The 72089-nt window shown below is 30.9% G+C and overlaps 1 protein-coding gene across 1 annotated transcript; it reads left to right on the forward strand.

Annotated features, from left to right (window-relative positions):
- The first annotated feature begins 10644 nt into the window (after nucleotides 1–10644).
- LOC129217336 (uncharacterized) lies at nucleotides 10645–48322 on the forward strand. The gene is made up of 9 exons (XM_054851620.1): nucleotides 10645–10757; nucleotides 22523–22822; nucleotides 23163–23294; nucleotides 30706–30733; nucleotides 34670–34758; nucleotides 41783–41952; nucleotides 44866–44999; nucleotides 46053–46147; nucleotides 47829–48322. Exons 2-6 carry the CDS (start codon nucleotides 22630–22632, stop codon nucleotides 41884–41886), a joined length of 546 nt encoding a protein of 181 aa, XP_054707595.1. The 5' UTR covers nucleotides 10645–10757; nucleotides 22523–22629; the 3' UTR covers nucleotides 41887–41952; nucleotides 44866–44999; nucleotides 46053–46147; nucleotides 47829–48322.
- Nucleotides 48323–72089: the final 23767 nt, after the last annotated feature.

Genomic DNA, 72089 nt, shown 5'->3' on the forward strand with positions numbered 1-72089 from the left:
TATGTTAATTGAGTTTTGTGTGTCAGAAAAATAATTTACATTTTTTTATACACTTTAATATTTTTACAGTAAATATTAATGCATAAGAATTTACGAAACTTCAATAATAATTAAACTATTAGAATTGCTGTTAAAATAAGCTGTTAGAACTCTAAAATTGATTGCTCGAAACACTTTTAGCTGTTTTTTTTATTTCATTTCTGTAAAGATAATGTTGAAAAATTTCATCTAAATAAAATATATATATTTAATTCATTTGATTTCACAAAAAATAATAATAATAAATAATAATATTAATATTTAATCTTGCAAAGCTATGTATATTAATTTTGACATTGGGTAATGGGTATATTTATTTTTATTTCTTTATGCCAAATTTACGACGAAATAAAATTGTTTTTACTCGGTTTGCATTGCGTTTACGTTTCTATTTTGAATGTTTTGCAAATGCAGCTGTTTTATGTACAAAAAAATAAGTATTTTTGCCGTAACTGGTAATGTGTTACCGAATAGTATGTTGAGTGTTGAGTTCGTAACATCGTATTGTATGATCGAATGTGTGCGGGAAAGGGGGGGGGCGTGGTTCGCGCAGACTTGTTTATCGTCATTATTAGTTAAAAAAAGCATGTGTTTATTTTAACCACCACGACTTTATTTATTTGTTTGATGAGACATTATTTTGTTAAATGAAGCTATTGTGATTCGTTTTAAATCTCACAATTATAGTATTTTTTCTTCATTTAAAAATTTATACTTATTTTATGATAATTGTAGTATATTTTAGTGGTTTAATGCTTCTGTGTATGTTTTTTTCCCCCATTTATTTAAAGGAATTCCGTCCCCAAATGTTACATGGTGGAGAGGACATTTCCTTTTAGACAGTGATTTCAACGTTACTACGCAGGGTTTTGTAAGAAATGAAGTAGTAGTACCAAAGATTCAGCGATCTGATTTGATGGCAGAATTCACATGCGTTGCTTCTAACACTTATTTGGCTAAACCGAGGACAGCAACAGTTCAGTTGGATATAAATCGTAAGTGTTCAACTGATTAATCCCTTTTAGAGTCATACCCTAATTAAAATAAATATACGCATATCTGAGAAGTGATATATATCCAGTTGGAAAACGTCATATGTTTATATCGTCACTTCAAAGCAGCAGTAGAACGAAACTCATATCATTTGATTTGTAAAACGTGGTTAGTTTGAACCTAAAAAAAAAAAAAAGTTCGGTCTTTTGTTACTCCATTTATTACTAGCATTTTCATTTAAGTCTAGTACTACCGCTTTTTTTTTTTTTTTTTTTTTTTGTCGGGGTAAGCGGAGATTATTCACTCTTTTTTTATGAATTGAAAGGTCTATTTTTTAACGTCAGGTGAACTTTTACTCCAGCTTTCTAAGTCAGTTGGAGCAATCGTAGCAAACGCTTAAAGAATACAAAGATTTCGTCTAACTGGCTTTTTCTTGCTTTTTTGGTCCCCATGTTAGGTGTTTCTTGATTTTTATGTTTTTTTAAGGTGGAGAAATGGTTTTTCTCTCTCCCTTTATTCCATTTTTTACGATTTCCAATCCCTTTCTCATGATATATTTTTGATTGCATTTTTGATCACTAGTTCCGGTTTTATTCATATTTTCATTGAGATATCACATTTATGATGCCAGGTATTTCATTATTTGAACAACTCTTAAAATTCGTTTAGATAATTGGAATGTTTTACCTTCCTTTTTAAAAAAAATACAATTAAGTTCTTTTATCCACTTATTTTAAGCAGCATTTTTACAGAAACTCCCTACTTTAAAGCTGTTTGCATAGAAGTAAACAGAAAATACATTTTATTCTGTGACTCTAATACATTTATTCTGTGACGCTAGTGTTTTACAACGTTTTTCTTATTTGAAAGCTTGCGTTTTATTTAGTTTTCAATATAACAATACTTAAAATTTTACCATCATGTTTTTTTATGTTAATGATGATCACTCTTTGTAAATAACTAAGCATATTATTAAATGATTAAATTAACTATCAAAGTACAATGCTGAAAAGTATTGCCTATTCATGCGTCGTTAGTTCAAGCTTTTAATGCATTTAAAAAGATATTCTTTGTAACCCCAGAACTACATGTAACAATATATTTTTACACTTGGAGGCTTAATTACGTTATATTAAGGACTGCATTTCTAATAAGAAACAAAGATTTGAAGCATATTAATTATGAAACAGTTATATAAAAAATGTTTTTCATTTGTAAGATTGCCACTATCTAAACTTTTGGAAAGAAATATGTGCACAGGAATAGATCAATTTCTTAGTAAGGTATTAATGTGAATTTTTAATTCAAATAAAAAAACTCATCACTATTTATTTGAAGTTATTACTCACAGATTAATGAATTGTCCGTTAAAAAAAAGCCTTTTAAGGTAGTATGCAGCTTTTAATAGCAATGATAGTTTTGCTAACTTAAAAAAAACAATATTAAATAAATAAATAAAACTTATAAATAAAGCAATAAAAACTATGGATCGCTTTCATGACACAATATACATGAATGCGTGACAGGTTTTTAGTTTAAATGTAAAAATACATTTGGCATTTATATTTTTATTTTTTTTTTTCTTTTGGCTCTCTTCTTTAACAATTTTTATGTATCTTCTCTTTTTATTTAAAGATATTACATTAATTAAATACATATAAATTTACCCATTATTTTTTCTTGTTATATGTTAGTCTTACAAGTATTGTAAAATAGTTCATAGAAGAAATAAAGGAGTAAAATATAAATTATTTATTCCAGTTTTACCGCTTGATATTCGGATCGTTGCCAACAAACAACCAATGCTAGCAGGGGAACAGCAAGAAATTGCTTGTGAAACAACCGGATCCAGACCACGTGCTCTCACAACTTGGTGGCTAAAAGGGGAGAAAATGGGGATAGGCAATCAAGAAGGACTTCGAGATGGTGGGAATGTTACCGTCAGTCTTCTCCAGTTTACACCAAGACCCGAAGATAATGGTAAAGTTCTCACGTGTAAATCCGTCAATCCAGCGCTTCCCATGACAACGCTGCAAGATGAGATGCTCCTAAAAGTTCAGTGTGAGTAACATTCATTATTTTCTAATGTCTTTGAAATTTATTTTAGTAAACAGACGTAGTTAAAATAGTAAATATACCTATTTAAATATTTTATTATAATGCTGAAATAGTTTAATTAATAATTTTGCTATACTAATGTCATACATCAAACATAAGTTTAAAAAAGGTATAATTACAATACAGCTGCGGGATTTTAAAGGGAAGAACCTGCAATTTTTTAACTTTATAGCATTTTCGTCATCTATTGTATGTTAGCTTTATTTTACAGGCTACTTATTAGGTATCCACTGAGAAAAAGTTGCAATAAGGGGTTTTATTCCAACATTTATCTATCGTTAATGGTGAACACAAAACGCATTTCTTCAAATATCTCGAAAAAGCCCTTCTGCAGATGCTGCCATTTACCTGCTCACGGCAGTGCACATATTTTTTATATATATTTTTTAAAAATAGCTTTTAAATTAAATTAAATATGAGTATTGTTTTTTTTTTTAACCAAGTTGTTTTTTTAGATGAGCATTAAAAATATGTAACGTTGAAATAAACTTCATTTACCATTGGTGTTAAAACTTCCACCACGTCCGTAAACAAAAGCCATTAAGTTTATATAAACAAAATACTTTAAATCGATGACATATTCACTTTCATTTAATAAGTTTTAAAAGTAATATATAATTACTATCTCTTAAAAATTATAATCACTATCTTCAGTAAAGCATAGGTAATGATTATAACTGTTAGAAAAGCCATCATTTTGTAATGATTATCTCTAAGGAGCATATAAAAAACTCCTTTCAACGATAATCTTGAATATTTCATGTTTTAAAAACTACTGTATATGTTTCATTTATTTTACAGATGCTCCAATCGTAAATCTATCCCTTAGCTCAAGCATAAGCCAGTACGGAATTAGAGAAGGCAGCGACGTGTACTTTGAATGCAGCATTTGGGCTAATCCGTGGATCAATGAAATCACTTGGGAGTTCGAAGGACAACCACTTGTTCTCAATAAGTCAGTTGGCATTATCCTCCGTAATCAAACACTGTTCCTCAGGAATGTGAGAAAGGAACAGAGGGGGCGATATCGCTGCTTTGCAAGCAATTCCATTGGGGAAGGTTACAGTAATTATAAAAGATTGAAAATACAGTGTAAGTATAAGAGTTAAATTACTCAATTATAAACTAATAGAAACTTTACTTCCATTTACTAGTGTCATTTCAAAAAAAAAAAAAAAACACTTGTAGAATTCTCAATTGAAACAGCTGATGAAATACCATGTATTAAAATAAATAAGTTTATATAATTAATTAATTTATTTATTTATTTATTTATTTTTACTGTTTAAGCAAAAATATGTCACATTTTTGTCCGTTTCAAGGCAAAGAAAAATGTACATGATATTTAGCACACAGCTATGTCTCGAAAATAAAGTACACAATTAAAAATTATAAAAAATGATGTGTGTGATAGTTCCATATAATAAAGTGCAACAATTAAATTACTAAACACTATTGTTGGATGCAACGTTTTGACCCTTAACATATGAGGGAGGGGAGGTGACTTGCGTTTAATACAAAAGTACAAATCACATCAGAATAATTTTACTTTTGCATTTAAATCTTTGGTAACATTTTTCATTTTTTGCTTTACATGTACATGTATGTCAATTGCAGTAGTGAACTTACTTACATAAATAATACACAATTCTCTAGAAGTTTTTATATTTTAATTTGATAATTTTGCTGGAGTATACAAAAAATATAATGCAGGGATTACATACACACTACCTTACCACTACTAATTTATAGCATCACCTTATCGGTTAAGGGTTAAATACATTTGCATATTTCCCGAATGAAAGTTCCATTTAAAACCAATCTTTAGACACATTTGCTGTTTTGACTACTCTAAACTGTGATTTAAAATTTCTACAAAACTGAGCTAAAGATTAGAGTAAAAAATGGCTTCCAGACTCTATTTACCTTACTTTTAATTTTATTTCGTTTTCTTTTAACTTCGTATCCTTCCTGAAAACTCTTCCGCTGCAGTGTTTTATCTTCATTTCTAGTGTTTATTTTCTGTTTATTATATTTTATTTTGCTTTGGATTTAATTTTTGTTTTTCGCTTTTTCTCTTTTCTTTTTTCCGTTTCTTTGTGTTTTAAGTGAAGGCGTGAGTTAAGTCTTTTTCTAAAATTTTTAGTTTTATCTGGAGAAATGTTTCTGAAAATATCGTTTTTATACAACAATATTTAAAACTAAATATTGATATATTTTTTGGGTACTTACGATCTGTGAAGCAATATGGCAAACTATCTGTTCTTAAAAAAATATTTTTATGCATGGTATGGCGACCATTATAAAGAGCACATAAAGATTCCAATGATGATAATAGTTTACGTTATTGGTTGTCAGGTTTTTCTTTAAACCGGCAACCAAAAAATGCACTAAAGGTATGATAACTTTCATTCTTGACATATTGTTTTTTAATAGCATGATAATTGAAACCAAATAATTCAAATATGGAAACGATCTTGAATCTTAACATTTTAAAACGTGGCTCTAAACAAACTTATATGAAACAGTATGGTAAATTAATATTGGGAAAAAAATTATGTGATAACTATTTCACAAATTCTCATTTATATGATCCCACCAGTTGCGTTTATTTATATTTAATTTCTCCGCCAATAATGTTATACGTGTGTTGTGGCATGTTTTAAAATCGCAGAGAGAAAAATGAAATATGTAAGTTTAGAAAATAAGACATTCTTCTAAGCTGTCATCTGTGTTAACTAATTATTTATTAACTTTCTTAGATGTGTTAACGATAGGCGAAATAAGACTTATCTACGTACGAATACTTAGCTGCATTGAATTTTCTGCTACGTTTGCTGCAAAAAGATGCATCGCGGTTTTTTTTTCTTTTTTTAGACAAAATTAACGAAGCAAAATTAATCATAAAACCAATTTCCTTGATCCACCTTCGAGTAAGAGATTTCATTGAAAAGTGGTTAATTGCCTAGTGATATTTGTACCCCATTCGCAGATCGTGCGATAAACCCCAAAATAAGGTCATGTAAAACTGCACAAACTCTTAATTTTGATTAAAATCAGGAATTCATTCTATTAATCCTTTCATTTTTTTTAAATAAGCAACAAGTTGTATTCGCTTTGAGGTAAAACGAGTAATGATAGCGAGAGCAAAGAAATTGCACCCAAGGAGGTATGGACAATTAGAACTGAGTATAAGAGCTGAATTTCATCTATTAGTGCAAAAGCAGTATTTGAGTATACAAATGAAAATTCATGTTTAGAATATTTATAATAAAATAGTGCTACTTTGAACTGTTCAACCAAACTAAGGGCTTGAGTTTTCACACCTCTTTCTCTAAAATTTATAAATTGGCAATAAAGTAAAAAAAAAACGTGATTCAAGTGGTTTCTCCAGAAACTATTGCATAAGACGAGCATCGCAATATCTCCTCCAAAAATGGGAGTGTTAGCGCATCTGCTACTTGGCAGAGGTGGCGAATTTTTCTCGAAGATTTACATGGTAGCAGAGATCACGCGTTTCGTTGTCTACTTTGTACTGAAAAACAAAAATTGATAAATTTAAAATTAAACGAGTTACAAAGTAACTTCCTTTACTTTTGAAAATTGTATGACATTTTTTGTTTTGTTTCTTTAATTTTTTCCAAAACTTATATTTTCTGCATTCTTTCCAAAAATTCTGTCCATCAATAATTAGGTTAAAATATCTACACAAACTACAATACTGTTTAAAAATAAAAACTTTACTGTCACTTTCAGTGTACTTACTGCTGTTAACAAGTTAGTTTTTATGTATTATTAAGAGCTATATCTTTTTCCCGTGCGTGCGAGCTCTCCGACTCTATTAGAAAAGATTGAGCCGAAATACTCTTAATTTTGTTGCACTACATTAAAGCGTAGCATCAAAATGCACAACCAATAAAAATATGACAATTATGCATTAACCGTTTAACAAAACAGTGACAGCTAAAGTGTTTTTTACTAGTCTGTTGAATTGCTCTCGAACTTTCTTAGTTTTACCTGAAGTATGACTTCTTGAATGTTCTTGCCTTGGTCTATTTTACCCGCAATGACTGTTCAACAAAAAACAAAAATGAAGCTCGATCACGTACAAGAGATAATGCCTACTAAGCGAAGACATAAATAAAACTTAAGCACCACATCAGCAAACATTTTTTTTATGTGTGCGTCAGTGTGTGCGTATCAGACACATTAAGGGAATTATATTCAACTGCATAAAGTTTGTACAAAGTAAGCTTAAAATTTGATAGGAGATGATAAACTGTAAAATCTAGTTTGATCAAAACCATTTATTGCATTTTAAATGTCGTAAATTCTGCAGCTGTATTCAGTGACACAAAATAAATTGCTTAACAATTTAAGAGGATTAAAATATTTTACCCATTATCTGATAGTTTAATTCGACCATTTACGTTTACGAGAAAACTAATATATATCAATTACTAAAATTACAGGTTATAAACCTGAAAACATTTAATATCATCAACACTATTATGGTAATTTTTGTCGTTAAAAAGATATTAAATCAGAAAAATGGGCAGTTATTTTGGCATTAAAATTCAAACTAACGGTTATATTGGTGATGGGAGTAATGCAACAGCATAGAGCTAGCTATCTTCATAGTAATAACCTTTGTTATTTTTATTGCATATCATTTGGCTAGGAGAGATGCTGATAATAGGTTGGGGGAAAGCAATGATTAATCAATGAACAAAGGAAAACTGTCTACTCGAATAATAAGTAGTCCGCTTTCTGTGAAATTTTGGTAGCTTGGAGGATGAAAAAACAAAGAGCATATTACACTGTAACGGAAATAATCCACATTGTGTTCTGAAGTTAGTTATGACTGCCTCCTCTGCCTCTTTAAACTGCCTGCATTTTATAATTACATCGTTGAAATATTATATATATATATATATATAACAGTTCAAAATAATTTATTTGTCATATCTAAAACTACTAAAATTTAGATTGAAACCTAAACATGCAAAAACAGCATGTTTTTAAACATCAAAGAATGATTTTTTTTTACACTCAGTCGACAAAAATACCAAAATTGCAGGGAGGAAATCTATTTTTAATGTTTGTTCTTATCTGTCAAAACCAAACGCCTTCGTCTAACTTATTAAGACCTTCATATTATTAAGAACCAGTGTCCAAGCTTTTACATCACGTTTTGCAAACAAAAAATATTCCTTTTTTTTTGGACCATTTCATTACAGAAATGCAACAAAATACTGAGACAAAAAAATGTATTTACATATATTTTTAGTGATAGAAGATGATAAGAACAGCAAACCATAATATTCCTGATAAAAGTTAACATTAATATATGTTAGAGTATAGCTTTTTGGTTGAAACATGATTCGGCAGGACATCTATTTTTTTTTTATTTCAAAACCTTTATTGTTTAATTTTATTATTATTTCCTGTGATATTACTAATATCTGAACTACAAAATAGTTGCCAATCGTATCAACAGCAATGCAATTCAATTCTTTGTAATTTAATTTAAAGTCGTAGTCAGAATGCGATTTTTTTCTAAGCGTCTATCCGGGAAAATAACCAGAAAAGAGTGAACGATCTGCAATAAATCGTATTTTACTTAGTTTTGTAGCATTTTGTACTTTACATTTTTATTTTCTTACTTTATTCTAGCTTGACCTGCTTTTCTATAAGATAGGAGTTGTCAATCTTTATCAACCAGCGTTACGTTTTGGTATGTCAAAAAATATGAGGGTCCTCAACGATTTTAATCCCTTATCACATTTTAGTTTATTAATCATTTAAGGCATATTGGCTTTGTTTGAGGTCGCCGTGCCAAAAAAGAGCACCTAATTATTGAAAACTCTGGGCGTGTTTTTGTTTGTAACGTTCATTAGTGTTTGGCACCAGTTCAACCAAATGCTACTGCAAAGTATTTTAATATTAAATTTAATTACTTAATTGCAGTCAAGTTATATACTCGAAAAAGTGTTCACATGCCCCAAAAAATATTTCACAGCTATGTCTGTTACAGTCACACCTGTTGATCTCAAATCATCCCCGTCTTCTCAAAAACATCTCTATAAAGACATTTTTCATTTTCCTTCATTTATACCATAACTTTAATGCTTTTCCCTCGTTTATTTCAAATAAATCTAACCGAAAATCTTTATCAAATTCTGGCTGGACTATCATTTCCTAATTTGATTCCAAGCGATCTTGATCAACATCAAAACATGGAGACAACATTTTTTTCTAACAGCAGCAGATATAAAGTGTCTTCAAAGCTTCTAAGATAGCTCTGGGAAAACTTTATGTTCGTACAAGAAACAAGTTTTTTGGGAATTCCATCCACTAAGAAACTTGAGAGATAGTTTTAAAAAGTGAAAAAGCTCCGTTAATTTTACTTTCGAGTGAATGAGAGCAGATATTTTGTTGAGTTCTCTCGTTCCATTCGTTGTAATGTTTAAACTGCTTCGAATGAGTAAAATGTAAAAGCTTCAACATTCTTGAACGAAAATTCATTAAAACATAATCTTCGTTCTTCAAGATTTTGAAAACCACACTAAAGGCTAAAATCAGTAAAATTAGGTAATGGTGTAACTACATCAAGTCATCCAGATCAATGTAAAATAATGAGTCAACTCTTTCATTTTGTTCCAATACTTTAAATACCTTACCAACAGCTATGTGTCTCGAAACCTCCTTAGCTCGAATTTTTCTTCTCTCCCATGAAATTCAAGATAGACAAGCTTGACTATCTATATGTTCTTTTTTCACCCCAAGCCATAAATAAGATAATTTCCAAAATATTGCGACACTTTAGTTTTAAAGTATAATCACACCATGTTACACAACATTTTGTTATAATAAAATTCTAGCATTATCAGAATACTATTGCATGCTTTTTGGTAATCTTAGAGAGAACCTTACAAACAATTCGATATCTGAAGCTAGGGTGGTTAAGTAAGCAGGCAACGGGTAACTCGCAACCATGTCTTGTACCTGAGTTCAAGTCACTAAGAGTATTAAGTTTATTGAACTGTTTCTGCAGGACACATGGAATTTCTCATTCCCCTCGAAGGATTTTTCCATGAGGTATGTATGGTGGACTCAACCCCATGTCCGACCCATTACATACTATTTCATACTCCTAGGGCGTTCTGTAGCACCAGATAATGACTACTGCATATAGCCTACATATTAGCATTTTTCGCGAATTTTGGGTCAAATATTTCTCTGTTTCTTTTTTAAAAATATAATTTTCTTCTCGAAAATGACATTCTAACGAGCTAAGTGTAGGCGATATTTTTGAATCTTTTCAGTTGTTCCTGTATGTGCTTTGCCAAACCCGAGAATTTATGGAATATCCTTGACTGAGAATATAAACGTTACTTGTGATGTAGAAGCAGACCCACGTGTGTCTCAATTTCGTTGGTCCCTCAACAACTCTCTAGATTCTATTATTGAAAAGAGCTGGAGCAATGACCGTGTCTTTACGTACTCACCCACCGAGTATTCTGGATATGGCACCCTTTTGTGCTGGAGTCAAAACAGCCTTGGTGTTCAAAGAGAGCCCTGTACCATAAGAATAGTGCCAGCAGGTATTATAAAAGCAATTATTAACAGAAAACTTATCTTTATTTGTAAAGCCAGTTAGTAGCAAACTAACACACAATCAATCTACAAGAAGTCAAGCACATTTTGATAAGTTGTATGTATGTAGTTTCATCTTCACCACGGTTCATAAATGAATGAAAACATGGAAAGCTTTAATTTTTAAAGCAAAATTAGTTTTTTCTCTAACTTTTTGTCTGATTCATTTAAACAAGTTAATTTATGAATATGAATTACAGACAATGGTTTTAGAGCTGTGAAAAATGATATAACTTTAACATTACTAACAAAACAGGGCTGATATTTAAATATTTAGTAAATGTTTCAGACAAGATCTTAGTTTAAAGTAGGGATTTGCCGATATGCAAATTGGCCGATAATCGATTAATGAAAAATTGACTGTTGGTAATCTGTCGGTTAATGATCATAATGATTACTTTTAATGCTGCCAATTTATCCATCATGATTTATCTCGTAAATTTTCGATTTTAGAAATAGTTAATAGTTTATTTCTGTGGGATGATTTATTTATTTTTCTCCACATTCCTAATTTTCTCAAAACAATTTTGAAATTTCATCCATTTTCCTAAAGCCATTTTTGGTATTATTATTGTTAAAATTACATTATGTTAACTAGATATGAATCTTCAGTAAGGCGGTGTATTTCATGTAGATATGAATACTTAAAAATATTTGGGGACAGCTTGTGGTCAGTAGGCTAATGTAGGATTACTTTTAATTCATGTATATTTTTTAATTATTAGTAGGCATTTAATATATTCTTAATATATTTTCTAATATTTATGAAAATCATATAGTTATCTAAAACCAATATTACAAATGTTAAAACGACACATGAAAAATGTTTTAATATTGTTTAGATGTGTGTATTTATTCAAAATAGAAATAATAAATTTAAAAAATGACGTTACTTCAACCATTAGTTTGTAAAAAAAATAATAATAAATAAAGCATGTACATATAATTTTTAATCAAATGATTTATAAATATAATTAATATTTTTATTCAAAAATAAATAATTTAAGAGCAAGTTGTTAATTGTTGTTTGACGTATTTATAAGCATAGTTACAAGTAACAAAATAAATGGAAAAAAAAAATGTTGTATCATCAAGAACTGGGCATTGATCCTTCAATATTTTATTCAGTTTTACGCACTTTCTAAAATATTTGCTTTGCTTTTATTGTGCGATTTCATACTACATGTTACTTTAATGTTTACAGAAATTTATTTATTTATTTATTACAAATACATTCATCGGAGTTTTTTTGTTTAAGGCATGCTTAAAATAAATTAATTTGGAAAATAGATTTTTTCGCCAACAAATTGGCCAAATTTGGCCAATTATAAATAATTGGCACAGTGGCTGTTTGTGAAAAAATAATCGGTATTTCCGAAAAATTGGTGCATTCGAAGTTTATTCACAATCATTTTTCAAATCAATATACCATTAAGAAATAAATTGAAAGGAACAAGTTAAGTTTATTTTCAAAGTGATATTTTTGCACTAACGTTTTATGTTTAATAAATCTCTGCAATTTTTCAGAGCTTATTTGTAATTTAAATGAGAAATAGTTTTGCTCCCCGCATAAAAAAAAAAGATATTTACTTAAAGAAACAAGACAAACTATCAAGACCTTTTCGAAACAACTTTTTTTCAAAATCAGAACGTGTGTGAGAAATAATACAAATATAAACAGCACATTTTCTTAGAAAAAACTTGTACCTTCATAAAAGAAAATTTATTCAGATAGAAAGCAAACTTTTCTCAGTTAACGCCTAAAACGAGAAATGAGAAGTTAAAACGACGCATTTTCAGCGGTTAAAGCATTCGAAGTAAAAAAAAAAAAGTCAAAGTAAAATCAAAAAAAATAAGGAAGAATATATATTGTTCCCAATTCCAAGGAAATGCTGTTTATTTTCCCTTTCATACGTAGAGTGCATTTCTGACGAAGACTCGTTCGTTTCTCGTACCAATATTTACCTTGAGCAAAACACTCTCTCCCTCTGAATGGTTTTTTTTCTTGAAAGTTATTTTGTAATAACTAGAATCGCATACAACACTGTGCATATTTTTGTTCGTGCATATTTTTTAAATCGATCGCTGATAGATCTTAATTCTTGCTTAAGCAATTTTAATTTTATATTAAGAAAAATTACTTTTACTTGCATTGCATATTTAAAAATGGGCTTCTGATTCGTAATTTTAGGATCTAGAATTTTTTATTTCTTTATTTTACTTTATTTGTTAAGTTAAAAAGTTTTTTTTAAATCAGAAAATGTATTTTTATGATATTTTTTGTTATTAAAAATTGTTGAAATATTGGATAATCCTTTTTAAGTTCCTCTTTTTAAAATGCGTAATTTGTAGATAAACCTAAAAAAAAAAAAATGCGTCACCAAATGTGTCTTTATGTTAAAAAATAAAGTTTTAAATTTAAACACTACAGACAACTCAAAAAAAAATGGTACTTTTCATGTAAGTTGAACAGGATTTCGTACTTACACACTGTATTTTAAAATTCCCTCAAAAAACGGAAAATGTACTGGCAGCAGAGTTGCCGACAATTTTCCGTTTTTTTACAGAAGTTGTGTTTTCCGTTTTTATCACGGATGCTTTCCATTTTTCCATACTGACACTTTCCGTTTTTATCACGAATACTTTCCGTTTTAAAACTGCTATTTTCCGTTCTCAATCGGAATATCTTCCGTTTTATGAACTGATGTTTTCAGTTTCTAATATAGATATTTTTCGTTTCATGAACTGAAGTTTTCAGTTTATAATATAAATATTTTCCGTTTTATGAACTGATGTTTTCAGTTTATAATATAAATATTTTCCGTTTTATGCAAGCATATTTTCAGTTTAAAAAACTATTATTTTGAAAATATAGCTGGGCAATTAAAGCATAATGAATTAACATTTGCAGATTTTAAAAGCCCATATAGTTTTTCTTTCTTTTTGAAAAACAGCAAAAAAAAAAAAAGAAAAGAGAAAAAAGAAAAGAAAAAAAGAAAAGCAGTTTTATTAGAGCATTTGCACGAATTTCTTCATTAACTTCCAAAAATTTGTGAAACTTCCTAAAAGTGAGGAAACACATTTTTACTATGCAGAAACTATCTTTCTCTTTTGAAGGTATAGAGGGAAGATATAACAGCTATCTGGGAATGTATTTGCTTTGCATTTTATTGTATTGAAATCTTTTATCAACAAACAATTGCAAAACATATGAAATAAACGCAAATCATACCAACTGTTTTTTTTTCTTTTTTAAATCAGTCTTCACAAAAATACCCTCGTTTCCCCCCCCCCCCTCCGGCAAAAAAAAGTTCCTGTAATTAACTGTGCGATGCTTTATTGAACAATAACTGCCATAAAATTTAACGTTATCAAAATTAGTGAAACTTATCAATTGTGCATAGTTAACATTGTTTTCAATAAAACAAAACATTTATTACAAGTACAAAATCATTTATTGCAGATCTTGTGCTACACAATTTTTAACATTATTTACTTGTGCCAATGTCGAATTAATAGTTTGCTTTGCTGTCATCATCAGTACCATTGTTATTTCTGCACTCATATATAGAGATCAAATAAGATTCATAGGTACAACTGGGCCATCTTTCGACGATTCCAATTTTTCACAATTAATGTCAAAAACCTAAATTACAAGAATAAAAGTATCAATGCATTATATCAAAAATATTTAACACATGGACTTTTTATTGAATAAATTACCAAGTGTCATGTCATAAACATGCAGATGAAAACATCAATTACCTACGGTAAGATATTTGACTACAATTTTTCTTGACAACGAGGTAATACGCTGATGGCAAGCGAAAAAAGTAGTCAACAGCACTGTCGAAATTTGGAGAGAAATTAGGCATCTTACTTCAGAAACAGTTAATTTGTAAAAACCCATGCATATTTTTTTACAACAATATTTAAATTAATATTTTCAATTTTAAACGCAGTGTGGAGTAGTAGATATGTTAGAATTGAACGTGCCAGCCAATAGCTCAAAAACAATTCTCGATCTCTTCTAATTCTCGGCTAGCTATAGTTTGGGGTGAACCTAACCTGGCAGCCAAATAATGCTGATCTTCGGGTATGCTTAGCTTTCACAATGCTTCCAGGTTAGGTTTGCCCTAACTATAGTAAGTGTAACATTTTATTTGCTAACTCAATTTTTGTTCCGAACTTCATTACTTGACTCTCCAGAAACAAAACAAAACTTATCCATCAAAAAATAATATTTTAGCAGGTTATAAGAATTATTTCGAGCATATTATTCAATAACTTCAAAACAATTGTCATGAAAGGAATCATGAATTTGTGAATCACAATAAATATAACGGAGTTATACCTGGATGTTTTTTTACTATATTCTCCCCCCCCAAAAAAAATCATTATTTTTTATGTTTATGATTTGTCCTTGTACTGTGCTTTCAATCTCCTTTTGCATTTATGTGGAAGGATGCAATAATGCACAATTCCACAAAATCGTATAAAATTGCAGCTGGTGCGGAAATAATTTTAACTATGAGAAGACAATTTTTCCAATGTATATGTTATAGTTGAACTCAGGTCAACAAGAGCCAAGGTTAGTCCTTCTTAGTTTGATCGCCTTAACCCCTCCCCACATAAAACTGTAAAAATTATATTATTCAGATTCTGACTTAATATACACCTGAAAAACTTTTCATGGAAACTTTTTTTTCTTAAAAAAATTATTTTTAAAATAGTAAAATATTGTAAGGCTTTATTTCTCAGGGCCAATTTGGTTTTTAAACTTAAAGTATATCCTTCCGCAAGTGGAAAGACTTCTGTTTAACATCAGTTACTCTTTAAATTATCATTGAATTCAGTTTACAGACATTCTGCATTTTATAACAAATTGTGAAGTGTATTGGGTTAGGATAGGCTGTCTGCTTTATTAGTTTTATTTGCTAAAGCAGCTATGTCGTTAAAATTAGATTACACTGCAATAATTAAAAATTGTTACTTTTTTACTTTTGTTAGATTTAAAGCAGAATTTTTTCATGCGTGTAAATTTTGTCGTCATAATTCATAGAAATCTAGTAACTGATAAACAGCCAGCCATTTTTGCTGAGTAGGGCAATGTGGGGTAAAGTGAAATAGTTAAGATAACTGAACTTTTTCAAAATGAAAAAAATTAGAAATTTATTTTGAAAATCATAGTAAGTAAAGAAAGAACATTCTATTTAAAATAAAACTAACATTGAAACTGTATTTTTTAATTTTGGCAGTAAATTTGCAGTTTCAAAAAAAAGTGGAAATTTTCAACCTTTTTTTTCCATGGAACAAAGTGAGAAATGAAATATTTTATTCAATTACTAGTGGTACTCGCACGGCTTTCCCCGTAATAAAAAAATTAAATGGTCTTTTGGTTCGCCTGTTATATTTACAAATCATGTATAATGAATTTTCTTGCCAATTGGCTTGTACCCATGTCACGGTTCCACGTTATGATAATTTCGTATCTCGCCAATTGTAGAGTGATTATCTGATCAACTTTGTTCATCAATATATTTTTTGCAAAAAGGTTTTTAAAAACAATTGCATTTGCTACAAGTTTTGGGAAAAGTGAAAGTTATTCGTTCGCTTATGATACTTCTTTACAGATAACCCCGCTTTTAAATGTTCGGGAAGAGATGATTTTTTAATTTGCCGAACAATAGGGTAACAGCCCCAGCAATTGGCACGGCACCAGTGATTGGCACTTCCAACAAAAATGTCCTAAAAAAGACTCGTATCCATTTTTTTTTTTTTTTTTTTTAACATACCAACTGAATGTACATTAATTTTAAAGATTATAACTTCATTTCATGTTACTAAATGGCAGCAGTACGTAGGAAAGAGAAACAATTGTGGCTGGTGTCAAATCAGCCATTTTTGTTGCAAAAGCTTCTTTTCTGGCTTAAGGGAAGCATCCACATAAATCCATTAAAATCTGACTTGAAATACATTTTAAATTTTCGTTGTCAGAAGTTTTGTTTAGTTGAAAGGTGTTACTTTAATTGTGTAGAAGTATATTTTCGTCCCTATTTGGAATTTTAAAACAATGATGGGTGCCATTTACTGGTGCTTCAATTTTGCTAGTCCCCAGTAATTGGCATGTATGACAAGTACTGAGGAAATAGCGTCATTTCCGCGATAAAGCTGAGTGAGGTGTCATTATCTTCATTTTTTTTTTTTTTTTTTTTTTTGCGTAAATTACGAATATGATAAAGCGGAAATTGAAATCGGTAGCTTTTGTACAGTAATTGTCAAAAAAAAAAAAAAAGCATCAAAATGCGGCTTTTTGAGAATTGGAGTGACTTTCACCAGAAAAAAATCCAAATGAAAGTTAGTCAGTAATTAATTTTTTACTGGGGGCTCCGTCCTCTGCTCGATTCGCTCGCTAACCCACGTTCGCCACCTACGGTATCTCAATGCCGCCTGCATCGGGTGGTTTTTCAAAAGAAAGAAAACCGACTTGTTGCATTTGATAAATAAAAAAGAGGAAAACTTATGCAAAAAAGTATGCAATATGAGTTTTTAACTATACTTGGGGCAAACCTAACTTGGTAACATTCGTAAAATCAAAACTGTAAACCGAAGGATGAAACAGAATTAATTTCAATATCTTTTTCATGGAATATTCCAAATTTGTTTTTATTTCTCTAAAATACTTTTCAACATGAAGAAGAGTGATTTAGCATTAATTTATATAAAACTAGTGGTACCCGGACGGCTTTGCCCGTAATAGAAAAATTAAAAGGTCTTTTGGTTCGCCTGTGTGGCGAATTTTCTCTCCAATTGGCTTATACCCATGTTACGGTTCCACGTTATGATAATTTCGTATCTCGCCAATTAGCTTGTGCCCATGTTACGGTTCCACGTTATGATAGTTTCGTAATTTACTCGTCCATCTTATGATAATTTTGTTCTTAAAATTAGAATAGAAAAGAACTGCATCGAATTTTCGAAAAATCTCTTCGAGGTGCACACCCCCATGATACAAACTAATTTAGTGCCAAATTTCATGAAAATCGGAGGAGCGGCCAAGGCGTTATGCGCGTCATAGAGATCCAGACAGACAGCACAAAGATCCAGTCAGAGAGACTTTCAGATTTATTATAAGTAAAGATAAAGATAAAGAAAGCAAATTTCCCCATATTATCAAATTATATGAAAAATGGGCTTAAAATTGGAATAGAAAAAGAACAAAATCGAATTTTCAAAAAATCGCTTCGAGGTGCACACCCCATGCTATAAACTAATTCTATGCCAAATTTCATGAAACTCAGCCGAACAGTCTAGGCGATATGCGCGTCACAGAGATACTGACAGACAGACAGAAATCCGAACAGAGAGAGATCCAGACAGAGAAACTTTCAGGTTTATTATTAGTAAAGATAAAGAAAAAGAAAGATAAACACATTCTTCCCCATATATTATCAAATTTATATGAAAAATGGGCTTAAAAATGGAATAGAAAAAGAACCTCATCGAATTTTTGAAAAATCGCTTCGAGGTGCACACCCCCATGCTACAAACTAACTTTGTGCCAAATTTCATGAAAATCGGCCGAACGGTCTAGGCGCTATGCGCGTCACAGAGATCCGGACAGAGAGACTTTCTGCTTTATTATTAGTAAAGATTACCTACTTTACATTAACATTACTCATGTTTCTTATGATGATAAAATTTGTATGTAATTTAAAAGTAAAAAATAAAGTGATTTTCCAGTTCTACTAACATGTGCCAATTACTGGATCACAAGGTGTCATACACTGGGGTATCAGGTGCCAATTACTGGTGATTTTGGTAACTTTTTATATGCATATTTTTATAAAAGTATCGATTCAAATATTTTTGGTTTTAGTGAACCAAATAGATGCACACATGTGCACTCTTTGATACAAAAATATTTGCAAGAGAGTATTTTTTTCCTAAGTACTGAAAACCAGAGGTAAGTTTAAGGACAAACTCTTAAAGTGCCAATTACTGGGGTCTTTACCCTACTCTGAATTTTACCGAATGATAAAATACGAGCATGAGCACAAACGTGAATCTAATGAGAAGAGACATTAAACATCACTATTTAAAATTTTCAAACAGATTTGCAGTGAAGTGTCCAAATTTACAGAATCATCAGAAAAAATTGTCGACGTAGAACACTGTTGGTAGTTCACAGTGACCTCCCATCAGGGTGCCGCTTTGAAACAATAAAGATATTACAACGGCAATGATCGTAGACCGGTGTCCGTGCATTGGCACTTCGATTTGCAGTCAGTGCGGAACCAATGAATTGGTTAAGAGAAAAATTAGAAACCGATTTAACAATGCAGGATTTACACTGGGTTCTGGCGATGTATCAGTCCAACGCCCAGCCCTAATGCATATGCAAAACAACATGTTTTTTACTTACAATTTGCATATTCTTCGGCGAACTTCCCTTTTCTGTTCAAGGAGTTCTGTTCACTCAGTTGCACAGTTGAATCCGCATTCCATCAATAAATTCTCCGGCTCACTTTGGAAGGTTCCAGTGCTGAGAGGATTCAAAGTGGACAGCATCTGAAATATTATGAAAGGATTTTTCCGGGCTGTTGTGCCGTGGTCTGAGTGTATATTCTCCAAACGTTTCGGCTGCATCTGCGGCAGCCATCCTCAGTGGTTCCGAGTTCGTAACTTCCAGGGAAGAGACTTCTTGGCAACTGATGCAAGTGTCGAAGTGCTGTCAACATTTATAGGGCCTGGGTCCTCTTGGTTCTGGACTGGGATTGGCTGGTGAACGTCTGTCTTCATCGCTTCCTGATTGGAGCTTAGGCTCTCCTTTTCCTGCTCGGGAATTGGCTGCTGGGGATTCAGCTGAAGGTCCGTCCATGTTTCTGATTGGCTGGAGGTTCTTGTTGTTTTGATCCTTTTCAGTATGGGATGCCAGAGCTTGTTTATCTTTATTCCTTCTTCTTTTTTGTTGAAATTATTTGGATGTTTGAATATCTCGATGGCTTCTCTGTTCAATCTCGCATAATAATGGCAAGTCCTTGAAAGTATTTTTGTCTCTTTGAATTTGATGTCATGGTTCCCCTCACTAAAAGTGTGTTCTGCGACAAGCTGAATCCCCAGCAGCCAATCCCCGAGCAGGAAAAGGAGAGCCTAAGCTCCAATCAGGAAGCGATGAAGACAGACGTTCACCAGCCAATCCTAGTCCAGAACCAAGAGGACCCAGGCCCTATAAATGTTGACAGCACTTCGACACTTGCATCAGTTGCCAAGAAGTCTCTTCCCTGGAAGTTACGAACTCGGAACCACTGAGGATGGCTGCCGCAGATGCAGCCGAAACGTTTGGAGAATATACACTCAGACCACGGCACAAAAGCCCGGAAAAATCCTTTCATAATATTGACACCGGCCGTGAAAGCCTTTACTCTTACAGCATCTGAAATGTTAAATAAAGTGCTTAGAATAATATGATTCAAAATTCTCAAAATAATGCTTTTTTTTTAATGATTGATACATATTTTTTATATTCATTTCCTTAAAAAATTATGTATTATATTCATTAATGTAGATAACAAGCATTTAAAAGTTTGAAAGAGAGGGGGGGGGGAGAATCAAGATTTAAAATTGTTTTCTTGAAAACCCAAGTAGTTAACTAAAATTAGATGCCTTAACTCGTTAATTGAAATCTAATCAATTGCAAGAAGCAATTTATACAGACATAGTTGTTATTCATAGAAATTAAAATAAATTAATAAAAAAAAAACAGTAGTATTTTAAGTAATAAGCAATATCTTTACATTAACCTCACATACAGGCAGAAAATATTCTTCATTAACAATAAAACAATCAAGACTCAATGGTGTCCCATCTAACAATTACTTAGTTATTCGAGACAATTTTGTAAAATATCCCCTTAGCAAACAAAAGTTTTTAATATTATTAGAAGTTTTTTAATTTAAAAAACTTGTCACGATGTTTTAAAGTTTAAACAAAGGTCTGTGGGAAATTAATAGTTCAAACTAGATAAAAACTTAATTTTAAGCAGCAATCATCGTTACAGAATTCAAAAAGGAATTATTTGTAGTAAAAATGTAAACACTCACCAGCAATCAATCCCGGATGAGAAGATACCAAGAACTTCGTCTCCGGCGATAATGATTTCTGACCGCTACTGCATCCGCCATTGCTGCAAGATAAAAAAAAACCGTAGCCTACGAACAAGCGCTCTACGCGTTTCAGTTAAAATCAGTAATCACTACTTTTGTACAAAACAATTAGATGTTGATGGAGAAGAGGAAAAAGTTCGAAAAATGTTCAGTATACAGCTATTTCCATGCACGAAATAACGTGCTTCGCCGCCATTACTCATTTGTTGTCATTACTCAATACTAAAAAAAATCTTCTACGCTGGAGATATTCCGTTTTTTCACGGATAAAGGCTCCCTCTAACTATCACATACGGACATGTTCTGTTAGTGCGCTAAAATAAAAGAAAATTTCCAGTAATTCCATGAAAAGTTCCGTTTTCAATCCAGAACGGAACTTTTCTATTTATAAGGGGAAATTGTACAATAAATTTACGGAAAAGCATTAGTAAATTAAATGAAGCAATTTTACAGTGCATTTCAAGTTAAATGTAGTCTTTTATTCTATTAAAATATATTTAAGGATTGAAATAGATTATGATTAAAATTTTGGCTTTTTAAAACTTGATATCAATTTCTATCAAATTATAGCTTATTAAAAATTGCATAAACACAACATCAAAAAAAAAAAAAAAAAAAGAAAAATTAAGAATCGTTTTCTGTTTTTGATTAACGAATATAACGTATTCAGAGTAATATTGAATGTAAATTAAAAATTTAAATAACAATTTTTGCATCAGGAAAAATGTTTAAAATGCGAATACCTATTGTTTTAGACATTTGTTTAGATATTAGATTGAAAACTAACGAGCAAAAATGCTTTAGCTAATAATTTTAATTAAATGAAAGGGAACTTTATAAGTTGTTCTACAATAAATATCAACATTCCAAGCACTGTCCAAGCAATTGTTAGTATTACGGCCCGTTTTAACGGGCCGTAACACTAACATTTACTAAAATCATAAAGCTAATATTTTATGCATTGCAATAGATGCTGTAAATTTTTAATTGACAATTATTTTGGTATTTATTTTACTGCATGAACTTAAAAAAATACTACATGTATTTTATCTGAATATCTAACAATTAAAATATAGTATGAGAAAGAATATATTAAAATTACTCTAATTTGGGGATTCAAGATTACAATGTTTCGTTTAGAAAAACAAAGCAACTCGCTCCCCATTCCTAAAACAAAATAAAAGCATGCAGTGTAACTTCAAATTTGCTCTTATAATTAATAGCTTTTTTTGCAGCTAACTATTACGACAGTTATGTTTTTTTTATTGTTGCTTAAACAAGCTGCTAAATTAAACAGACATTTGAATTAAGAATTAATGTTTGGGTAAAATTTTGGTTTTGAAAAAAAAAAAAAAATCTAGCGAAATTCCAGTGAATGTTACAACATTTTTTTTTTTTAAGTTTATTCCTAGTTCTAAGAAATATATATTCTTCGAAAATGTGTATCTAATGATCAAGAATGCCATATGTTTTTTGCATGGTAATGAAATGGAGTTGTTTTTTAAGTTCAATTGTACCAAGTATAAATGTCCTTTTTCTTATTTCAGGTGCTCCCGAAGCTCCTCATGATTGTTTTATATCAAATCGTACCTCTACATCAATACACGTGGAATGTGAAGCAGGATATAATGGTAGTTTATCTCAAACATTTCATATGGAAGTTTATAATTCATTAATTGAGCACATGGTGCATAATTTGTCAAGAACGGAGAAGCCTAGTTTTAGAGTGAATGATCTAAGTCCTGGTACTTCCTATGTGTTGGTAATATATTCAAGTAATATCAAAGGAAAGAGCAATTCTGTTGCCTTGGTTGCCGCAACTCCACTACCGGCAGAGAAAAGAACAGGTATGAATTAGCTTTTACTTAATAAACATAGTAATGTGAAGGACAAAAGGGTTGCACATTTTGGAAAAAAACGTGTTTAGATTATTAAAATAATGTTCGGCGAAAACATTTGAAATTCAATTGCTGGTAACTCTTAATTGATGAAAACCATGTAAAGACGAGAGGATATACTTATTATATTTATAGCATATGAGTTTATGTTTATAAAAGTGTACGATTCATTCTTTCAAACGTTATACTGATAAAACTGTCATTTCTTTAAAACTGTAACATTAAAGTTTCTTATTTAAAAATCAAATTATCTGTCTATCTAAAAAAATAATGCTTTTTTTTTCTATAGCTCAAGACAGTCAGTCTTCTATGAGCCCAATTATCATCATAATGATTGGAGTTGTTGCTATTTTTGTAGTTTTGGCTTTAGTTATCCTTTTTATTATTAAAACTCAACTATCACAACAAAGAGACTCTAAAGGTAATAGTTTATGTTTACTAGTATTTAGCTATGTGCAAGTTTCGGGTCTTTCTTTTTTTTTCATATTGTTTAATTAATTTTTGGTTTTTAATTGTGATGTGCAATTAATATTTTTTTTAACAATACGAAAGTTATTAAGTTGTTCTATTGAGTATCTGAAGAGTTTAGATTATACAATATTCGACTTTAAAACGTTAAAAAATTGCCACTTCTGGGACTTACAAGTTACTAAATCTTACAAATGTTATTACTTATAAGATGAATTAACGAGGTTTCGCAAAAGATAATCTTGGACTACGTTTGCTAAAAGCTAAAATTCATTAAAAATATTTTTTAAATAAAAAATAATTATCAGCTCTTTATTTATTTTTGTTATTATTAATGTAATTTAAATTGAAACAAGACAACCCTAAAGGTGATTCGAAATTTTCTAAATATAAGAACCAAAATTTTATCTTCGTTCTTTTTAGCCAAAAATCGTAGTTTTTCTTCTTTAAAACCAAAACTTTTCATTCTAGAAATTTCGTTCTGGTCTCATTTTATATTAAATTTTATTCTTGTGATGAATTATCTTATCCGTTTTTTTAACCAAAATTTATAGAATGGTACTGGGCATTTTTCAGGTCACGTCATGGAAGATATCATCAATAAGGAATTTTCAAGCAAAGATCTAAAAGCATTGCAATATTCAATTACATTTATTTGCTATTTGTTGATTTTAATTTATCCATTAAAAAGGTTTCATTTGGATGGACTTTAAAAATCAAATGCAAGAAATTGTTGATTTAAAAAAAAATAACTAAGCAGTTCAGAAGAGAAAGCAGAGTTAAAAAATTACAAAAAAGAAAAGAAAAAACCTAATGCATTTTATTGCTTACACTGTTAAATTATATATCATTATGTTTTTACTTTTCATTGAGAAGTTAAAGTGGTAATGGCTTCGATATGACAGATTTTTATGAATATTTAAAAATGTGCCTGCATACGGACATAACTTGTAATAGAAACTGTCATTAGTTAGAAATTAGATTTACACCTGTTTCAGCTGTGCCATAGACAACCCTTAATATGTTTATTATCTTTTTAGCTTTAATATAATATTGGTTTTCACACTATTCATCAAGATCAGTATTTAAAAACTTTATCGATTTTGAATTTCTGTAAAAAATTGTATCTTTTAAAAGTTTGAGGAGAAATGAAAAAATCTACTTCTTTGTCCATTAAACTAAGCTTCTTTCATATTGAGCTGTGCTTTTGTATCCCTATCATCACAATCGTCTTCATGATCTCCTACTTCGAATTTTAATTTTGCAGCCTTCTTTGTTTTGATCTTTCTTTTCTCCCTAAAGTATCATTAAAAAAGGAAAATGCAACCTTCTCTGAGTTCAGGAATCACAAACAATGAAGGTAGTTCTGTGCCTACGTCATCTTCATAAATCATCTTGGATTGAACCAAAGATTTTACTTACTGTAGATCTTGGTTGGCCAAAGCTGGTCTTGGTAGCCAAAGCTGGATCGCAGACAATAAACTATACTTTTCCATAAATATTTTTGATAAACAACCAAATATCTTCAACACCTTTTATCTTTTAATCAATTGAAGAAAACTGATTCCTGTGAAGATATATTTTTAAAGAGTATATGAGGCAGTGAGAAACAAAGGAATGTAATTGACAAAATTAAAATTTTCGAGATAGTCATTACAAATATTAGGGGAACGTATCCTCCGCTTAGGGACAAGAGATGGTACTAGTAGCTCAGGTAAGGGCTGTTATATAGCATGATTTAGAAAAAAAGTTCAACGAAAGCCTACCTAGGATCTGCACATTAAACGCATTTTATGAGGAATTTTAAAAAATCCACTTACATCATTTTGCTTCCCTACTACGTCATATGAGGTAGTGAGAAGCAAAGGTTAAAAATTTGGAGATAACCAGTACAAATGGTTCGTGAACCTCTCCTCTGTCTTGGGGCAAGAGATTGTACTAGTAGCACTGGTAGGTGCTGCTGTATAGCATGATTTAGAAAAAAAAATTCAATGAAAGCCTACTTAGGATCTGATCTTTAAACGCGTTTTACTCGAAACTTAAAATAGTCCACTTGCATCCCTTTGCTTCTCACTGCCTCATATGGCCTTTGCCATCTATCTTGTGTAATGAATAGTCCCATATACTCGAAAGTAGCATTGTTTGGAGAAAGACTGCCTAAATAAGTTATGCAAAGTGGAATGAACTTTTTATAGGCATCCCTACGCTGCTACTGTTCTTATTTTTCAAAAAAAAAAAAAAACTTGAAATTTCACCTGGATTGCTTATTTTGTTGTTAATCTTCTATACTTGCTTTGAATTGCCTTTTATCTATACCATTCATCCTGAAATTCCTGAAAAATATCTGGTTGAGGACTAGTGGACGTACCTATTTTGCCACTCAAAACTGCTTTCAAACCAACTTCTAAGGTGTAGCGAATGCTAAATGCAAAAACTTTTTCTGTAGCAACTGTATTCACAAAACGCAGGTTTGTACTGCAGAAAAAAGCCATGAAATGACTGCCATTTTAACGAAAGCCCTAACACGTCCTCGTCTGAGAACACAGTCCACTTTTCTGGGAATCGTAGTTTTTCCTTTCTCTGGGTGGGGGGGGGGAGGGCGAAAACTCTTACAAGACTGAGATTTTTAAGCTAGTTTTTAGCGCTGACCACCGAGGAGGAAAGCAACATTCCGTATTTATGGCCTCTACAGCTCATTTCATAAGTTTTACATGCAGTTGTTTGTTTTAGCTTTGAGTTTTAGAGACATAAATATATTACAGTGGAATTCCGTTACAATTAACTTCAAATTACCAGAAATGTTCTTCGTTGTAACGAAGTTTTAGTAGCAATGAAATTCAAGCAACGTATTGGAAATCAAATCGGAGCTGAAAATTTCTTTCGTTGAAACAGATATTTCATTTTATCGGTATTCGTTGTAACAGGATTTCACTGCATATATTTCTGATACTATTGTTGTTTTTGCTCTAATAGCTAAATCTTGTAAGGGGGTTACAACCATTAACTAAAAGAAGCAATACAATTTATATTATAATGATTCGTTCTCTTTACGCGATTTGGAGGATATTAGCTACGAATTGACTTTTAAAATCCTGAATAATGTTCAATCAATTCTTACAAGAATTTAGATGAAATTAAGAGAAAAAAGTTCCCTATAAAATGAGACCAGAACGAAGTTTCTTGAATGAATAGTTTTGGTTTTACAGATGAAAAACTACGTTGTTTTGTTAAAAATTGCCATTTTTCGTAATTTTAGCCACTTTGCACACATTTTCTAGTCTATTGGCACATTTTAGGGGGGTGCCACAAAAGATTAGTTGAAAAAAGTTTTTCCCCATGTACCTTGTGACCCCCCTAGTGCCACATCTTTGATTTGAGATGCATTGAAGCATATTATAATTACCCCTTTAAAGCCATTTCTTCTTTTAACCGGGAATTGAGCGCTACAAGACTAAGTATATTAAAATTCATAAAAAATAAATGAAGCGAAATAAATGCATATTAAGAGTTTTTTTTTCTAAATGCATTCAACACTTTAAATGTTTATGTTGAACATTTTTAAATGCAAACGGTAGAACGTTATTACTTTAGTTAGATGTGTTACACAGCTATGCAATGTTTTTTTTTTTTTTGAAAATACCTATCGAGGTTTTCGGCGAAGATTTTATGATGTTTCGAGCATCATTGTTATCTTAACGTTATTATAAATATTGTGAAATAAATTGTATTTCTGAGCAAAAAAAATAAATGTTTCTCTTATTCTAATGATACTACATATGTATTTTCTACGTAACACAGAAACTCCCTGAAATTTTTTTTTAAACACTTTGGATCTTGAAGTTTTAGTTAGGGAAAATGATTTCATGGAAGATTTGTTTTGTAAATTTAAAAGAAATAAATAAACAACACAAAATAATAGAATATTTTTTCAAAAAAAAATAGCGATTTTGAACATGTAATACTCAAAAGTGTGTTCACCATATACTGTCCAACCACGGATTGCAGGGAATTTTGAAACGTCCAGATAAGACGAATCTATGTGAATAAGGGGGGAAAGTAAAACATTGATGTGCGTGTTCCGTTCATTTGAATGAGACTCTGAAAAAAAATTATTGATTCGTTCATTTCCGGCTGTACAACGGATTTTTTATCTTTCCATACATTCCGTGGTCAGACAGTACTGCTGAAAAATAAGGTACATGCGCAAAATAAATCCTACCTAAGGTTGTCGACCTAATATTTCGCCCATTTATGATTCACCTGTCACGATTTTTTTTGTGCATTTATCCAATGACTCACGAAGTATAAGAAACAAATCACTCAAAGTTCAAATTACATTTTTCAGAAATTTAACAAAACATGGAAAATTGACTTTATTAGAAACAGATTCCCTTATAAGGACCGATTTTTTTTCAAACTAAAATAATTAAAAAAAATATTTATTGGCAAAATAAAAACATATACAACTACATCTGATAAACTCAAAAAAAGAAACAAAAGTCCATATTTACTTCAATGAAAAAATGGAAATCGGACGTCACATTTGGGGTACTAAAAAATCTTTTGTTTTTGATTCCTCTTGCGTACAGTTCGTGTACATTTGCGTAGCATGTGCAGCACTATATCATATCATGCACTCGACCCTTCGGTGTCTTAAAATGTTAATCTTGTATTCATTTAGCTACATTAGTCTACTTTTCTAAGCTTATTAAATCATATTTAGTAATAGCGGAAAGTTTTTTTTTTTTTTTTTGGGGGGGGGAACTTTTCGCGATGCAGCTCCTCTAGTGAAAGCCATTTCCAGGTTGCGTCAACATCCTACACTTAGAGGCATACATACACGCACGTACACACATATACATACACCTACACACATATACATACACCTACACACAAGCATACATACAGACACCTACACATCTACACACAACTACCCACACACTCATGCCTGCACACAGACACAAACACATATGCCAACACACACATACACATACCCCCATACACACAAAAAACATATGCCTCCCACACACATAAACACACACGTCTACATACACACACATTAGTGATTGCGAAAAACATAACTTGAATTCAAGAGGTCAAAATTCAAATTATTATTATTATTATTATTATTATTATTATTATTATTTTGAGTTGTTAAAATACATAAAAAACGTTTTTTAGAAATGTAACAACATTTTTATTCCAGTTAACTACAGTGAGCAGTAAAGAAACAAAGTTTAGTGTAAAAAAACTCCAGCCAATTATGACAAGACTCCTTTGAAATAACAATTGCTTCACTTTCGTCTTTTGATATCAAACTGCATGTTGATAACGCTTTATCATGAGTTAGGCTTCCTGATGTCCACAAAATCACGTTTTATCAAGTTTGTGATATTCTACATACAAACATGGATTTAGGTCTTACTGGTTTGCACGGCCTTATATGCCGCCATTACCTTATATTAAAATGACCAAGTAAAATCAAATTGCGCACTAAAAAATTCATTAATGTTTTTTTTTTTTTATTTTCCTCTTTATCAACATAATAGTTTAAAATAATTAAACGTAACTATTTAGGACAGCTTTTTCTAAAATTAAATGCAGATTTTAACACAGACATTCCTTAGCTGTCAGGAGTTATTAAGAGCAGAAAAAATTATTTATTTGAAAAACATCTACTAAGAGAGAGAGAGAGAAAGAGTTTTACCCACTATAGGAAAATGATTTCAAATTGAAAAAATATATTTCTCGGGACAAAACAATTAGTTCAAGGGATTATTTTTTATTGTATCTGTAAGTTATATCTTACGTCAAAAAAGAAACACATAACAATTTTATGCCGCATCTTTTTTACTTGCCGTACTTGTTAGGGCTACATAAATTAACTTTGATGGTAACAACTTCATTTTAAAAATATCTTCAGAAGTCGGATGAATTATACGTATAGATCAAAAAAAAATTTTGTTTTCTGAAAATCTGAATCTTTAGCAGAAGGAAGACAATAACTATACCATAAATCATTATTTTGTTTAGATATAAAAAGAAAAGAAGAAAGCTATAAATACTCTGTCAAGTTTGCCAATACTTTTATATTCTACGTAGAATTATTAGTTGTCAGGAGTTATTGAACTGTCATTTTTATTGCTTCGAGAATATATGTCCCATTTTACGTTTTCTGCTTGAGCGTGATATTTTTTATCTTTCTTTGGTAAATGGACATTATTATCTGTGTTACTTTTAAAAATGCAAATATTAGTCATTACACAGCAAACCATACGGGAACCGGGACGTTTTATATGTTCAAAAAATCGATTTTTCAATTTTAGCTGCATAAAATAAGGGACACTTTCCTGATTCCAAAAATGTATATATTGTGTGGGTATCAAATTCTGAAAGCTAAATAATTTACTATTTTAAAAATAAACAAAAAAGCCATGCCCCTTTTTAAAACGACGGTATCTGGATTGAATGTTGACAAACCACTATTTTCTTTCATCAAACATTTCATGATTTAGTAACTTTTACTCTTTTTTTTTCTATTTACATAACGTAATCTTAGAAAATGCCTCGGCGTAAGCAGTTTGGGAAGCGTATCGCATGCTTACCAGCATTGTCAAGGTCCATACGTTTAACCTTTTTTTAGAAAACACCTTTTTTTGAACTTTTGGTACGCTTAGATAAAATTCATATCAATGTATGATTATGGAACTTTGTATAATAACATGCACAAGTATTTGCATGTGTTAAACTTATTTTTACAATATTTTAGGTATTATTGTATTTTTAGGAGGCTAATTTTAGTGAAAAATATCGTACTTTTTCGGGGCCTTTTGCCTGTATAGTATTGAAGTCATGAAAAAATGACTTTAACTTTCAAGATTCATTGATGCAAAGCTTCATATTTACTTATGTTATCCGTAAAGCTTATGAATAAAGCGTATATCTGTAAAAGTAGGTATCTCCATTTTAGTTTTTTTGAAACCATTTAAGGGGACCCCTTTTGTCACTTCTCTTTCTGTCTTATGTTCTTAATTTACCATAATATCGCAATGATAAAAAAAAACCTTATTTGCGAATACTTGGAACTGCATCTTCACCACTTATGCAGCGCTTCAAATAATTACAGTTTGGAAAATGTAGCAAACGTGGCAGAATAAAGTGATGTTCTTTCTTTATGAGAAAAAAAAGCAAGGCATGCTACTTAAAACTTATATGTAATATAAAATCAACATTCTGAGCAACATTGATCATTTCGGTCACTGCAAATTCTAAGCTAAAGCTATTCTTTTTTCACACATGAGTACCAATCCAGTAAGCTACAATGTGATATATTGTTGTCAAAAGATTATTTAATTTCTTTGCAGATAACCCACTCCCGGACTCGACATTAGGGTAAGTTAAGATAATCTATCATTGCATTCATTTTTTTTGAATTAATTTGCACATTTTCTTCAAGCAAGGAACTAGAACAATTAGAAATTAATAATAATTTTTTTTTTTATCGTAAGAGGAATATTATTGCAAGAAATTTAAGTTGGGGCAAAAAGCGGTAAACTGTTATCAACATTTTTACGCAATGTTTTTTTTGTCGATCTCTGACAGAACGTAGAGGTCGCGTACGTTCTTGAAAAACTCAAGTTGGAAATCACATTGGCCTATATAATTTTCAGTACACTTATTCAAGGATCGTTGATCCAGTTCAGATTACTTTGTGGCAACTTATATTTTTTAGTTTATTTTACATAGAAAAAAAACTAGCAGTCTTAGTGATGCATTCTTGCTTGCGAGATCATAAAAATGCAATTTTTTGCTCTTCATGACTTGACACAATAAACTATAATACAAAAATATGATGCAGAACGAAGATACATGGACTGGACTCAAAGGCTGCTTTTGCCCTGGCTATTGGGCGGGTAATTTACTGAATATACCAATGCCTTGCCTGCAAACTTCGAGTTGAACCGAACCATTGTTTCGGTCACTCGTCTGGTCTGGATAATTCTACATTAGCTACCAGTTTGTTTGGCTTCCTTGGCTTCCTTAAGAGGTTTTGAATCTCCAGCTCAGTCACTTTCCTATGCCGGGCTGATGAGTGCTAATAAGCACGAAAATGCAGTCCTCGGCTGGAAATGACTGAGCTGGCAGTGTATTTCAAGTCAAAGCTACCCTGTATGACTATAATCTTATAAATTTGTCAGTGATCTCATAGCCGAGTCAGAAAAGGTAAAAAGTTATATTTTTGTTGCTGTTGGTATAATGTTGTTCTGTGTTCAAATGGGTGTTGACATAAATAAAAATTGCATAAACTGTAACACATATATTTTTTTTATTTCTCTCTAGCGCCAAGTAATATTTTAAAACCGTTAAGTAAATTTTGCGTTTTTTCCGAACAGTGAAGAGAATTACACTTGTACAAAAGAAAGATAAAACGTTTCCACTCATTATGAGCAAAATTAAACGCAGAAAACATATGTTTACGCCAATCTCATGTAACCTTACTTGACCCACATAGTGTTTCTTGAATTAAAATAAAGTTTACAGCAAGTAGCAAAATAACTAAAAATATTTCATTTATAATGCATTATACTGAAAAAGGCAATAAATCAATCTTAAATATGTAAACGGGCAAGATTACATCATTTTCCTTACTGTGTTTTTAACTGCCTATTAAATTTAAGGATATTTTTCCAGAAAAAATAATAAAGAGACAGAACTTGAGTTTATTCAGAAATAGATTTAAAATAAAACTACCTTCTCGTTTAACTTGTGAAAGTATTTTTATGCAAAGAAAATAAGACAAACCTTCGAAATAAATATTGTTAAAGTGTGGCAAACTTTAATAAACTTGTCTCTGAACATAGTCCAAAGTTAAGCGAAATGTTTACGAACGAAAAACATTTAGCATTTCCGCTACACGATACGTTTTCTAAATCATTCCGTTTCCGTGCCATTTCGAAATGGACTGACACTCAAATTTCAGCGAAACGAAATCGGGGAAAAAATAAACTTTATTCCGAAACTTCCATTTGGAGAAGAATTTCTACCCCGACTATTTGCATATCAAGCAGGAAGCAGCAAAGTAAATTGAAATTGCTTGTTAGAAATTCATTGGCGCGATTTTACATATGTATTGCGGTGCTATAATTCACATTTCTAAAAGCAGGTGTTTCAGATTTGTCTTAGGATTGTGCACTGTAACAGTGAACGCTGTTCAATTCACAGTAAAGAGTAACTGAAAAGCGAATGAAATATTTCAATAAAATGATAAATTTACTGACTAGTTTAGGCAACAATATTTCCATTGAGTTTTTAATATTGAATAGAGAGAAATGCGATATGGAATTTATAAAAATGTTGTAATAAAAGGCAGGAATAGTTGTTTGAAAATAATACTATACATAAATGAGCAAATAAAATTTTATTTTGAAGACGTTGGTAACGAATTTTGATCATTGTTATAGGATTTTGGAGAAGTTAAATTGCTTCATAAATTATTCACTGTTTTTATATAGTATTTGTTAAGATTTATGTCAATGATATATAACTCGATAGTAATATAATAATTCTGAACTACTGCATGAATTATAAATAGGCAGTATTTTCTTACCATTTACACCTGAAAGTAATTTGAATTAAGCTCATTTTGAAGTAAACTCCCCCCCCCCCCTTTTTTTTCTTTAATGTTACATTTAAATTTCAGGCAAATTCACGAGGATTCGTTTTTTTAGGCAAAGTGCAATCCACGAAAGGGGAAAAAAAGTGTTTGTTGACGAAGATTTTTTTTTAAAATGTTGTTAATAGTACCCGAACGTTTATTTTCATTTATTTATTTATTTATTTTTTACAGCGATAAATTGGTAAACGCAGGGATTTAGCATCTGGCATCGGTATTAGATCTGATTCACTGAGTTTCGTTCCAAATCACTTTACAGCGTAATAGTATCATACAGTAAATTAAAAAAAAAAAAAAAAACATTGAACACCTAAGGATTGAATGTTGATGCTCGTTAAAGATTACCCCCCTACTATGTGCCAATTCCTCCCATAAGATACAATTTGTTTTCTGAAACTAGAGGGATCCACCCCCCTGCTCGCTGCTGCTCAAAAGCCCCGAAGATTGCTTCGCAATCTAATTTGATTCTGGATTTAAAGTGGAAGTTAATAAGAATTAGGTAAAAATCCGCGTTACAATTAGGAAAAAAAAAACTCTCTCCCCATCCCGTAAAAAATTAAAGTAACGAAAAACGAAAATATCGTTAAAAAAAATTAAATACTTCTCTAACCCGAAGACAAAAATAATTAAAGAAGAAAAAAACGCTTTAAAGTGCACCCTTCCACTAGGGTCCAAGTAACAAGTACCAAATTTCACATTATAAAAGCCTCCTGTACATAGAAAAACGGCCGTTTTGTAGGTTTGAAAAATTCCTTTTAATTTCGCTTTTTCTAGAAATACTTTGCTTCTCTGCTCCGCACTTGGATTAAGTTCAGCCTAGGACTTTCGGTAAATTGGAAAACCTTATACCTGCTGCTCTATTTAATAAATAAAATTAGAACAAACTCAATCCGATGCAGATTTAAAAAAATCTCTTTCTACTGAAATATGGGGTTGTGGAACATGTTTCTTCTCTTCAATAGGCAATTTGTGTAAAATTTTAGCTTAAAAAATTAATTAAAAAATACAAATATTAAAAAAAAGTGCAAACCCAAGGATCGAAATGATTTTGTACGAAATTTCAAGACTATCTGCTTCTGGTTTTCCTCGGGCAGGCCCGTGCAGTGGAAAGAATTTTACATGCTTTCTGACATTATTTTTTTTTTAATAAAGACTCAAAAAACTCATTAAAATTTATTGACATTCTCTTTCTGTTAAAACCATTAGGCAATCAGTATAAAATAGCAATTTTTTCCTAGAATCGAAGAAAAAAACATTTTCCTTTTTCTGTCTTTTTTTCAGTGTCCCATGCTTTAATTTTATTGTTTAAGACGTTATCTCTAAATTTTCATCAAATACGTTTTCCTTTTGAATAATTTATTTGTTAGTTCATTATTTACGCTTCGATAATTGCATATTAAAAACGAGAATGCTGAAAAAAATCAAATTTTTAACTTGTGTTCAATATGTTACGTAAATCTACACTAGCCATTGAAAAGTGACGATTTTAAGAAATGAGCTTAATAAGTTTTAAACTATTTGAATTCAGATGTAAAATAAACAAATGCCTTTGCAAAACAAATAAACGTACTTTGTAAAAATATAATGTCTTTTTCAAAACAAAACTCAGCGGCAATATTTGCGGGTCTGTTGTTGATATTTGTTTCCTTTTCCAGTTGCGATGTACCTAAGAAAGAATTGGAAGAAAGCCAGGATGCAAGCGAGAAGGGCCCTGATATTATTCCTTTGTCTATAGAAGCTGAAGGTAAAGTATTTCTCTTTCAAATTCTTTTATATATTTACGTTTTTTTTGCGTCTCAGTTACACAATTGTTTATGCCCAGACTAAGTAATTTTTAAAACTAAATAAGGTATCCCTGATATTATTTTTGAAAATATGATTGATTAAGTAACAATTTTTAAAATCTTCTATTATAATGGAATAACATAATAAAATCTTTCATCTCAAAATATACATTTTTTTTTGTTGAGACTAAATTTATTTTTTAAAGAAATTTAGTATCCCTGTTATATTTTAGAATAAATAATTGATTAAATAACAATTTTCAAATATTAATTCCATAATATCGAAATAACACAATAACGGTAAATATATTGCTTAAAGGTGAATTAATAAATAAAAATATAGTGAACGTTTCTAAAAACTTACACTGGTTTGATGGAAAAAAAATCACTGACTTTGGATTTAACCCAAGTTTGTTCCTTAGTAATTCATTAATCACAGACAATTATAACTTTCAGAAAATGTAGAAGGGAGAATTTACGCTCCAGTAGCCATTTTTATTTGTGACCAAAGTGAAACTAGAACTGTTTACTTTATCTGTAACAGTTGTAAAACAACTTCAGTCAACATGAAACATGAGTGTAGAGAAATTACAGTAGTTGACTTAATTGGTTTATGCAGTGAAACTTTAGTAAATCTAAATCCATGACAACAGTTGCATAACAAAAGTTAACTATAGCATTTCATAACTGTTCTGAAACTATACAATACACGATCCGGATCCAGGACGACTAATAAACCGCAACAGAAGGCTCGCCAGACTTCCCTGTTTGACCGAGACAATCCCGGTTTTCAGACAAAATCCCGGTGTTCCGGCCGCTTTATTTTACGTCCCAGTAAAGAATCAATTTGATTACAGATCACCAAAATAGTCTAAAAATAATTTGAACGATTATTTTGGGTAATTGCTTTGACATTTGAAACATTAACTTGTAAAATTAACATCGAATCTGCTTGTAAGGATTTTTACAACCAGATTCAAACCGAAAAAGACTTTCGGAAGAATATCCCAGCGGATGAAAAGTACATGGCATAATTGTTCAATTTTTATTCTTCATCTAAAGTGCTTCTTCTTACTAAAGTAACTTGTAAGTATTAAGAGTTAATAAATAAAATATTTAAATTTATCTGCTTGTTTCATTCAATATTACCTTCAGTTTCAGCTCCCAATTAATAAATATTTAATCATGTCATTGAGAATGAACTACTCTCTAAAACACTCTAAAATCCTGCCAGGGTTGTGTACCCTTTTGAATACTCGCGACGCTGTGGAAAGGGAGGAGGGGAGCATCCGGTGTCCTGGTTGTACATGTCAGAAATCTGGCAATTCCACGCAACAGCTAATCTGGAGATAACTATTTTAAAATGAAAGTTTTTTTTACATTATCAAAGTATAGTATAATTGATCATTTCTGGTATATAATTATTTTAACCATGCATTCCAGTTTTTTAAATAATTTCAACAATGAGAGCAGTAATACTGACTGCCCGCGATTTATATAGAAATGGTAAGTGGGCAAGTAGTAGAGGGGCTATGGTAGAAAACAAAGCCGGAAACTGCATTTTGTGATAAAAGCATGAAACGTAGCATGCGTGTAGACAATGTCCTTACAAACATTTTAAGAAGAGGAGGCATTTCAAAATCCCCCCCAAAACCCCCCTGGCTGTTATTTTAGGTCAAAAGTACGAAACAACTTTTACATTTTATTTTTAGAAAAACACCCATTGTATCTTCTTTTGTAAGTTCTATTGTGCTTACTAAAGGGTGAAAAGCCATCAAAATATGTCTTAACCTCCTAATTTTCATAATAATTTCAAAAAAAATTGATTTTTTAAAACGAAACTTTAATTAACTAAAGTCTTTAACATTTCTGGACGGGTTGTTTGAGAATTGTTTTTTTATGCATTCTAAAGCACTATGTTAAAAAAAATCATCTCATTCATAGTAGAACCCAGTAATGAGAACCCACGAATTCCGAAACATTAGAAAATCTGAACATATGTTTTAAAATTTACTGATAAAAACTGATTACAAAACTAAGAATAAAACTAGAAATAAAAAATCATAAACAAAGCTAGTAAATGTTTCAAAACTTGAAACAAACATTTGAATTGTTATTTAAGAATGAATAAAATACCTTGATTAGTTAAAACGAAATCAATTTTCATTATCGGCAAAAAAAAAAAAAAAACTTCTAACAGTTTTTTCGTAATTTTTTCGAAGTTTCACTCACATTCTGCTGTTTTATAAATCCTCTTTGCACTAGCAAAATGAGGGGGGGGGGGCACGGATATTCTGTTCATAGAACTCCAAAACTTATTATTAAAAGCTTTAAAACAAATTTTTAATTTTTTCTTTTCTCATTAGACGATTTGAAGCATTTGTTCTATGTCTTAAACGATTTAAGAGGACTAACATTAATTACTGCAATCAGAAGTTGAGTGTTATGTTAACAAAGCTAATGATATTGTTATTATTAATAAAATTATTAATTATTGAAATGTAACTCACTATTACAAAACCTGCAATTAAAACTACAAAAAAATCCGAGTAAGTGATACGTACAATGATTATACAGAAGGTAATTTAAAACGTTTGAATTTACTAGTAATTTACACAGATACATAGCATTTTCCATTGCAGTATTTACACATTGATGTGCAGATAAGTTTATTTTTGAAGCACCTACAAGTTATTTGAGAGCAGTTGTTTTTTACACTTGCATAACTTAAATTCGCTTTAAGCATTTCAAACTGCGGGCAAACTCAAACAAACCAGAACGTGCTTCTCGTCAATTACTGTAAACCCCAATCATGAATTTAAGTTCAGGCTTAATTTTTAAGCATACTGCCCCATTGATATCTACCTAAATGAGCACTAAATGTTGCCTAAGGGCTTCAGCTGTGAGTGATAACTTCATCATTCATCTTTGTTTGCTGGTGGAAGAACAGTTTCTAGCTTCATTTACGGACGGAAGTTACCTGAAGACAAGTAGCAAAAATTCGCTCAGATATTTGAAATTTTTAATCAGGTAGGTTTTTTTTTTTTTAGGTTGGGATAGGTATAAAAATGCACCAATCAAGATAGTCTTTCCATCTTTTCCAGATCGTCACTTTTCCCCGACACCTGTAAAAAAAGAGGTCGTGTCACATCCTGAGAATGAGTGGAACCCTCTTTGAGCAACTGCTTTTTGCTGACCGAATTTGTGAGCAAAATCTTGGACTAGTATTAGTCGAAAGTGTTTTCCAGCTACAAATTTAAGCTCCATCTTCTTTCTCCCTTTTTTGTACCGCTTATGAAAGAATGATATGCCTAAAACGACAGCGGGAGCCAACAGTTCTTACTCATATGCTTCTGCATCGTCTTTCTACAGCATCCAAAACATGTACGAAGATCCTACAATCAGCTTCCTCATGATTTGACGGAGCTAGAGTTGTTCTATTCAATGAAAATCACTGTCGAATCATTAAGAGCAAAACGAGATGGTATAGGCAGTACAATCACAAAAAACAACTTTGTCTTCTTATCTGCATTCCGGAGGAAACTGATCCAGTTTTCAGGAAGCAAACCATTTTCTCCAAAATGATATATTTCTCCTATTCCTCTTATATGTCTTGCATCTGTATCCTGAACGGACTTCAGATACTCCTACAAAAAAATTTCGGTCCTAGGTCGTTTCATGTGAACAAGGAAAGAAACATCATAGACAATAGCATCACAATGTTTCTCTGCACTTATTCTAAAAAATTGGCATTCATCATTTTCATCTTCAGCAACACTTCTCAATTCGTTTTCGTCTTCTCTCGAGCAGTCTTCAACAGTAGGAATACTATTACTTAATTCATTGAGCAGGAATTTTAATAACTAGACTCATTTCCCTTTCAAAGAGCTCCTTTTATTAAAATCGATGGAAGGTGAGGTTGATTTTCATAGAGGAGGAAGTCATCTAGGTTTAAATGTACAATATTGCAAATAATGAAAAGCTTTGAAAATGAATCTGCATCGAATTTTCATCTTTTCTTTAAAGAGACTTACTCTTTTTTCTGTAAAAATGAAAGACTAATGGGGTTTTTTTCCTACCCGTGAATATGAAGTGACTTTTGAGTCACAATTCTTTTCTCTATACATTTGTTGTAACAGTTTTTTTTCCCAACTTGACCAATCTTCATGAGTTGTTCAACATATTCTTTGTCTACTGCTATATTCGTCTCTAATGAGAACAATTCTTTCAATGCTTCTAAAAATGGATTTCCATGTTTAGCTATTTCTCTTCAAGGCCTGACTCATTAAGACCTTTCTTGACAACAGGATTTGGAAACTGAACATTTCTTCATTGCGCATATACAGCGTTTCTTTAAACGACTCGAGGTGTAACTTTTTCAAAATGTGTAAGGAAATCGATAACTTTAAGACCAACCAACGTCCATCTTCGTAACGCAGTTGGATCTGTGATAGACCAATTACACTCCCGTTTCCTTTTACCACCGTATTTATTGTTTTGCTTGTAGGCATGGTATAATTTAATTACATAAGACACGTTCATTGCCATTTTTACAGCAAACATTCCTTCTTCGATGCCTTTGTGTACGTCTGGAAGTTTGTGGATTAAGGAAGAAGATCTTTTACGAAAACTGGTTACCATCGAGCATAGTTACTAAAAAGTATATGTATAGCGATAAAATGAGGAAAAAACACAAAATCAACTCCTTCAAAGTTTCAGTAAAGATATTAAAGTTCGTTGAAAGCTGTGATCTATTCAACATTAACATTAAAACCCACAGCTTTAATACGGTGCGACAAAATTTGAATATTGGGGGATGGTGCTTTCTTTCTCAGATTTTTAAGTTATAAAAACTTCTCTGTCAAAAGTGTCTTCATTCCATCGATGCGAACCTTTTGTAAGAAGTAGTTGGAGTTATTTTATTACACACTTCGGGTGTGTTTTTTTCTCATAAAATGAGTAAAAGCTTACTAGTGATCAATCGGGTAGCGGAGAATTAACAACAGCAACAATAGTAATAATAGTAATAAGAAGAAGAAATTTAAAATTCAAACTTTAAATTTGTTTCTATTAGAAATATGTTGTCTTGACATTAATTTCACCCATTTTCCTTCAAGTCCCCATTCTCTTGTACCCTTTGGAAATAGTTTCGATTATGCGTGCTCAGTCATAAAAAACGAGGTGCATCATGGCCGGATAAAAGGACAGTTCGGACAATTAGAGTTCGGATAACTAGAACCCTACTTTTATACAACTCTAATTAAATGTACCTTTAAATTCAGGAACCAGTAAGTATGTTATGAGGGTGGAAAATTACGTTTGAGAATTTATAGTTTAAAAATGTCTATTTTTTTTTAAACTACTTTTTTTTATTTCTTAAATTAGACGTTTAATGGAGCTTTAAACGGTAAAAAAATACAATTAACATCTATGAAGTGATACAACCAATGACTTGAAAAATTATAATAATTTTTAAAAAACAAATCGCCATTTTTGGTTTTGGATCAAAAGTGGCCGCTAGGGGGGGAGGTGTTGGGGGGATTTTGGAATGCCTTCCCTTCCTAAAATATTTGTATATACAATGTCTAGAAGCATGCCAAGTTTCAAAATTTTATCACAAAATGCAGTTTCTTCCCCCGTAGCCCCCCGACTAAAGAGCCCAAACAGTTTTAAGAGGTATCTATCGGAATGAAAGCGAATATTTGATGCGCGTGTTTTTTTTATTTCAATGTGACACTGCTTTATTTAGAAGCTAAGATACATCTGCAAAAGCTGACGTCTTTGCAAATTAATAGATGCGTCCATTTCCGAGTTTGCATCTTTGCATATCAACGGTGGTCAAACATTAAGTGGGTTTTAAAATGAAAGTCATGGTAGTAAATATAGTACTGGAATAACCGAAGTATTTGAAACCGAAATATTTGGAAAAACAAGAGGATTTTAAAAATGGCCTTAAGGACCACAAAATTTCAACTCTGCATTTTAACATGCACTAATGTAATAAACAATTACTAAATGTGGTGTTTTAATTACGTATTACTTAAACTGTAAAAACAAATGCTCAATAAATGTTACACAAAAAAGAAAATGCATGGTACATTTAACTAGATATATTGTACTTATTGCATGTAATTTAACCTTCGTTGAACTTAAATAGATATTTTGTTACCATCCATAGGGTCTTTAGAACAATGTTGTAAACTTTAATGTGTTGATTAAATTCGATATTTTACATACGTAGCTAAAATAATTATATAACAAAATAAAAAAAATGTTTCACCTTTCTTTCACTTTTAAAATTATATGTATTTTAAAAGCTAGAATAGTTTTTTATAACATTCCAGCTAGTTTTGGGTGGGTGTAGGACAGAACAGAAATGATAGAATTATAGGGGACTCGATGGTTGCTGCAGGACTTTCTGCATTAGATTACGGTTTTTGTTTACTAAAAAAACAATTTAAAAAATATAATTGTGGAATCAATTTTGCTAAAACGAGATTTCAGTCAAAAAGCTTCGAATAGACGAGATTCTGCAGACTGTATTTTTAACTGTGAGCTATTTAACAGCAAAGACAAAGTTGGACGTATATAGCACCTCTGCGCGGAATGACAAAATCTACTGTAAAATCGACAAAATATTAGTTTCAATGCACCACATAGGTCATACATCTATAGTTCAAGTAACACGCCGTCTTGTTGTCAATCGATATTTCATTGTCATTTAATACTCCGTTATTGAAAAGCATTTTTATTTAGACGGTCGTCATTTGTTGTCTCTGACAGCATTCGTAACGGATAAAGCATACTTTGACTATTTCAACCGAAATATTTCATCGCCGGCAAATATAGCATCCGATGTAAACGTCTAATATTTTGTCTCCCTAGTAATTCGTGTTTAACTTTAAAAATTACATAACAATTAAATATATGTAAAATGTTTTGTAAGTGATGTTTTTGTTTTGATAATCTAAATGTTTTTTGCAGTATTTTTTACGGGTCGCATTGCGGATGATGCGCTGTATTGTGATAAACCAGATACTTCAAGGTCTGAATACGTTCGCCAGAAATACACAGACACAGTTTTATAACAAAGCACACAACTATGAATATGTGAATTTGGAAAAAGAATGAACTGCACTTGAGCAGTAAAACAGGTAATAATGTTCGACATTTTAAAGGTAAATAAATTAGTCTCGTTGATTACGTCAATTAATTTATGAATCATGTTCATTTTATCAGTCACACTTACTTAATCACGTTCATTTAATAAAAGGCGACTTAATCAATAAATCGTGTTCTTTCGAACAATCACGTTCATTTAATTTCCTTCAATTAATCGGTAACGTTTATTCAATCAATCACGTACAATCAACCAAAGCCGTTTCATGAGTAACTCCAATCATTTGATCAGTTGCGTTCAATCAGTTCCAAACAATCATTTAATAAAAACATTTAAATTACGTTTATTAAATTAATTAATAACGCTCATTTGATTTAGTTCAAACACGTTTGTTAAATAAGTCACGTTCAATCAACCGTTCCCATTTTTACTATCAATCACGTTCAGTCAGTCTTGCACATTAAATTGCTGAAGTTCTTTTTGTCAATCACGATTAGTCAATCAATTATCTTTGATTTAATTGTTCATCATAGTCACTCAAAATTACGTTTAGTCAAACACGTTTAACGAAGTAATACATAACGTAAAGTGATTACGTTTAGTAACTTAATCTTTTATTATCCTTTATACTAACTAAATCGTTTGTTTTATCAATCAGAGCCAACTTAAAAGCTAGAATTAATATCATAAATAAAGCGATATACGATTAAATGATCGTGATTGATTCATTGTATTCATGTGATTGATTGACTGAATGATAATGATCGATTTAATTTAGTGAATGTGTTTGTCTGAGAGGAATTCATTAAATCAAACGTGATATATTAAATGCACGTAATGATTAAATGAGCGAATAAATGAACGTGATTAATTGAAAAATACGACTGATGAAATGAGCAAAATTGATTTATTTTATACGGATGTTTGATTGAGCGTGATAAATGGATTGAATCAATGTGAATGATGGAGTTAACGTAGTGCTTCTGTTGTACGTGATGCTGGTACATTAGGCTGTATCGAAATTTTTTTTTCTAAAATTCAATTTGTCAAGTGGACAAAAAGTTGCCTGTAACGACCCACATGTTACATAAAAATTTTTATCGGAATCAAAAAATATTAAGTTGTCCTGCACAAAGCTTAAAGTTTTTGAATGTCTCTTTTAAGTGAGAGGAAAAATTAGCGAAATTATATAAAAAAATTACTGAGACTGTAACTTAGTGAAATCATTCAGCGTTCACGCCCTGCTGTAATGAATGAAATACACTGATGCAATGATCAACGTTAATGTAGTTAAATTGGAAACAGCAGTAAACAAATCAAAAACATCGTATTTGTCCGAAATTTGCATTTTTTCAGCAAAGGGCCAAGCATGACTCACAGGTCATGAGATTTGTGGAGATATTTTGCTAAATGTGCACAATTATTTAAATCCTGTAAAACTAACTGCTGTGGAGCCATAGTTCGCGTTTTCATTGTATTTTGGTAAAAAGTTATTTCCATCCCATACGAATCGAAGGGTACAATCTAAGGGGGGTGCTTTTGTGTACCAAACGATAGTTGCTTATTATTATGTGAATTTGCAGTACTAAGAAAGCCTCCAGCATAACTCACGCATACTTTTAGAGCTGTTGAAAAACAGTAGTATGGAAAAAGCTTGATATATATAGTATTATAATACACTATTCTACATATGTTTTGATGTTTAGTTTTTTATACTTAATAACATACTTTTCTCTAATAAAATGAAAACGATGTCTGCAAGATTATTTTATCACCTTTATTTATTTATTTTTTAAACTTCACAAAATTACTCTACAATATAATCAGAAAATAAATTCAAATATTTTTATCCATAAAATTTTAAAAAAATTATCAAGAATTCTTTATTAGCAAAGAAATATTTAAACCAACCTTTGCAAAAAAAAAAAAAAAAGAGCTAGTACATTTATTTTCAAAATTCTAACTTGAACTTAAAAAAATCCTTATTTTTGCATGCTATGCGGGAACCTAAATGTCACATGAGAGCAAAACCTTTTACTTGACGACAATTCCCTACTTTATTACTCACTATTTTCAACTTAAAAGGATTTTAAATTTTTTTGTGTTATTCAAAACAAAATTTAGAAACTAAAAGATTTTTCGAAGAAAATTATAAGCTTTAGGCCTCGTGCAGGACACCTAAATATTTTTTTTAAATCGGATAATTTTTTTTATATAAGATGTGGGTCGGTAGGGGCAACTTTTTATCAAGTTGACAAATTGAATTTCGAAAAAAAAGTTTTTTCGATACACCATATTGTACATGACTGATTAAGGGAACGTTTTTATACATTTCAACTTAATGAAATGAACTTAATTGGAACGTGATTAATAAAATTAACGTGATTAAGCGTTTAACGTGTTCTATATCAATCACGTGTTCATTGATTGAGCACAACTGACGGATTGAAAGTGGTTTATTGCGTGACAGAGATAGATTGAATGAAAGTTACTAATTGACTTAATGAATGTGATCGATTGATTCATTGAAAGTGACTTAACGTGATTTCTTTTTAAAAAACGTAATAAATTGATTTATTATCAATAATCTCTGTTATTGTTTGTGACATTTTGAAATTTCACCACACCTGCATCACGCCAAGGTACGCACAAGCATTATTATATTTAAGAACGCTTTCTGAACTCTGCAAAAGGAGCATTTTGTGTATAAATTAAGCCTAAAAATGCCCTTATCATTCAATTTGTTCGTCACCAGTAGTTGCATTTTATTGCATTTTATCGCGACTGGTTCACAACTTTTCTGCCTTTGAGTTCTGTAGCAACAATTATGATAAAATATATTAACTATTTTTCGAAAGAAAATTTTCTATGAGTGTTGACTACGTGCTAAAATTTCGTTTACTCAAAATAATTGCAGGTTTATAATATTATGTTTCATTTTTTCCAGGATGCGCAGGAAAGTGTGTTTAAAAGGCTCCTATCAGCTATGCAAATTAGTAATGAAACGTTAAAAAAAAAGAAACTAACGTGTGTTACATGCATTGGTTTTTCAGTAATCGTTTCGGGGGATTTCAACTTAGCGTAAGTAAGCCCTTTCTATAGTATTGTATTGATTTAATCTATTTTTTTTTATTAAAAAAAAATCTTTGACTCTAATCAAACTGTAAGATTTATGTATTTTTCTTGGCATTACGTTATCGTGGTTTAACGTTATGGGAACTGTTCTCTCAACAAACAATCTGAAAGGTGAGATTGAACGCAGTCTCTTACCTCTAGTAAACAGAAGAAAACTAGCCATTGGTAAAATTCACCAATAATATCAGGAGTAGCAACGATGAATAGATATATCTTCAATGTCACGTTTCGGGCCAGGGCAGGCGATAACAGATGAAAGATCCTTCGCAAATGAATAAATAAGTGAATTGCTTAGTTAAGGTACGTTAATAAAGTAATTTAAAAAAATACTTGAGAAATATAATAAACGAGATTAACTATTTCACTTTGCTCCGCATGTACTTGTCTAATTGTACAAAATATTTAAAATACAAATAATCTCAACATTAACTAAATAAATACTGCACTGAATATTAGAAAATCCAAATAATTATTTTAACTGTTAACTTCAAGAACTTTATCATTTAAAATGCCAAAAATAATTTTCGATTTTACAACAAAATATGAAATTATGGGCATCAGTTTTGGAAAATTGCTTGTATTATCATATTCTAAATTTTTCAGACGTAATATTTTCTTGACTGAATGGATTAGTCCAGTTGGTACATAGTTAAAATATTACCAGATAGGTTGCTCTAAAAGCAAAGTAAATATTTCTCCATTTCACTTTGTCCCATATTCCCCTGCTACTCTACTACAAATGATCTTCTGTTACCTTTAAACGTAGAGACTTTAAGAAAGTAGAAATTGAGAGTGATTGTTCGGAAGCATCTTTTTTTTTTGCAAGAAAACGTATATGATGAAATTGAAATAAAGCAATGCGGTTTTACAATCTTTAACCCTAACCGAACAAAGAATTATGTATTTTATGTTTTAACAACTTAATATATTACATAAATAGATATATATGTTGTATGATTTGAATACATATATTTAATTATGCTCTTTTTTTAAAATTAGATTTTCAAGTAACATGCCCAACACATAAGAATATGCGCGGAAGTCTTTTTTGGCAGTACCTTTGCTTTTCAAGGCAAAGAAAAGGAAAATTACAGGTAAATTTCATGCGCTTAATATATGTCAAAGCTGCTGTTAACTATAAATACAAATTGATCAAAATAATCCTTTTCCATATTTCACTACTTATTCGATTGCATTATACGGGAAAACTCCAGACGCTTTTTAAACACGGACACTTGTATCCTTTTTTAGAACACTTTGAAGCACACTTTTTGAAAGCTTTAAAATCACCCCCGAAAACACTTTTAAGAACCTTTACTTGGTTCAGAAAACTTTTTAAACAGTTTTTGGGTCATTTTTTGAACACCTTTTATAAAGAATTGTGTAGAAGACTTATTGCCCTTATTAGACATCTTTTGATTATACCAGTAGTTGCTTCGTTACTTTTGCAACAAATTCTAGGGTGATTTTCAACTGTCACCGGGAAATGTACGGCCATCGAACAGGGATAGTGCACCCCTTTTTGACCGCATTTTCGACACCAGCCGACAGCTAATTATTACAACAAAGTTTCTAGTGGAATCATATTAAGGGATTCTATTGACTAGTAGTTAAATAAATCTCTTAAAATTATATTTGTACGAAAGAAAGCTATCTTTTCACTATTTATTGTGCTGACATGTGTTCAGAATCTGTTCTCAAATGTTTGAATAGTGTTACGATATCTTAGTCCCTATGACATACGATAAAGTTAGAATCACCTATTACAGAATGCCACATTGTTCGGTTAGCAGTTACTGTACTTTGGTTTCGGGATATTTGGGTGATGTTAGGATGTCTTAAAATCACCCAAGAAAAATACAATAGAGTTATTTCGATTCGATTCCGAGTCACAACTGACTACAACTGTATGTATGTCGAGGACTGCATACTAAGTGCCTTGCCTCCATTATTTTTTATATCGATAGATGGCACCACCATCACCGGATTGAACAGTTAATGAGAATTTAGAACTAGACCAGGAGCTAATAGCTACCTGGTACTAGCACCCCCAGAGGTATCGTTTCACTTGGAGGACATTGAGACCACGAGCATATTTAACGTCGCCCAGTCCTACAATAGAGTTAGAAACACCTATTACAGGTTGCGTTCGCCGACCTCAACCGGTTGATCAGTGACTAACTGCAGCGTTCTATGAGAACAACAGGTTAACTGGCTCTACCAATGTCGTTATGTGAGCCTCATCGGTTGATCTAGTGGTCTACTGCAAGTTAAGCTGGTTGATTGGTTGATTGAACCAAGTGAAATTGTTGACCAGTTATAAACATTTTTTACCTGCGTGTTTTTCATCTACGCCATGTCTGCGCAAGTAACCGGTGATTAACCGAAAGCGCTCGATGCAGCATTGGTTCGTGAGGTTAGTAATCGCTGACGTCATTAGCTGTCATATGATCAATATACCGGTAGCTAAAGGTCGAGGTCGTCGAACGTAAGCACATAAGGCCACATTATTCGGTTAATATACGTTCCATCTTTCTTATTGCAGAAAGAAAGCGATATAATGCTTTCCGAAAATAACCTTTTAAAATTACTACGATTTACCGAGCAATACCTTTTACGAAATAAAAATGGTTCTATAATTTTCGTTATATTACAAAATTTTGGTTGAAATTCTTATTCAATTAGCGGTTCTAAGTGTTAGGAAGTATGGAATGCAATGAGCCATGAATGACAAAATATGTGTTTTAATGATTTACAGGTTTGTTCTCATTTCAGATTTCATCTGCGTGGTACTCGATATACCTGTGAAAGCTGCGGATTATGAAACTCCCCCTGATATTTTACTAAGCTTTGGATATAAAGAAGATACAGACGAACAAAGCTACAAAATGTGTTTTGGCGCCGGATGAAAAAGAACAACTCGTGTACTAGTTTGTACATTGAGTACTTTACAGAAGTCAGGATGATGAAAACTGCTCACACAATAGTTTAATAGGAACAAATGAAGTGCCATGATTTTTTTATTTCAGTTGGAAATAATTGAAAACACGACAATAATGGTTTATAACGTGAAACTTTTATTGCAAATGATACAACAATATGTAAAATACAATAATTTAAGGAATGTGTACTGTTTTAAAGTGTTTTTTTTTTTCATTTGATCCTTGAATAACATGTGCCACCTAAAATATGCCTTATGATAAAAGACAATTGCATTATTGTCCTAATATTTTTCTAAGACTCATTTTGTGCTTTTGTTAATTACACGTATACTGAAAATATTTTGATAATAAAAAGTTGACTGACGACGCATACGTTTTGATTTTCTTTGGAATGGAATTTACACTCAAAATTAAATATATATATATATATATATATATATATATATATATATATATATATATATATATATATATATATATATATATATATATATATATATATATATATATATATATATATATATATATATATATATATTATATATATATATATATATATATATATATATATATATATATATATATATATATATATATATTATATATATATATATATATATATATATATATATATATATATATATATATATATATATATATATATATATATATATATATATATATAAATTAATAACACTCACTAATTATACAAAATAATTTTGCGCTGCATATTAAAATCTTTGGTATATAGATCAAAAGATTGTAATTCGAATAATTTATTTATTTTATTTAGCTAGGAATTTTTTATGAATAAAATGACATCGAACCGGAAATTCAGCACGATATGTCCGAAAAAAAAATCAATGCGAAAGCTAAGATTATTTTTACACAAGATTATTTTTACTAAGATTTTTTTTTTTTTTTGGTCGGCTTCCGTATTTTACTACTAAGAGTGAATTATCTTTCATTTTCTGAGGAAAAAAAGCATTATTATTAAAAAATAATGCTGGAATTTCCTTGTCCATCGGGTAGTTTGTCAATGAGACTGTGGAAGCTCTCTCGTCTACAGTTAAGCCACAATAAATTTATTGGTGTATCTTCATGAATGCATTTGTGACAACCCTGTTTCGTCACACCCGCTTCTACTCACTTTCACCTTCCAGGTGAAATCAACTCCGGCTGAAGATCGCTCTTTTTCACCTCTCCGCCTTTCTGCTATCTCCGTGTAACTGCAACCCGTTCTATTTCGCGATTTCTACCAAATCACAAAGATTCCGTACGCTTATATACTTCGTCTAACTCAAAATTGTCACAGGATTAGTTTGCCCCCCCCCCCAAAAAAAAAATAAAAGAGAAACGCTAAATTGGATGGTAATAAATTCAATATTTCTAAGGCTCCTTACATACGCCTAGTAAATTTTGTTGAATTCTTTCTTAACAGGTAATTCAAACAGATGGGAAATATGCAGAAAAGCTCAAAACTTTTAGAATGTTAAGGGGAAAAAATAAGTTTAAAAGCGACTGTGCAAAAAATAATGTCAATTATTAAGTTAGAAAATTTAATTAAAACCATGGTGTTTTTTCTTCCGTAATGTAAGTTTCCCAATCCTAACTGTGCACGAAAAATTGCTTGACCGTCTTATTTTTTCTATGTTATATACCTTTAAAATATGTGCAAAACTTTCTGTGACAAGTCTTATGTAAATGTACATTGAACAAGCAAAAATAAACAGTGGATTTAAATAAAATGAGCTATTGCATATCAGCTCTAACTACTGCGTGTTAAAAAATCAACTGGAAAAAAAACAAGTTCAGAAATACATTTTTAGGTTAAAATGCATCACAAAAGTTGATTAAAAACTTAGAGGGAAAATATTTAGAGGAAAGAAACAATTTTATTAGTTTCTTACTCTTGCTAAGTCCAGTGCTGGGATGTTTTCATCAAAGTCGACCAAAATAGGTCAACGTTCCCTCCTCCTCTTTCATGCAATTAACTAAAAGTTGGCCTGAAAATTGCAATATAAAATTCTCCAGATTGTTTGTTGCCACAGTTTCTGCGTAGAAATAATTTGCTCAGTTTTCTTAGCATATACACGATTTGTTAGAAAACGTAGACATGTTTTCTAACAAATTACTATTTCACTCTCACAAAATACTTCAACAAACAAAATATGCATACATGCAATTTTGATTGCATATGAAAGTGCCTTATTCAGGAGAAGCATTTCCTGCCATTGAGCAATAAACATTTTCTCTGCGAACCTCCTTCCCAACACACTTTTCTTTCATCTGAAATGTTTCCCCTTTTTCTCTCACCTAAATTGACTCATCATAAAAACGTTGCTACAAATGAGCACTTTTGGAACTTGCGCCGATTACCTAAATAACTTTCTTTCAACAAAACGTCATGCGCAGTTTCAGAATTTCATTTTTGCACTGAGATCAATAAATTTTGAATAAAATTTTGGAATAAAAAACTGTTGGTGATTTTATTTATTTATTTTTTCATATATACGTGTATAGAAATCTCAAACACAAAAACGACCAATTTTTCGTAAAATTCTATATATATCGTAGTTTTATTTCATATTTCAGGATTACGCGGTCTGCCTACGTTTGTAGGCAGACCGCGTAATCCTCTTCTTCTTTTTCTTCTTCTTCTTTTTTTATATCAAATATTGATTGACTGTTTATTTCATTTAACTGATGATTGATTTAAAGTTAGAAAATAAACAGAAAAATACTTGCTTTCTCATAAAATTTGTTAAAAAGGGGAAATCTGAGCAAAAATATGGGTATTTGAGCAGTTCAAGCAAAACACTCTATAGTCATTTTAGCCTAATCTATTTAAAGTCCTTTATAATATAAGTTAACCATTAATAGGGGAGGTACTTATAGGGTACGTATAGGTTTTTGCTTTGTGACCTTGAACACCCCCTTGTTTATCAGTATCTTTAGGCATGTGCATCTGGTTTTAATTTCATTGCATTCTTAGAAGCGGTCTGCAAGACTGCACCTGCCCTTCAGTGTTATTATTTTCGGCAGTAGTAGACATGTCTCTTAACGTTAGAAACCGCGGATATAGTAATTTAAATTTCACCTTATCCGCGTTATGGGGAAGAGATGCAAAATATTTTAGATGAGGTTGAGAGTTGTTTGAAATATTCACAAACGTTACGCAATGGTGTTCTAGGGACATTGAAGGCTGAATTGTTCCTCGAAATACGAAGCGAAATACTAACAGTTAAAGAACTGTCAAAAATTTCACGAAACGTGATATAACCAATTTTCTGGTACTAAACTGTTCTGTATATATTAAGGAATTAAAATGAAATCGTTATAAATAATAGATGCATTTTTTACGAGTAGATAGTTATTTACTACAGCATATGATTTTCTCGAAAAATCTTAACACTCTAGCAAAATTTCCTCGGAAAAGGTATATTTTGATTAAAAATTAAAAAATATTTTTCCCCTTACTAATAAAAGTTCAAAGAACATCTGTGGGAAATTCGAGGAATATATCATAATTACACGATTTTTTTTAAAATAAATTGCAAATAGAACGGTCTCTAAGACCTCACGTCCTCTGTTACTTCCTACTTAATAACCTTCCCTGTTACAGGTTAAAATACTACTTTCCTGTGTCCTGAACTAAAAGTTTTATAACAGTTTCAAAATTAAAAAAAAAATATGGGAATGTTATTGAAATTCACAGATTTTCTTCCAAAAATCCCTTAATACTTCGCAGTTTAATACCCTTAAAATTTGAATTACTGACATAGAGTTTAGATAATAGTTCTGTGGTTAAATTTCTCAACTTTAGCAGCTTATACATTCTTTGACTATGCTTGTCAATACGTTAACTTTTTTTAAAGCTCTTCTTTTTCCCTGGGTGTTTGTGGTCTTTGAGTTCTGTTTCCGTCTCTTACGATCTCACATCCGGTGTACTTAATTTTCTGTAATTTAGTTGGTAATTATTGCAGAAAAATTAAAATGTTTGGGTTCTTAAAAACTATCTTATTTATTTAATTTTTTTATTTTATTTTTATTTATTTATTTATTTTTTTTTTCAAAATGTGTCATTTTATGTCAGGCTATTTGGTCTTAGAAAGCATTTTATAGAAATATTTTCCCGAAATGAGAAAAAAAAATGTTTCGGTCATATCTGTATGTTTATTGTAAAACTTAGACTTTTATTACTTTTCAAATACAACTTAACAAGATATATTTTATTAACTGTTTTCAAAAATTTTTAAAATGTAATCGTAATGTGCTAAAACATCAGTTTTTTTTTTAAAAATAATTCTACCCCTTACTTGCAAAATTTTAAACTAATGCTTAACGTCCCTTTGTTCAGTTATTTTATGGGAAAACGTCTTCCCATTTTTTTTTTAATCAAAGTTTGCAAAAATTTAATGCTAAGTTCCAAGAAAAAGTTATCATTAAGAAAAATATGCACTGAAGTTCAAACTGCATGTTTTAAGTATTAATAAATCATTTTACAAAGTAAACTTTTTAAACAAGAAGTTTCATTTAGAGATAAACTAACCTGCGTCCCTACAAACTGACACGGAATTTCTAGTATCAGATCAATAATTTTTCTACTAGTTTTCGTTGAAGAATATTTCATCTTAACTTTAGAACACTTCATGGGAACTTATTTTTACAAGTAAAAAAATTCTTTTTCAGGTATAAAAAACCTACTTCATTACATAGAATTTAAATCCTTTAAAGTTTTCAAAGTATATGTCATTATAATTCAATGCATTTGATCCATCCATAAGTTTTATTTATTGAACGTTTAAAGTTAAAATTGTCATCTAATGTGTAAACTTACAATTTTACGAAAAAAAAATAAAGAAGATAAAGAAAAAAAATCTCGAACTATAAAATTTAAATAAGTTTAAAAAATCAACTAGTTAAGTAAAAACACTTCTTTTTTATTGCAAATGAAGTTTAGATTTAAGTTTTCCATACAAAATTATTTAGTTGCTCAGAAAATTGATAATGAAAACCTCACTATGAATTTAAAAAAAAAGCATCTAAATAAATAATTTTTACGAAAAAGTCAAATTCTTCGAAGCTCTTTCTTTAAGATAAAAAAATAAGCACTGTACAATCATTTCGTTTTTCTCTCCGTTGATCAAAAAAAAAAAAAAAAAACCTATAGAAGGAAAGTAAAAAGAAAAAAGAAAAACACTAACAAATAGACTGCATCTAAATAAATTTTTTTGATCAAAAATAAAGTCGCTTACAGCTTTTTCTTAAGTGCAAAAAAAAAAAAAAAAAAAAAAAATCCGCTGTGATTTCCCCCATCCTTCCGCTTTCTTTCTTTTTCCAGAAATAGGATGTATTGAGTTGAAACTATTAATGGACATTTTTAAAAGTCTCAATAACTATTTGCTTTTTGAAGTGACTTCACTTTATTTGCCTAAATAAATATTTTACTTGCTTCAATGCCAAGTCGACCAGAAACAGCATTTCGTGTTTTATTGTCTATTTCTTAAAACAAAAAAAAATGTAATCAATAGATACGTTAAAAAATAATCTGCAACAAATGTGCTTATTTTCTTTCAGTAACATATGTCTGGCAAAAAAAAAAAAAAAAAAACGAATGTTTTCTGCTGAATGTTTTTAATCTTCTCAAAATTAACCTAGAATCATTCTGAATAGTTCAGAAAGAAACCTTATCCATTAAGTTATTTCGTGTTTCTGGAACAACTTAAGAACCTTAAGAGAAAACTAAGATAGATATACCTTGATTTATACCAGGAAAGCTCCTAAAGCAAATATGACCGAAGTTAACACAGAATTGCAAGCAAATATCGAACTGCTAATTTTCCCGCAATTCTTGCGAAGGCACAATGTCCAAAGATTGTATTTCACTCTTGTTTCGGGTTTAGTCAATCAGAAAAGACCGTAACTGAGCTGAAAACCTAAATTTAACATTGAAAGCTAAAAATGCTGCATTAATGAAAAGTGTAGCGATTAAGAAAAATTTTCTTTTCACAGGAAACTAGTGGATACCCATGAAATCTAGAAACGTTGCCCGGTACAATTCAGTGACGTTTTGGTGTTTTCTTACAATCAGGCAGAGACCGAAACAAACTGTAAAATCTATAGAATTCGGAAACAAAAAGGTGAAATTCATTTAGAAGAGCTTAAGACAAAAATCGGTGTAGCAAAAGGAAAAAAACATAATCACCTACAAATGTTTTTTACATGGTTGGGTGACCTGGTGCTCAGACACCGTCGGAATCTGAATTGGAGAACGATCGTTTTCAACAAGTTCTTTTGAATAAAAAGAAGTTTTTCCCAACATGGCTATATTCCTTGAAAAATTGTAGGGGAAGGTTGAGTTAGACAAGTCGGAAACCTAAAGACACGGACTTTCCCTATCTAAAAACTCTATTAACGACTTTACTTTCAATACTCACTTTATAATTTATTTTTGTGTTTTTGGTAAAACTTTTGCTGCATTAAACCTTTTTTCATGATTCTTCTTAATTTTCTTTTATTTTTATGGGAAAATAGGCCAAAAAATCGCGTAAGTAGTTTATAAATAATAAAGCACTTATCATGTTTGTTATTTTCTGATAGAATGTTCTGAACTTTCTCTAACACCGAATGATACAGCAAACATTTACAACGTCATGAAATTTTATTTTACAATATAGTTTTCAACTTTAACACGGAAACCTTATCTAATGACATTTTTCAGCTTCTTACGGATATGTCTTTTTACCAATACTATTGTATGGGTTAAACAAATGCACTAACGCAAATGTGCATTTAGTGAGTTATATATTAGCTTAGACATTTGCATTCAGTTTTTGAATTTAAAAAAAACAAACATTTCAGAAAAGAAAGATGACACATTAGCGAAATAGTTGCATGCAAAACCTTTCGGCTAAGAGATCTCAAATCTATGTTATTTTTCTTATTATTAATTAATCAGTGCAGAAGCTCAACAAATGTCGAAATTAGCTGATTATCCTCTTTAAGGAAACTAAATTCTAGATTGTGGCATTGAATGCAGATTTTGAAGAAAAAAAATCTTCTAAAAATAAATTTCTGATTGTTTGTTTGTTTTTTTCATTTTTTGATGGAGTTTTTCTTAGCTGATCCATATTCCTTGCTTTTGTTCCAAAACCACAACCATGAATTCATAGTTTACTTAGTACTTAATTATTTTTAATGACCCAGGTTTAAGTTCTTGTAATGAAAAACATATTCTAGAAAATGTAACTTCCCTCATGAAAAAAATAGAAAACATATGTTTCATTTTAGTTTTTGACAGTAGTAATGAGAATGCGAAATCCAATTTCTAATTAACAAAAGAAAGAGTTTAAAAACAAAATTTAGCAACAAGAACTAAAAAAAAAAAAAAAAACACAACAAGCTATGCTTAGAATAGTAAGGAGATGAGAATAAAAACACGGGAAAAATTAGATTCTCCTACATGGCATTAATAGTACCTACTGTTAGTAGGTCTCTGATACATTAGAAGCCTTACATTGTACGGGCAATCAAAACGGCACCATATTTCACTACTTAAAAATAAATTTAAATATTCTCAGCTTTAAACATTCTCGAACGTTGTTTGAAATAAACCAAATTATGATTTTCACGGATATTTAAGATACGTATTTTTAAATAAAAATTTGGTTTTAGACAAAATTACTCGGATACAGATATACAACCAACAAGTAGAATGTCGAAAAACGTTAATTTCGTAAAAAGAAGAATTAATTAGAATGTGAAAAGAGCTGACGAAGGGGAAACATATTTATTCATTATTCCACAATCAAAACACATCACCCATCATTATCTCATCATAAAACAAGTTTCAAAGTTTTGTTAATATATTAACTTATATTATGTGAGCTGCTTCTTGAAATACTTAAGGCAAAAAATTATTTGATACACGAACAGCGCTTTTGTCGTGTAATTTGTCATTATAATAGAAAAAAAAACAGCACAAGAAAAATCTAATAATGAAGATCGTAATAGAAAATATTGATATTTAAGAACATCGACTACTCAGCATTTCTTTCATTTTAGAAAAAAATGCAAAGAACATTAGAAATTTAAAACGGAAAGATTTAAAATAGTTTTAAAAAATGTTATATGAATATGAATGATTCATAGATATTTTATTTTTAATGTAATTTTAAAACGGATTGAAATAGTAATTAACGATCGAATTCACAAAGCTGATAATGTTTCGATAAATATATCCAATTTTCTTCCCTTCATAGTCAAGTTGAGGAGAGCAATAAAAAATTCGTTATTTCCGTTATTTTGTTATGAAAATTTATATAATACACAGTGGACAGTAAAAGGGAATCGAAGCTGTTACGTTATATCCATAATGTCGCCATTTCCAGATTCGCTATAAACGCGGCGACCATTTCCGAAGCTAAAAAAATAACAATAAAAAATACATTATAAAAAATTCAATTTTGTTTTATTTCATTTATTTATGTTTTTCTAAAACTTTTTTAGACTTAATTATGCTTAAATTTTGCGTTTTTAAAGCTCGTTTCCAAAAAGCAGCAATCCACAAAACAAATAATCGAAAGCGCGTTAAGTAATAAAATGAAATTCTTGTTATCACGAGTTAAAGCACGCTTTCGTTTGGGGAATTTCTTTGGGAAAACTAACTTGAAACTGAATCGTATATTTCCACGCACTTTCCTAACAACCGAAGATAGGAAATAACATAAACAGAGACGAGAAATGTGTGAAGTTCATTTTGATTAGATTTTTTTTTCTTTTTTCAAAATCTAATAAAGGCAGAAATTTCATCTGAGGCAATCAAATTTGGCGATGAAATGTGTTTATGTGTTTCCAGAAAGTTGAGCTCAAAATGTTGCTTTCAAAACAATTTCCGTATAATCGTATTACATGTTTAAATCGATTTTGAAAATAAGTGGTTTTATTGGACCTTCGAAATTATAACTGTACTGCGTTTTACGTTTACAATTATTGCCAGTGAAGGTAAATATACATTCAGTCATTTTCGTTTAAAAATTGTGTTGATCAATGTTTACAGAGGCTATCTGTGTATCTAAGGCCTTCATTGACCTAGTGCCACTCTTTTTTATTTGTTTTTTTTTTTTTTTTTGTTTTTTTTTTAATATTATTACTTTCTAGTTTGGAATTTATTTTGTAATTATTCTAAATTCATACAGGAGGAGGAATTTGTGTCACAATATAAGCTGAAAACGTTACAATGTAGCAGGAAGAAAAGAACAATTGTCTGCATGTTTCTTTAACTTGTGTGTATTATTAAGTTAAAAACTTCTTTTAATTTTAGCACGTAATTTTATTTGACACATCAGGTACTAAAGGAACTAGATAAATTTCCTTTGATGTTAGTTTTCGGTAGAAGACATTGAATATGAAATCAACTAGCGTTGGACCAGGGATCATATAGTTACCTTTTTCCTACGAAACACATTTTATTATTACCTACTATTATTTATTAATATTTTCATTCGTTTGAGAATGTTTTCGCTAACTAAATATTTACTAACAATGTATTATTTTGTTTTTCAAATAGCTACTCCATAGTAAAATCAAGTTATCTGCTCCCATTGTTACTCTTATTAAATTCATACATTTGTCGTTTTGCATTCATTGGTAGAAAAAATTCTCTTTTACTGTAAAATATCTTGAAAACAAAACGTTGTAATGATATGTTTTCTTCTTCAGTAACAGGACTTAAGAAGGAGCTAAATTGTTGCTATAAACCTTTATGGATGCCGAATTTTCTATAGTTTTGCTGCTTAACGGGTTCTTTTCAGTGAAGTTTTTTTTCAATGTTTCTATGCCTTTGAAATCTTGTTTTTAAGCATTTGCAGTAATTTTCTTTTAAGTGTAGCATTTACTGTAATTTATAAGCAGTAATGTTTTAGTATGTGTTTTCCATTAAAGGTATTTCTTATAATTTTCTCTTTAGTGTGCAACACAAAATATATTGAGAGGAAATATAAAGCACTTCTATTGTATACATAGGTCACACTGATTGGTAGGTTGACTTTCCAATCAGTTCCAAAGCATGAACCTATAGCTAAAACACTTAAAAATTCGGCGAAAATCTGCATTCCAGAAATAAAGGATTGTTTTTTTACCTAAAAAAAGTATGTTTGTTTCCTTTCATCCAGTTAGAAAACTACTCTACGAACTTTTATAAGAATCTGTGCAGTGCTTCGATGTTTCTGCTGCCGAACTTAAAACTAAGTCACCCTATTTTTTTCCGACGTTTTGTTTAATGCTTTTTGTAAAACGTCGCTTTTCAAATGAAATAGTTGTGGTTAATCATTGTTTTGTCTTCCCGCATTTAGATAACTTGTTACAGTTAACACTTTTTAAAGTTGAAGAATTTTTCAAATTTAATCCAAACTTTAAGTCGAAAACAAAATAGGGTACCCATATTTCCCCCTTTTCCTTTAGGTTAAAAAAAAGCGTTTTTGTACCATTTTTAATTTTAGAAATGTACTCGTCTGAAACTCTTTTTTTTTTTAATTACGCCCACCATCGTTCTTTCAAACATAAGGCGTCTTGCTGTCCAGTATAACAATGAAGTGGCTTCAAAGGGTGTTAGGGCCTGGAAATCATCACGATTATGAATATCATGAAGAGAGGAGCATCTATAAAGATGCTCCCCTGTCATTGGAGAAGTCCCCTCACAGAGCACACAGAGAGGTGAATCTGCCAGGTTGATTTTATGCAAATGGGCCTGTAGATAGTCATGTCCAGTAATGGTTCGGAAAGAGGCAACTCCCAGGGCTCTGGAAAGGAGAGAAAGGCGCGTACGCTGGTTATCATCCAGAAGGCAAACCCAGGGCTTTCCATCAGCTAAAAGCGTTTGAAACTCAACTCTATTCTTTCTAAACTATTCCGTATATTAACACCATTTTTTTTCGTTTAGTACTGTTGATATTTCTGAATTTTGTTCATTAAAATGAAAACTAATGCAATGTATAACGAAACAAAATATTGAATTCAGAACTATGTAGCCCTTAGACTATTCTCATGTCACAACAGCTGGTCCTTTTTCGATATTTACGATTTGTACAATATTACTATATAAGACGTTAAAAATACTCCCAATGTCTATTTAAAAGAAAGCTATACCTTTAGAAATACTTAATACAAACCTTCCCTTCCCTGTAGGGCATTTAAAAAATGTGTAGAATAGGAAAGTAACAGAAAAATGAGGATTCAAATATTATAGTACAAGCGAACAGATATGCTTACAGGATAGGAAGAAATATAAAATGCAATTTTAGCTTCGAGGAGTCATGAATAATGGATTACGCAAAGAAAGTGAACTCACACATCCGAAAAAGGAATGAAAACTTGAAAAAGTGTAGCAAGATTTTTTCCCTCCAATTCGAATGTCAAAGGTGAAGTGAATTTCACAAAATTGAACTAAAGATTTTCTTCAATTCTTCTTCGCACTTTGGTTTCCTCACTCGTTAGATGGAGCTGGAGAGTCACGATGCATTTTATATTTGAAGTAGGCAATATAGGGTGAATTTTATTCGTATCGTTCTTAGCGATTTAAGAACCGTTATGTACTTCTGAAAAATAAAAGGAAGGAATTAAGAAACGTATCGTGCAGTCACTTTTACAAATAGAATGTTTTTCATATTTTAATTCTGCAGAACTTCTGTGAAGAAAAACTACTTCAGAATACATAACTTAAGTCAAGTAGCGAAATTAATTAATAAACAAAACCAAAGTGAATAAATAAGTGATACATACGAATTCAGTGGTAAGTGGACGAGATTTTACCAGAAGTTATCTTGATGTATTACAATGTGTTTATCAATGTATCCATGTATGTACGATCTCTTTAGAAAGTCACTTGGAAGGACAGATTGTAATCAAATCGAGTAGACAACTTTTTCCAAAAAAAAAAAAAAAAAACCTCACTTGCTATCACCATATGAAAATGCGAAGTAATTTCAATTGAGTTATAGGAAGAAATGTCTTACAAATTTTTATCTTTTTTCAGTACATTAAAGGATTTAAAAAAAGCTGCACAAGATGAGTATTACCCAAAATTTTATAAATCGAACGGAATAAGAATAACGTTTTGCCGAAAAATAGACAATTTGTCGCCAAAAGGACACTTTTTGTTGGAACAAAATACTTTAATATTATTTTTCAATTAATTCAGGAGTCTAGTTGAAATTGTTTGGTGGTCAGGGAATTTAATGACAATAATATTGAAATTTGCAAATCGTCAAAGCACCGAAATGTTGTAAAAGCTTAATTTTGCTCCATAGTAATAAAAGTACTGTCTAGTTCTTCTACAATTGTCCACAATAGGTTTGTATTTTCAACCTTTTTTAGAGAAAATGATGCAATGGGTTTTAAGGCGTACAGCTCATATCAAAAAGAGAGAGAATGTTCAACACACATTGTCATTTCTAATATGATTTGTATGATATAAAGGCAACTATGACCCAACCCTCACCTCCCAGGAGGTTATTATCTGCGTTGTTGCATGGCGCGAATTTGGAAAAGATCTAAATCTTATTAAAAATGTAAACATCGAAGTTTATTTTTGTGACAAATTACTTTCTGATTTAAAGACGTAAAAAGACTGAATTACCTTCAAAGTAGTATATTCCTAAATGGATTTTATTTATCATTGCATGAAATTATAAACAACCTGTATATTACCACATTTTATACGTTCCAGTAATCTACATTACATTACGCATACAAAAAAAGTTGAATAAAGCTCATATTTTTCTCATTTTTAGCAACATGGTAATTTTAGCAGAAAAAAGTAATTTATACTATTCCAAAGGATTTTTAAATACAGTTTTGAAAATGTTGCTCTCAACTAAGCAAAACTTATTTTGGAATACTATCGAGGTTTTTTCTATCTCAAACTATATAAATTTTAATGTTTGATATAATCTTCTTTTGTACTTGCACATATCGAAAATATTGAGATTTCTACAACAAAATACAAGATAAGTTCATATAGCTTTTTCAATTACTCGTTTTTGTTCCAATATAGTTAAAACATGAAAAGCGGTTTGCTCATTATTTCTGCCAAAGTTTTAATAATTTATTTTCAGTAATTAACTATTTCATTCAGTTTAAGAAATTAAAATATTTATTGTATGCCTAGAAAAAATGTGATCGTTTAAAACATAACTTGATGTGAATGAAATATTCTAATGTATGCGGTATAGCCATGACTTGTTTAAAAAGATTATTGAACTTCCAAGAAATTTCAACGCTCTTGATTAGAGTTTTATGCTAAATAGTGATTAAGTCCATTGCATTATCTAAATTACGTTCTTAGACGCTTTAGAATTTAATGATGATTTTTCAATTTCTTTTATTTTCTGAAGACAATCTTTATTGTTTGGTTCTTGATTTTTTTACCCCTGACATTTTTTCCGTAATTAGAGTTTTTGTCATTAGCGTAGAGCGAAATACGGGACTTGAATTAAAGTGATTTTATAAAGAAATTTGTTTATCCCTAGTGCGACGATGAAAAAAAAAAAAAAACCCTCGGATTTGCAAAATTGTTTTTAATTTTCTATGAATAAAATGAAACATGAAAAAAATATCCTTAATAGAATTCGAAATGCTTAGTTTGCTTTATTAAATTTCTTTGTTAGAAATTGAGCTGTTTGATGTGTCCTTATTTTTAGCTGTCATTGATGTCGCCTTTACAATGTTAGAAATGCAACGGACCAGCTTAAAGCCGAGAGTAGGGATTTCCGAACACACGTTTACATAAGTTACATAAGATTCACAAATACTACTCTGTATTAGCTTACTTTTCTCCAAGCAAAGAGTTGGTCAAAAATACCCCTTGTAGTAATCCGCTTTTTGCCTTTAACATAGGAAATTTTGTTATTGAAAGGACTTTTAATTATTCTCCTTTTTTTTAATGTAAACATACTCTAAAAAGGAAATACAAAGTTTTTTTTTTAATTTTTTTTTAATTTCCCTTTTCATCATGTGAATATCAGGAAAAACAATCGTTAAAAAATGTTGTAAATTGCGTAATAGTTAATTAAAAAATATATATATATATTAAGGGAATACAACTGAACCAGCGTATAGTTTGACGAAAATGTGAGAAATAACTCTATTTAACCAAACTTTTGAAAATATTTGGAAAAGGATTAAATTTAATAAATTATAATAATTATTTTTCTTCTTGTACGTAGTTGTCATAGGTTTTTTGCACGTTGTAAATTATTTCCGTAGCTTTTTTTGCATTGTTTCATTACATTCCTCGCGTATTTTGACTCCTTTTCATACCAAATACGTATTTTTACACATTCCAAGTATTTTTAGAATTAACGAATGCTTCACGTGCATTGAATTGGTTATGTTTTATGCACCTATCTCGTCATATTAACATTCCTTGCTATTGCCCAAATATATCTAGGTTTTTTTTTCAGAGCCGTAATCTTTAAATTTAAAAAAAATTATAGTGGATCTTTTAACCTAAGAATATGAAAGTGTATACACAATTTGGGTAACTTTTGTTGCACTTTCTACTTTAATAACTTCTACATTCGATATAAGTACGAATTGATCTGGAAACACAACTCACTTGCTATACTTTGAGATGTGAGGCGATTTTCTTCTTTAAAATTAAAATAATGATAATAATAATAAATTCAGATTATTAATTCATTTCTCATGTTCTAAGAATTACAATGTTCTTTTCAGTGTGAAAATTGAAACAATTTCATTCACTAACTCTATTGGCTGATTGCGTTTAGGGAAGTCTAACTAATTCTGCGATGGATTTGGCAAGCGATCAATTCATACAAGCTAAAAAAGTTGTAAAGGACAATCTTTATGTTTCATTCATTTCAACGCGACTCTGCTTAATTAAGTCTCTGTTAAAATTTCACATTTGTTGAGGCAAACTGGCATCCATAGAAACGAACAGATATGAGAGTTTCCCCCTGCAAACTGAATGCTTGCCTTTCCTTCTCACCAGGGGTCAAACAGTACTTAATCACTGTGGTAATTAATGGCACCGACATATGTTTCGGAGCGTAACGGCCAAAAAAAAAAGATAATAATAATAATATAAAACGTGTTGGGTGATGTATCAAAAGGTTTGTACTGCTATAAAATGTCACCCGCTTTTTTGTTCACGTTTGTTCTAAACAGTTTTGATTCCATAAAGCGGCTGATTCAATAAAGCGCCTATTTCAATAAAGCTGGATTTTATTCTGCTTTTGACGCTTTGATTCCTTAAAGCGGTTGGTTCAAATAACCGCTGATTCAATTAACCGGTGTCCACTGCATCAACTATATCTATATTCTTACTATAAACCAAAAAGTTGCTAAAAATTAGCTAGATCTAATTGCTTGCATTATTTTGGTATAAAAACATAAAAAATAAATAAATAAAGATTTACAGGAACTTTGTGTAATGTGGAATGACATTTTAGTTTGCGAGTTTTGTTGTAAACATTATTCATCTTAAAAAATCAATTCGGAACGGATGCTTAATCTCCCTATCCGTGAATCGCATAATGATTTCAAATCTATAATTTTGAGGTTGGTTTTTCATCTGAAAAATTACTTAACTTAAAACAGTAGTGTACAGTGCTGGCCAGATTATTAGACTAAGACTGTTATAAAAGCAAATTCTTTATTGATTACATAACTATAGACACATTACGAACAGGGAAATAATTATCTCATATTTAGTATACATTCCTTTGTTCTTGATGAGCATTTTAAGCCTTTTTGGCTTACGTTTCACAAGCTTTAAACCATTTCTTAACACTTTTTAAACAAGGAGGTAAAAAATTGTTTATACTCACTATTATATATAATCACATACACATACTCACTAATTACCTAAAACTAACTTTAAATACAACAGAACACACTAATAAAAAGAACTAGTGAAGTATTTAAGCTGATTGAGGTTAATGTTCCTGGTAGGTAGATAAACAAAGAACATAAACAAAGCAGACAGTAATGCCATCTGCTAACATTAAATTATGCAAAAATAACATAATTATCAGTGTGCAGTATGTACTGTACTTTAACAGTAAAATGAATAGTATTTTCGTACAAATATTGTACAAAAAAACAAAAATACAAAAAAAAAAAACTCTTTTGCCTAATAATTTGGCCAGCACTGTAGTTTACAACGAGAAGTGCATTTCAGTTCTTTGTGCTACCAATTCACTAGAAACAGAACATTTCAAATTTAATTTTTTAAAAATTGGCTAGAACATTTGCATTTCAGATCTCCGTTTTATGAAACCACAAGAAAAGAAATGCCTCAACTGTTTCACTTTACGAAGATCAAATGTTCTGCTTCAAGAATTTACTAGAAACGTTGAACGACAAACGCATATAGTTGAAGAATTCGAATTCACTTGAGGTGTTAAAAAGATGTGATTGTTGCGAGTAGATTATCCATTTATTTCCGTCTGTTCTGAAACTCTTTTATCCGTATCCTCGTTTTACCAAAGTTATATTTCGTGATTTTTTTTTTTTTTTTTTTTAAATTTTTATTAAGAAAAAATCTGTTTAAAGACACTGAAGGCCATTTGAAATACATGCATCAACGATTCGGTTAACTTCTTGTGCTTCTGTTTTCTTTCTCTATCTTTTTTCAAACATAACAGTAAATTTTTTGAACACTTCGTATTTATAGTTTTTAAAAAGCTGCTAATTTCAAAACCAATTAAATTTAAGTGTAAAAAAAGGTTAAACTAAATGCTATTTTTCAGTTGAGTAATTGTGCTTAAAATTAAAGAACCTAAAATGAATAAGTAACTAATGGCAACACAATAACTACACTGCTCAAAACAATTAGGGGAGCAATTTGACAATCACACAAAAGTGAAGAAATCGTTGTGAGGTAGCCTTGCAAAGAGATACAATGAAGTATACACGTGTAGTAAGATGCAATACAGCAAAGAAAAAAAAAAGAAAAGAAAAAAAAGGCTGAAAACATTTGACTGGGAACTTTACTCCTCTAGAACAGTGAAACGAATTATGCCTATCCAACATCGTCTGCTACAGTTCTTTGTGTTTGCCCGGATTCCAGTCCCCCGATAAAATGTCAGGCCATGGAATCCGTAAATTACGGTGTTGTTGCATTTTCCAATCAAAAAGGCAAATGAACGGTTGAATTTTACCGCTCAGACAGTGAAAAAATGAGCTTCTGTTAAATCACGATTTCTGCACTTGTATCCTTTTTCTGCTTTTCGACGACAGAAACGTTGATTTGCTTCCGAAGTTTATGTTTCATTCTCATGTTTCCTGAAAATATGGAGGCTTTATTGGAAATTTGTTTCCAGAATAATGTTTTTTTCAATTTTGTTAAAACCATGTGCTCCTCTAATTTTTTTGAGCAGTGTATTAGAGTAATAATATATGTTTTAGAATTTGCATTACAATGGGGTCGTTTCCGAAATTTCAAAAGTATTTTTTCTGAAAGGACATGCTTAAAAACGTAGGATTTGGAATTTTTTAATGTAATTTGACAAAGTTTAATGCATATTTTTAAAAACAAATTTTAACCAGTGCGAGGATTTATTTTTATTTTTTACGCTTCTGTACATGACATTACAAGTGATGAAATGCCATTCCCTGATGCCATTAGAGCAGAACGAAATATTTAATTCACATCTTTACTGACTGTGCTTATGCACTGGAAACGAACGACGATTTCTTTGATAGCAAGCGTAGAGCGCAAAATATAATTTGTTTCTGAATTCCCATAAGCTGGAAACGCAGTAGACAGCAAGCGCAAGCATTCAGCGTGCCTGTGGGGTACGCGCCAGAGTTCATTGCTTGCAACGTCACAAAAGCCCGCCTTGTTTGAAAAATTGAACATTTAAAAATAATTAAAAATTAAACGTTTTTAAAATAAAAGATTTTTTCGATACATGTTTTTTTTTTAATTCATTCTATTACATTCAATGACTAAAAGTAGTATTTTTACTGATGAAAACAACCCAATTTGCAACTTGTGTGATATTTCTTAAGCAAATTAAATGTTTATAATAAAATCAATACAATAAAATGCTTCGTACTAGTTTTATAAGTGCCTGTATGTTTAAGACATTTTTCGGTACCATCTTTTATCTAGAATTTTGATGCCTGGTTCTAATCACTTCCGTTATATTTATCTGGATTGAGAGGTTTTCCAGCAAACAAGTTTTATTTGCTATGTTTTACTAACAAATTTTTAATTTAACATGAAGATAAGTTTTATTTGTTTTAAATTATATACGGAAAGGTTGCCGTCAATGAATCACATAACAGTTTTCGATTTTTTTAGAAAGGAAATCCTACTCGATTTATAGGAACGATTTCTCAGTATATTTCTCTTTTGATAACAATATTCACTTTCATGATAAATATACACAGTAAAGAATGAAAATTGAAAATAAATATTTTAGCATTTGATCCATTCATGGCTACCGGTTGCTATGGATGAACCATCTAGTTTCCATCGATGGACGACACTCTAAAATTAAAAAATCAATGCGTAACTTATACATATTTAAAACAGGTGATCAATAAATACTATAGATAACAATAAGTTATAGAAAAATAGATTTATTTTCTGAAATGTTTTATTTGCGATAAGAGGAACATAAAAAAATAAGTAAATAAATTTAAAAAAAAAAAAAAACAGTAATCACACAACACACAACTATTGTCATCACACGAAGTTCACCACTTAATATTTTCAAAACCTGTGCAATACTGTTCTTAGCTAATATCTTTTCAATCTCTTTTGAACTGTTGATAACTTTGTTAAATCGATTTTAAAAGTTTTGTTTGACGCAAGATTGTACTTGCTCTCTAAAACGTCAGAGAACATTTTTGGCCCTTTTATTACTGAAACCAGAAGCTGAATTCTCAAACTACCAGGGACTATAGTTCTAACAGACGTTTTGTCTTAATTAAATCAGTGGGAGATGTTTTTTTTATCAGCCTCTTGAAAGGCCAATTCCCTTAATTTTTCGGATGTAATTCCGAAAACGTTTTCTCCATTTTCAAAATAGTTCACTAATTATATTAATATTTTGGAGGGCTTATCTATTAAATTTTTAATAAGTGACTAGGATAACAACATACCGGTCGTTATCTTCCAAGCGACTGTTTAAATATGCTTTCAGGGCTCTATATTGTAGGCACACTTCGTTAAGGTTCATACCAGAATTTCTGTACGCTACTGTAGCACGTTACATGTTCTCATTTGTCCACTGACCATTTTACTAATTTTTGCATTTTTTTGGAACAACAAACGTTTTTGAAACTCTATTATTATGTTTTAAATTGTTAATCGATTTTATAAAAAAATGCGTTGAAATTATAATACAGTATAAGAGTTTTCATGAATTACTAAGATTATTTTTTCATTGTCATATTTATTTTAAACAAAGGAGCAAATTTCAAAGGTAGTTGAGATGAAGTTACAGCAATACATGAGATTTTCTATGAATGAAACACTTTGTCAGGTTGTCCAATGTCCATTCATGGAAACATCTTTCGGTCCAATGACAGCAACTGCGTCATTTTGAATATTCTTATAGGTGTAACTGCTTTGACGAATCATAATAAAACATGAACAATGGGGAATTGTTCTCGAAAAGACACTCTTCTAAGTCAATGTTCACGTTTAGGTGATCAGTGATATTCAAAGCATCCTATAACTAAGTGAAAATCTCAATAATTAGTAAGATAATGGTAGAAATCGTTTCTGACCGATTAACAATGTTATTAAATAGTTTTAGCTACTTGACGACTCTGCAGTAGACTGTTTTCAGACAAAGAAAAAAACTGATTCTAAAACTGATTACGCGTCTGCGCTAACTCTGCTAGGGAATATATCTTCGCGGTCTACTCATGGAACCGGTTCAATGACGGCAACCTTCCGCTATATCTGTATTGGTACAAAAATTGACATATCATTTGCATTTTGGGTCCAAAATTGATAAGTTCATGCAGGTATGTAAGGTAGATTCTATTATCTGATTGCCAAACGACACGACCATGAGGGTCACGGATCTGGAAGAAACTCTGGATTTAGGTTAATTCCCACTAAATATGAGCCCAGGTAAAGCGGTTTGACTGCATAGGTCCTAGTTTGGCCGTAATGGAGGTCCAAAGTTTCTACTTTAGCTCAGGAATGCAATGGTTTTTCTTTCGAAATTAACCTTTTTTTACTCTTTATTGCATGGTAATATCACCCAACTGAATGCATTCACAGCATAGAATAATTTCCACTGCTCCTACATTGTACTAAAAAGAGACGCGACAGAAGTTAGGAAAGCAAATATTGTGCCAAAATTTCAAATTCCGAAGAAAACGCTATTGCAGTTCCGGGTCCGAACGAGCAAAGTAAGACCTCCCTTGCGGCCAAACTATAAAGTCTATGTACTCAAACTATTTTACCTGGGTTCATATCTTGTACGAATTTACCTAAATCCAGTTTTTTTTTTTTTTCAAATGCATTACCCTCAAATTTTTGCCGTCTGAACTACACTGATTTTCAGGACTTCAGAGTTGCAATGGCGTTATTGGAATTGGAAACTTTTTGAAAATATCTACCTCCGTGGACATTCGACGTCTGTTGTCAGTAAAACAAGGAGGAGGGGATATTGTAAATGCATTTAATTTACACGTTCGGCAATGAAAATCAAGAAAAGGGTAAAGAAAGTTTAATTTCAAAGGAAAAACAATTGCTTTTCTTGACTCAAACATCAACTTTGGACCCCTATTGCAACCTAAGGCCTATGTAGTCAAACCGCTTTACCTGGGTTCATATCTAGTGCAAAATGACCTAAATCCAGAATTTCATCCAGATCTGTGACTCACAAGGTCGTGCCGTTTGGTAGCGTGTAATTTCCTTTTGTGAGAAGTGTTGAAAACATATGGGAAATTTCGATTTGTTTAAACATTATTAAATATACACTGAAAGAAATGACACCCCAAAACCAACATGCCAGCAAAACGTTTCTAAATAATTGTATTTATTAAAGTACTAGATGCTCGTTCCGACCTAATTTGGGTTAAAAAACTATCTGTATCACATAAATATTATTCAGGTACATTTTAATTTAAAATTTAATGGTAAGCAACATTTTTTGTTTCGTTTTTATGAGGTTTGAAACAATTTGATTTACCTCATTTCCTGATTAAGAGAGAAACCAACTTATAATTCCCACTGATCAATACAATCTTCCCCTATGTTACGTTGCGCTGCGTATAGTATAGTTGTATGTTTAAACTTCAGACTTGCTGTCGGTGATGACATAAGAAATTTTTCCTGGAAAAAGAAGTATGTAGGGACCATAGAAATGCAAGGAATATGAGTTAACTGATCTGCTGCTGGAACTGTAAGAGCACTACTCTAAATTATATAATTCCGTAGTGATACTAATTGGGGTCAAATTCGATTGAATAAATTAGGAAAATTTAAGTTTGCACAATAAAATTATTGGGCTATCGCCTTTAATTTTAAATGCATGAAGAACAGTCCTGAGTAGTTAAGGGAATTAATGAATTCATGTGGATAATTCACAGCGCTGTGGGCAAAAACTATACCCCCTCTCGCACATCCACGTGTAATTTTTTTGACAATGAGTCTTGCGTTCAGCATAAACATTATGGATTAAATCATTGAGGGAGAATTTCTCAACTCATCAATTTTGATAAAATATACTTTTTCAGGTATTTTTCCGTTACTTACTTGTAATAAAATACAATTAATGCATACCACCATCACCTAAACAGGCTCTAATAGTTGTTCTCAAAATACAGAGAGTGTAAAGGCTCCTAAAAGGAGACGATTTTAATCAGGCTTGAAGTATACCTGAATTCCTCTCGCACGCCTTCTTCTAGGGTACCACGGGAAGAATTCGATTTAAGTCACCATCAAATATAAAGGTGACACCTCTCATAATTTTTTCAGAACCTTTTTGATCTTTTAGAACTCCATTTACGCCTTCTATAGCCGAACGGTAACTCGTCGAAAATTTTTCCTATATTACAAGACCCCCATTGAAGAAGTTCTCTCAATATCTTGTTTTTTCTTGTGAAACATACGGATTCTTTCTGGGGGAGATATTCAAAGTAGTTCAAATGTGAAGTGACCAGTTTTTTCACCTCGTAGTAAAGTCTCGCAGTTCCATATAAAAACATCGCAAAAGCTTGATGGTCGATTTTTAGCTAGTGTGGAATTTAATAAGTTTTTCCCGTTTCACTGGGTATGCCGATAAAGAATTATTTGCGTTGCTGGTTTCCAAGTACCAATCTTGTTTTAAGGTTTTCTTTGATTCTATGCGGCAGTGGCATCAAATGTGTTCTATTGAACTTCCGCTTCATTGAAAAACTTTGCATTTTATTTACATTAAAGTTTGACTTATGTCGCTCGATATTGAACGACAATCATAGTATTTCTGCTGACACTCTCTTGGCAATATGTCGTCACAAAGATCTTCTTTAAATATTCCTCATAAAAAATAGGATCAAAAAGGTGACATAAAAGGTAAAATAGCTATAAAAAATTCTCTGAATTTAGGAGCGGAATTAGATAGTTACATGTATCGACTAAGGTTAGTTTCCGAGTTTTGTTGTCCTCTATAAGACAGAGTTCTATACATGCTGCTTTATAGGTTGGTGATAGCTTTAACTGTCAAAAGACTTTAGAAATATTTTGAACTACAAAAAAGTTCTAAAGGAATTCTTGATTGCAAATGTTTCGATTGGCTAGTACATGATGAATATTGTATAATCTACTAAGTCGTTTTCAATCCCGGGATTCTTTCACCCCTTGTACTCAATTTTTTCGGAATTCTTGTTTTTTTTTCCCCTACCATACCTATACTTATTCATTTGTTTATTTTATTTTTTTTATGGAAATTTCTTTCTGATTGGCTATTTGTGAGCTACATTTTTTAGTTATATAGTTTTTAAATGTGCTTAAATACGATGATAATGAAGAACATTTCTCCGAATAATTTTTATTCACTTTTTCCTTTTTGTCAAAGTCTCCGAATGCTCTTTATTCGTTACTGTTTTAACTATTGACGTTTAATGCAGAGTAATTAGGTGCATTTAGCCTTTCAGTTGAGAACTTACTGATCTAAATATACTTATGTGAATTCATCAGCAGATTTTTCTCACTTCGATTTTAGTATGCATAAAAAGCCTTAAAGGATAGCCCGAAATGCACGCAAAATTACACAACTTATAGAAACACGAATGAATATCTTCTAACTTCACTACTTGAGTTGAAAAACTAATTTTCCCGAAAGAATCTCAGTTATAATTCGTTTAAATAAATGTTGTATCATAAACATTATGTGACTCTGATTGGCTCGCAATGCTTCTCTATTAAACTGCAAATACATGTAAAGCTTTCGTCGGTTGTTATATTTTCTTTGTGGTGTTATACCTTTCATATTTTTCCATTTCTTATCATTCAGTTCGAAGAGAACCTTTTACCATTATGTTATTACGAATAAAGACAAACGGGATTTGTAGTTGCGTACATAAGAACAAAACATAACGAAAAAAAAACTAGAAGTGAAGTTAACTTTTCTTTTTTCTTCACCGTACATATGCTTGTTCTGTACTGATATTAAGTTCTACTGAGAAAAACTACAAACGTTTTTGCTCCACTGTATTTATTTTCAAAGTTTAAAAAATGTATTTTGCACCAATACAGGTTTTATTTTATCCTTTCTGCTGTTTATACGCATTTTTTAATATCTGCGGCGTTTGTGCCACCTAATTCCACGGATAATCGACACTTGACTGCATGCATAATTTATAGCCTATTTCACTCAGTAAGAATGCACTTTTCATGTAGTGAAAGAATTTTTCAAATAGTTACAATGGTTCCGAAGATTACCTCGAACATATAAACATACAAAAACCAGCTCTCTCTTTTTATAATATTATTATAGATATTATATTTTAAGTAGTGTGTTTTGTAACAGAACTTTATTTAAATAACCTGGAAACGGTTTGCAGAAATTAATACTGCCGTGAGAAGGTAAAGTGTAGTAACTGCAAGTTTTTA

The sequence above is a fragment of the Uloborus diversus genome, chromosome 2 (genome assembly GCF_026930045.1).
Source record: "Uloborus diversus isolate 005 chromosome 2, Udiv.v.3.1, whole genome shotgun sequence".
NCBI classification, from domain to species: domain Eukaryota; kingdom Metazoa; phylum Arthropoda; class Arachnida; order Araneae; family Uloboridae; genus Uloborus; species Uloborus diversus.

What these genes read in the sequence shown, in the direction of transcription:
- LOC129217336 (XM_054851620.1), top strand. Translation starts at nt 22,630, where the DNA reads ATGGAAGTTTATAATTCATTAATTGAGCACATGGTGCATAATTTGTCA. An exon ending in ACAACAAAGAGACTCTAAAG is followed by an intron (nt 23,295 to 30,705) that starts GTAATAGTTTAT and finishes ATTTCTTTGCAG; the next exon opens with ATAACCCACTCCCGGACTCG. An exon ending in CTCCCGGACTCGACATTAGG is followed by an intron (nt 30,734 to 34,669) that starts GTAAGTTAAGAT and finishes TTCCTTTTCCAG; the next exon opens with TTGCGATGTACCTAAGAAAG.